This window comes from Phocoena phocoena, chromosome 1, assembly GCF_963924675.1.
Source record: "Phocoena phocoena chromosome 1, mPhoPho1.1, whole genome shotgun sequence".
Taxonomy (NCBI): domain Eukaryota; kingdom Metazoa; phylum Chordata; class Mammalia; order Artiodactyla; family Phocoenidae; genus Phocoena; species Phocoena phocoena.
In genome coordinates this window covers 123867134-123938729 of record NC_089219.1, presented here as the reverse complement: position 1 = coordinate 123938729, position 71596 = coordinate 123867134, and the positions used below count along the sequence as shown (strand labels likewise).

Sequence of the window (71596 nt, the reverse complement as noted above, 5' to 3'; positions counted from 1 at the left end):
CTGATCTCCCTGTGCTATGTGGCTGCTTCCCACTAGCTATCTATTTTACATTTGGTAGTGTATATATGTCCATGCCACTCTCTCACTTCGTCCCAGCTTACCCTTCCCCCTCCTCATGTCCTCAAGTCCATTCTCTACATCTGCATCTTTATTCCTGTCCTGCCCCTAGGTTCTTCAGAACCTTTTTTCTTTTTTTAGATTCTATATACATGTGTTAGCATATGGTATTTGTTTTTCTCTTTCTGTCTTACTTCACTCTGTATGACAGACTCTAGGTCCATCCACCTCACTACAAATAACTCAATATCGTTTCTTTTATGGCTGAGTAATATTCCATTGTATATATGTGCCACATCTTCTTTATCCATTCATCTGATGATGGACACTTAGGTTGCTTCCATCTCCTGGCTATTGTAAATAGAGCTGCAATGAACATTGTGGCACATGACTCTTTTTGAATTATGGTTTTCTCAGAGTATATGCCCAGTAGTGGGATTGCTGGGTCATATGGTAGTTCTATTTTTAGCTTTTTAAGGAACCTCCATACTGTTCTCCATAGTGGCTGTGTCAATTAACATTCCCACCAAGAGTGCAGGAGGGTTCCCTTTTCTCCACACCCTCTCCAGCATTTATTGTTTGTAGATATTTTGATGATGGCCATTCTGACTGGTGTGAGGTGATATTTCATTGTAGTTTTGATTTGCATTTCTCTAATGATTAGTGATGTAGAGCATCCTTTCATGTGTTTGTTGGCAATCTGTATATCTTCTTTGGAGAAATGTCTATTTAGGTCTTCTGCCCATTTTTGGATTGGGTTGTTTGTTTTTTTGATATTGAGCTGCGTGAGCTGCTTGTATATTTTGGAGGTTAATCCTTTGTCAGTTGCTTCATTTGCAAATAGTTTCTCCCATTCTGAAGGTTGTTTTTTTTTTTTTTTTTTTTTTTTTTTTTTTCCGGTACTCGGGCCTCTCACTGTTGTGGCCTCTCCCATTGCGGAGCACAGGCTCCGGACGCGCAGGCTCAGCGGCCATGGCTCACGGGCCCAGCCGCTCCGCGGCATGTGGTATCTTCCCGGACAGGGGCACGAACCCACGTCCCCTGAATCGGCAGGCGGACTCTCAACCACTGCGCCACCAGGGAAGCCCCTGAAGGTTGTTTTTTTGTCTTGTTTATGGTTTCATTTGCTGTGAAAAAGCTTTTAAGTTTCATTAGGTCCCATTTGTTTGTTTTTATTTCCATTTCTCTAGGAGGTGGGTCAAAAAGGATCTTGCTGTGATTTATGTCATAGGGTGTTCTGCCTATGTTTTCCTCTGAGAGTTTTATAGTGTCTGGCCTTACATTTAGGTCTTTAATCCATTTTGAGTTTATTTTTGCCCATGACACTTAATTCTTGCTTCATAAACAAGTGTAGAGATTGTGGAAGCACATATTAAAAGGGAAGTGCTGTGAAAAAGCAACATAAATTAAAGGAGCTGGGAACATTGAGTGTCCATTAACCCAGGGCTGGAGGCTGATGGCCAGCTCACATGGGATGCTGGGAGGGACTTACAGACCCACTGGCAGTGAACAGTCGAGAATTAAATCCCAGGAGAGGTCTAAAGACTGGGGCAATGGGCCATGTCTAATAGAATAAATTTAAGAGGAATAAATGCAAAGTCTTAAATTTTGATCTAAATGATAATTGCACAGGATGAGATGGGGAGAAATTGCTTAGGATCCTTTTATCTTCTTACTCAATTTGCTTTCAAAACGGTTTGTTGGGCACCCATCATGTCTACATGATGTTCTTGACCAAATAACTTCAGTAAACAAGAACCAGACAAATAAAGCCCTATTCTGCTGGAGCTCTGATTCCAGTGAGACAGACAGCCAGTATGGAGATAAAGAAATGATTTCATACAAGTATCAGTGTAATGAATAAAATAAAGCAGAGTTACAGACATTAATTATTAAGAGGTAGGACAATAGTAGAAGGGTGGTCAGAGAAGGCCTCTCTAAGGAGGAGACATTTTCAAGCTGTTACCTGGAGGATAAGAAGGAACCTAGATTGCAAGGATCACTGGGCAGCGTTCTAGGCAAAGGGAAAGCAAGTGCAAGGGCATGTAGGTAGGAAGGATTTCAGGATGTTTGAAGGACAGAAAGGAAGACACTGTGGCTCAGATTAGTGAACTAGGAAGGCAGCAGGAGATGATGCTGGAGTGCCTGCAAGGGCCAGGTCATGTAGGCTTTGAAAGCCACAATAAGCATGGCACACTGCTAATCATCCTCCCAAAATCTATTCTCCTTTTCCTCCTGGGCACAAGACTTTAATCTGGACACCTCGCCAGACACAGTTTCCCAGCCTTCTTTTTGTGCGGTGCAGCCATGCCACCAATGTTATTGCCAAAGGGATATGAGCAGAGGAGATGTGTGCGACACCCACCCCGCTTGATTGAAAGGAAAATGCTTATCTTTAACTTCCTCTCTTTTTCATTCCCTTGCGTGACCAGCCATGCAAATAAGGACAATACGCTTTTTGCTTAAGGGAGGATGGAGCAAGAAGATGGAAGGAATCTGGGTCTCCGAAGGACCTCGTGGAGCAGAACTGTCTTTCACTCTTATGTGAAAGAGAAATAAACTTCTGTCTTATTTAAGTCACTGTATATTGAGATTTTTTTAAATAGTGATGTAGTCTTTACTGTAAGTAAATCAATGAGATATTTGGATTTTTTTTCAAAGTGAGAAACCATTAGAAAGTTTCAAACAATGAATAACACGAACTATGTTTCAAAGAGATCATTCTGACTTCTGCATGGATAACAGACTATAGGAAGGCCAAGGTGGGAGAAGGGGAAACAGTTAGAAAGCTATTGTAGATTTTATATGAGAGATAACAGACTAAGATGGTGGCATTGGAGATGGAGGTATAGGATGGATTATGAATATATTCTGGAGGTTAGAGCAAGCAGGATTGCTGCTTTATTAAATTTTGGAGGTGGTGCAGGAAAAGAAAAAACCAAATATGATTCCTAAGTCTCTGACTTGAATAACTGATGAAAGAGTGATAGGATTTCCTGTGGTGGAGAAAATTAAAGTACAGGGTAGGATGGGATGCTTTGGTAGCAAAAAAACCAAAACCCAAGAAAACAAAAACAAGAAATCTTGACACAAACTGGCAAAAATAATAAGCAAATTTATTAGCTTACAAAATGTAGAACAGCTATAATGTTTGGGTGTTTCAGTGGCTTAAGTATGTTATCAATGGCCTCTTTCTAACTTTCATCTTTGCCATCCAAGTTTAAGCTTCATCCTAAAGCTAATTTACTTTGGGGTCAGCAACTGGGACAATGTGTTTCTTTGCTCATAACCAACAGGAATGGAGAGAGAAACCATTCCTCTAAGCATATAATACAGGTCCTTCCTGCTAGCCTGAATTTGCTGACTTAGGTCTGCCATGTTCTGATTGGTTTAAATGAATAAGGACCAGAGTTGGAGCCACTGGCGTCTGAGTCATGACTGATACGTGGAGAGTAGTGAGTGACACCTGGGAAAAATCAAGTTCTGTTGGGAAAGACAGGAGGAAGGATTGATTAAGAGTTTATGTGTGTGAGCTTTAGCTCTTTGTTTCTTTCTCCCCATCTGTGAAGTGGGAGGAAAATATAACTGCAGCCTTAGCAGACGGAGGAGGAGAGATTTTTATGAAGAAAACTAGAACAAAGGTCTCATTTGCACCAAGAGGGAAGGCTTGTTCTAATACCAAAGGACCCATAGGGTAAAACTGCTGCACGGATGATATAACGTGAATATCAGTGACTTCATTTTTAATATGTTTTTATAGAAGTATAGTTGATTTACAATATTGTGTTAGTTTCAGGTGTACAGCAGAGTGATTCAGTTATACATATATATATTCTTTTTCAGATTATTTTCCATTATAGGTTATTACAAGACATTGAATATAGCTCCCTGTGCTATACAGTAGACCCTTGTTGTTTATCCATTGTATTTTATGTATAGTAGTATATACCTGTTAATCCGAAACTCCTAATTTATCCCTTCACCACCCTTCCCATTTGGTGATCATAAGATTGTTTTCTATGACAGTGACTTTATTTGGGTGATACAAATAAACTGAGACCGATGAGTCCAAGCAACCCTGGGGGAGAGCCAGAGCAGAAGACAGCAAAAGAAGACTCTTGCTGGGGGCCTCCCTGGTGGCACAGTGGTTGAGAGTCCGCTTGCCGATGCAGCGGACACGGGTTCGTGCCCCGGTCCGGGAGGATCCCACGTGCCACGGAGCGGCTGGGCCGGTGAGCCATGGCCGCTGAGCCTGCGCGTCCGGAGCCTGTGCTCCGCAACGGGAGAGGCCGCGACAGTGAGAGGCCCGCGTACCGCAAAGAAAAAACAAAGAAGACTCTTGCTGGTCCTCATTTTCTGTGTTTTAGAAACCCAGTGTTTTGGTCTAGAAAATGATCATAAAGGATTCTAAAACCGTCTCTCTTTTGTGAGTCAAGCCTCTGATATTTTCAGAAACTAGGCCTTGAATACGAAAAACAAACTGTGACTGTGCCGTAAGGGGCAAAAGCAGCCTTAGTCCAGGATGAGGGAGGTCAGGGAAGAGAACCAGCAAGAATAATGTGGTATCAAAAGCCGCACCTGCTGTCCAGGGAGACTGATTCTGGGTGGGCAGCTTTCTTGCTTGTGAGTCTATGAATAAGAAACTTGTTCAAAAGGTGCTCCCCATTAACCATGGAGAGGAACTGTCTGAAGAAGTTCTTGGTTAAATTTTGTGATAATCCCGGAGCACGCAGTGACTATAAGATTGATGCGGGTCGGGAGGAAGGGAGCAGGAGTTATCCCAATCATAGGTGAGGCTGCCAAGAACCTAAGTAACCAGGGGACATGAAGCACGTGGGCTCTACCCAAATAGTTTGCATCAGACACATAGATAGAGTCTGAACCCCCATTAGCCCCAGATTGTACCCCCCAAGCCATCCACTCCAATTGCTAAGGATGGAAGGTGGCCAAATAGATCAGACAAAGCTATGAAGCTATCAGTGCTTCATGTCTGATTTTGAATCTTCTTTGGGTGTGTTCCACCTATCCTTTTATATTTCTTTAGGAAGAGTTTGGTGTATTGCATTCTAAAAATCAGAGTTAAGAGTTGCTACAAAGGCAGAATAAAGAAGGCAGGAAAACAGAAAAGAAGCAATCTTTATATTACCCTTAGAGATAAACTGGGAGTTTTAACATAGGAGTAACGGTAACTTACACTAGCCACGCCACCCCTAAGACAAAAGGCCTGCCCTTTGACCTAGTTTTCCTACCTGTGTTGATGGAGTCACTAATCCTAGTTAGTTAACCTGAGTCCTAGGAGATCATCACAGACTTCTCTCACCCTTCTATCCCAGCACAGGGGTGAAATGTCCAGTTCCCAGAGTCAGACTTCTTGGGTTCAAATCCCATCTTTGCTATTTTCCAGCTCTGTGGATTTAGGCAAGTCATGGAGTCTTTCTGAGGCTTGGTTTCCCCGTTTTTGAATGAGCATAAGAACACCGTCTGCTTCATAGAATAGCACAGGCTGTGACACATAGCAAGAACAAAATAAATGTTAGAGTATGTTATGATTGGCCAATCAGTAACGGAGTCCTGTTGATCATACCTTTTAAATATCTCTTGTATTTATCCTCCACGGCCATCTTAAAGTGCAATGCAATGAGTTGAAAGGTTTATTTGTGGTGGGTGGGCTGGTTGTCGTGAAAGGAGAAATTAGAGAGGGAAATACACTCCCAGTGGGAAGTGCAGGAAGGGGCAGACATGGACAGTCCTGGCTTTTTGGAGGGGGTGATGGGAGAGACAGCACTGGGGGGCAGGGTATGAAAGGAGAGCAATCAAGAGAAGAGAAGCTGAGAGGCTAGCACGAGTGTGGAGCTTGGGTGAAAAAGATGTCTAAAGAGAATTTTTAAAGATTTTTTTTTCTGTGATGCCCCACACAAACATCTGTATTGTAAGTTCAAGAAAACTTAGTAAAGATTTACATTATTGTTCAAATCATTTGGAGTCAGATCTGGATTTTTTTTAACTTTACACAGTCCAAAGATGGTCTTGGGAGTTCCCTGGTGGCCTAGTGGTTAGGATTCAGCACTTTCACTGCAGAGGCACGGGTTCAATCCCTGGTCAGGGAACCATCCCACATGCCACGCAGTATGGCCAAAATACAGAAAGAAAGAAGGTGGGGTGGGGGGGAGAAAGAAAAAAAGAAGGAAAGAAAGAAAGCAAGGAAGGAAGGAAGGAAGGGTGGGAGGGAGGGAGGGAGGGAGGAAGGAAGATGCTTAAAAACAAACAAACAAACAAACAAAGATGGTCCTTAACTGACCCAGTTTTACTTGGACCATGCACAGTGCCCAGATGGAACACACTGAGGGTGTTCTGAGCAGCACAGGACCAACATCTTCCCTGTGGAGACCAGACTTCCGCCTGCACAGCCCACGACCACCGGGACTGCAGTGGCACTCCCGGCACACTACTGACACCTTGTCAACCAAAATCATTCAAGATTTTTCACATACACTATTAGTTTTGTTCTCCATATTTCACATGGAGGCGTCAAAAAATCTATTCCAGTCATCCAGGCCTCCTTTCAGTTTCCTGAACCACCTTATTCATGGCTTTTCTTCATTTTTAATATCTCAGTTTAAATATCCTTTCTTTGGATAAGCCTTCCCAGTCATCCTGTCTGGTCCCTCTGTCCATCACCTTGTTTCCTTCATGGAATGTAGCATTATCTAATTAGCTTGAGTATTTATTGGTTACTTCTTGATTGTGTCTCTTCTCCAATAGGAGAGAATGTAAGCTTACATGGAATATAAGCTCCATGAGGACAGGAATCTTATATTTTGTTCATTTATCACTGTAGTCCAACACCTTGCTGGGAATTGCGTACTAGACAAATATTTGTTTAAAGAATTAAGGATGATGTTATATAAAACACACACACACACACACACAACGGTGTTCCCTTTAATTATCTTATTCTGCCTAGGGATAGAGCACTCAAGTAAAAGACTTAGAGTCAGAAAATATTAACACTACTGGTAACAGAGATCTCATTTCATAGATGAGAAACCTGAGGCTTATCTTATTTTATAGATAGCTGTCCAGAGCCACACAGCTTGTTAGGGTCTGCAGTGGATTGATTTGTGGATCCCTCAAAATAGTCACAGAACCTGTGACTGTAACCTTATTTAGAAAAAGAGGGCTTCCCTGGTGGTGCAGTGGTTGAGAATCTGCCTGCTAATGCAGGGGACACGGGTTCGAGCCCTGGTCCGGGAAGATCCCACATGCTGCGGAGCAACTAGGCCCGTGAGCCACAACTACTGAGCCTGCGCGTCTGGAGCCTGTGCTCCGCAACAAGAGAGGCCGCGATAGTGAGAGGCCTGCGCACCGCGATGAAGAGTGGCCCCAGCTTGCCACAACTAGAGAAAGCCCTCACACAGAAACGAAGACCCAACACAGGAAAAATAAATAAATTAATTAATAAACGCTTACCCCCAACATCTTAAAAAAAAAAAAAGAATCTCTGCAGATGTAATGAAGTTAAGTATCTCAAGATGAGACTATCCTGAATTATACTGGTGGGCCCTAAATCCAATGACAAATGTCCTTATAAGAGACAGAAGGGAAGACACAGAAAGATCGAGGTGACAGCCATCTGAAGAAGGAGGCAGAGATTGGAGCTGTGCAGCCAAAACCCAAGGACCGCCTAGAGCAACCGGAAACTGAAGAGTCAAGGAAACGTTCTTCCCTAGAGCCCTCAGAGAGAACACGACCCTGCAGACAGACTGATTTCCAATTTCTGATCCCCAGAACCGCGAGAGAACAAATTTCTGTTGTTTTAAGCCTTCAAATTTGCGGTAGTGTATAAATGAAGCCACAGGAAACTAATACAATGGCACAGCAAGGGACTACTAGCCATACTTCTTAACCGGTGCACTTTCCATGAGCTCCTGCTTCCCCAGGGTGACTAGGAATAATTACAATGTGATCAAGTTCCAAGTGAAAACCCAAACCTTTAGCCCCCAAGTCTAAAGGCACTTAACTCAGGAGAAGGTACAGATCTCAAACCCAGGCAAAACCCCCAAAGCTGAAACCCAATGAGGGAATGTCTGAATTCTGAATCCAGGGAAAGTTGCTTTCTTAAACCACCAAGAGAGGGAAACTTTGGGCTCTAAAAGTGTCCCGCCATTCAGTTAGCCATGGGCGGGCCTTGTTGCTCATGGGACCACATTTCTTCCCAACGTCCATTCCAAGAAATTGGAGCATCAAGAAACCGGGCTCTGTTTGCTCAGGTCCACCCCCAAGACACAGCCCATCTCTGCACAACTGTGCTGAACAAAGGTCCCTCTTTCAAGATTCTTCTCCATATCCTAAGGTAGGAGAATGTGCTCGAGCCAAAAGTGGACAATTTCCTCTGCCAGCTCATTAAAAATGCTGGCCGGCACACCAAGGGTCTTTAACAAGCAGTCAGTGTTTACGAGGGGATTGACATCTAATTTCTCTTGTATAATAATAGCATTTCATAAAACTCCATGTGAAACTCACTGAGCAGTGCTTTTCACACTGCTTTGTGCATTTGAATGACCTGGGTATCTTGTTTAAAACGCAGATTCTAATTCAGTAGGTCTTGCTGGGACCTGGGATTCTGCGTTTCTAATAGGCTCCCAGGTCATGTTGTTGCTACCAGGTTTTGAATGGTACAGAGTATCAAGGAATAGAGCCAATCCTTGCATAGTCCTTTGACAAGTGGCCATCTTTGGAACCTCTATGGATTTGTTTTCATTCTGCTTTCGTAGAGCTTGTCTCAAAATAAAATAATTCTTCCTCTTTCCCTAGACCACAAGCCCATATTCACAGAAGTGTCAGAGCAAGGGAAAAGGAGGTGGTATATGATATGTAAAATACATATACATAAATATAAATATATATACATATAAAATAATATAGATGTATATGACACATATATATGAATGAAAGGATATGAAAAGTGCTTTAAAAATCTAGATGTTTGGCATTAATTTAAAAGCCAAAAAAGAAGAAATATTTTATTTTTTGAAATCCAGTTTCTTTAATGGACAAATTCTTGAGGACACAGTAAAAAGACTTACAACTCATCTTGAATGTATTAACCTCTGTCAGCTCTAAGATGGATTTATATTAGGTTACCTCCTCAATTACAATTTACGCATAGTCACATGATCAAAAGAATTTGGTTAATATGTAAGTGTTCAAATTCCTTCAGACTGTAAACAAATATGTCTTTTCATCTTTATATCTTTAACACTAAGCACATACTAGGTGCTCAGATATTTGTTGGGAAGAAAAATGGACATCTTTGGCATTTAAAAACATGAACTCTCACCATGTTATATTATGCTCTCTGCTTCCAGAAGAAAAGATAGAAAGGGCAAGAGTCATGTAGGCAGATTATCAGATAAAAATTGGTGAGAGAAGAGGATGAACTGTGCACAGGGCAGGGGAAGGTGTGCTTAGAGCTACCTGTTTATCCAGCTTCTCCAGATCATTGGCTCAACATTAGGGCAGGTAGACAGTTCTGGGGGCCAGTACAGGCCAGAGTGGGAAGAGCATGAAGAAGAAGGAATAACTTGGGTGGGGTAGAAAAGACAAAGACACAGGAAGATCTGCAGAGTGGGAGGGAAGTGGATGGAGGAACAAGGAGCCTTAGAGGACAACAAAGCAGAAAAATTCCTATTTCAACCTCCTGTCAATGGAGCACCCCCAAATCTTTACCTCCAGCCCAGACTCGCTCCTGGATTTCAACTGCGTTGCTTTATAGACATCTCAACCCTGAAGACAACAGACACCTCAAAGGTGACAGGTGTAACACCAAATCCACTCTCCCCTGCTCTGACTCAGACCTGCATCTCCTGTTGTGTTCTTTATATTTTTAATCTGTGGAGTCATCCTTGACTTGTTCTCTTTCACCCTGCCGTACAATCCTGACCCTAGCTAGACAGGTTACATTTCACAGGCTAAGGGCACATTCTTCCACAAGACTGCCCTCACGTCAGGTGCCAGCCACAAGCTCAGGGGTAACCACTTCACCTGCACTCCTAACCAACTAGCTATAAATTGGAGGGTCTCCCATGACCGCTTCAGGTTTGATCATTTACTAGAACAACTCACAGAACTCAGGGAAGTGTCGTACTTCTGATTATAGTTCATGATAAAAATCAGGACCAGCTCAAAGAAGAAACCACAGGACAAGGTCCCAAATGTGAAGCTTCTGTGTCCTCAGGATGCATCGCCCTCCCAGCACATCAATGTGCACCACCAACCATGAAGCTCACTCAAGCCTCAGTGTCCAGAGTTTTTATTAGGGTTTCATTATGCAGGCAAGAGTGCTGGAATCATTGGCCATGTGACTGAAATCACTCTAATCTCTTTTCCCCTCCCCAAAGTTCAGAGGTCTAGCTGATAGCACTTGGCTCCAAGCCCCAACCTCCTAATCACACGGTTGGTCTTTCATGTGACCATGGTTGGCATGGCCAGTCCCTATCCCGAAACTCAGTGGCCCCACCATGAGTCACCGTATTAGCATAAACTCAGTTGTGGTCCAAGGGGCCCATCATGAATAACAAAGACACTTGGGAAAGTCCAAAGACTTCAAGGTTACCTCTTGGAAACCAAGGGCAAAAGTCAAATTCTTCATTGTACAACACACCCCCACAGCCAGTCCATTACTAAGCCATGCTAATTTCCTCTCCTACATATCTTTTCAATTCAGCTCCCCTATTCCATCTCTACTGCCTCTTTGAGGTCTTTATCGGCTTTCATGTGGACTATAGCAAGAGCCTTCTAACTGGTCACCTTACTTCAAGGTGCACTCTCCCACCAAGCCATCCTTTGCTCTACTATCAGAACTGTAATTATAAAACCTCAACCCAATCACATTCTTTTCCTGCATAAAAACTCTCAATGGCTCCCAGCTGCTTACAGCAGCAAAGCCTAACAGAAATACAGTGGGAGCTTAACACATTAAAGGTTCTGGTAGTCTCATTTTTAAAAAGTGAAAAGAAACAGGTGAAGTTAATTTTAGTAATATATTTTATTTAGCCAACACATCTAAAATATTATCATTTCAACATGTAATCTATCCATCTATCTACCTATCTATTTTAGACTACTTCCATTTTTAAATTTATATAAATAAAATGACTAAAACAAAAAATTCTGCCCTTCAGTTGCACTGGCCATATTTCACATACTCAAGAGCCATATATGGTTCGTGGCTATCCTACTGGTCAGCTTCCTGCCCATGATGTAAAAGCCCTTCATGTGCTGCCTCCTGCCTGCCTTTCATCCTGTCTCCTCCCACCTGCCCCTCCTGCCCCCAGCTCAGGTACCTTTTCCTCTGGCCACACCGAATCACCACCCCAAAACAGACCAAGCTCTTTCCCACTTCACACCTTTGCACACGCTGACCTGTGTCTGACTTGTCTGCCTTAAAACCTCTGTCTCTCTCCTGTGCCAGGAAATGTCACATACATTGTTGAGTATTAAACCCCAATTTTGCCTCCTCTATGAAGACTTCTCAGACCCTCCAGGCTGAGTCAGTCATGCTCACCACTGAGCTTCTGTGGTGCTTTAATGCCTCTATTCAAGCAAACCATATTTTCTGCATCAAAGATTGTAATACATGATTTGATACATCAACTGACAACTAAGCAGACTTTTTAAAAATCAAGGATAAATGTTTTTTGGGATTATAGTACTTATCATGTTATATTGAAATTTTGTTCGTACATGCCTGGGTGGTTAGCTCTTCAAGGACACAGACTGCTCCTCCTTTTTTTTTTCTCGTTTTTTTTTTTTTTGCGGTACGCGGGCCTCTCACTGTTGTGGCCTCTCCCGTTGTGTAGCACAGGCTCCGGACGCACAGGCTCAGCGGCCATGGCTCACGGGCCCAGCCGCTCTGCAGCATGTGGGATCTTCCCGGACCAGGGCATGAACCCGTTAGATTAAACAGGACAGACCTCTCTCCCTGGATACAGCAAATACTCCTGGGGGCAGTAGTATGTAGACCAGTTAGTTATATATCCTGTTGTTCTTCCCCTTAACCTTCACTGCATTGTGCTTAATCAAAGCACTCTTAGAACGTTTGTTCCTATTCAAGTTATACATCATTGATGACAATGAAAATTGTTACCAATTGTACAAAGGTTTGCAATTTTGACAGAGTTCAAAGACTCAGACTAAATATACGAAACAAGCTTGGAAGGAGAGGCATCTTCCAAGTAGACGCTGATCAGGGAAGTTTTCTGGAGTTTCTGAGAGTGCACCTCATATAGGTACTGCTTGATTCAAGATTAAGTCTTATATATACTACCAGATGTAAAATAGACAGCTAGTGGAAAGCAGCCGCATAGCACAGGGAAGTCAGCTCGGTGATGTGTGACCACCTAGAGGGGTGGGATAGGGAGGGAGGGAGGGAGATGCAAGAGGGAAGAGATATGGGAACATATGTATATGTATAGCTGATTCACTTTTTATAAAGCAGAAACTAACACACCATTGTAAAGCAATTATACTCCAATAAAGATGTTTTAAAAAATTGAGAAATAAAAAAAAAGATTAAGTCATTTAAAAAATATGCCATAGGATGGCTGATTTTCAAGTTTGGTAGTTTCTTACAAAACTAAACAGTCTGACCATACGTTTCAGTAATCACACTCTTTGGTATTTATCCGAAGGAGTTTAAAACTTATGCACACACAAAAATCTGCACATGGATCCTTGTTGCAATTTTATTAATTGCCAAAACCGTGAGACAACCAGGATGCTGTTCAGTAGGTGAATGGATAAACTGTGGCATATCCATACAATGGAATATTATTCAGCACCAACAAGAAATGAGCTATCAAGCTGTGAAAAGACATGTAGGGATATTAAATGCATATTGCTAAGTTAAAGAAGCCAACCTGAAAAGGCTACGTACTGCATGATCCCAAACACATAACATTCTGGAAAAGGCAAAACTGTAGAGACAGTAAAGAGATCAGTGGTTGCCAGGGGCTGGGGCATAGGGAGGAGTGAGGGAGGAGTGAATGGGCAGAGCATGGAGGATGTTTAGGGCAGTGAAATTATTCTGTATGATACTATAATGATGGAAGCATGTCCTTCCGCATTGGTCAAACCCCACAGAATGTACACCAAGAGTGAACCCTAATGTAAACATGATAGGAACGAGTCAACGTAGGTTCTTGGATTGTAACTAATGTACCAATCTAAGGCTGGATGTTGATAGTGGGGTAGGTTGTGTATGTATGGGGGCAAGGGATATGTAGGAACTCTTTGTACTTTCTGCACCAGGTTGGCCTTCTTAACTGAAAGAAAACTCTCTAGATGAGGAAAATATTACACCAGAAAATGGGAAACTGACTAGGATCTGGCCGACCTAGTTTCAGGCCCAACTCTTTCACTTACTGACTGTGTGAAGGTGGACATCTGTGAGCCTGGTTCTTTGAGAATAGAACAGGCAAACCCTTGGGTTGGATGAGCCCAAATCTCCCTTTGACCTTTGTGATTTAGTACAGCCCAACAGCAAAGGAAGTACTTTTAGCCTTCATGGTCTATGTCCTCTCTGAAGCAATTTACCAGCTATCCTTGCTATATTTCCATTTGGCAACTTGTTTATTATAATCTTCATTTCATGTATGGTGCTCATATTCTCAGTTTGCCCTCACCCACACCCCACCCTAGATTAAAGGACTCTTTATGCCCTTTTCTGCAGACTGTGTCTTCTGTGGCTCTCTTGCCATTTGAGATCAGAGAGCAGGAAAAGGAGGAGACCAGGGTATTTCTTCCCCATTCCTTCTCTGATATATTAGTTTCCTAAGGTTCTCAAAACAAATTACCACAAACTGTGTGGCTTAAAACATTAGAAATTTCTTCCCTCTCACAGCTCTGGAGGACAGATGTCTGAAATTAAGGTGTCAGCAGGGTTAGTTCTTTCTGAGGCTCTTGGGGAGAATGTGTTTCATGCTTGTCTCCTGGCTTCTGGTGGCTGCTGGTGACCCTTGGCATTCCTTGGCCTGTAGAAGCATCACTCCAATCTCTGCCTCCATTTTCTTTTCTTTTTTTAAATTTTATATTGGAACATAGCTCATTAACAATGTTGTGTTAGTTTCAGGTGTACAGCTAAGTGATTCAGTTATACATATACATGTATCTATTCTTTTTCAGATTCTTTTCCCATTTAGGTTATTACAGAATAGTGAGCAGAGTTCCCTGTGCTATACAGTAGGTCCTTGTTGGTTATCTATTTTAAATATAGTAGGGTGTACACGTCAATCTTAAACTCCCAAACTATGTCTCCCTGGGCTCGAGTGGGCAGGGCAAACGCCCTCCTCTGCTGCTCCTCTGGTCTGGGGGTCTGGGAGGGCCGCTCCTGCCTCCTCTCCTGATCTTCCAGGCCTCCCTCCTATGTCCCCAGGACAAATGTGGGCAGTGAGGGGGAGATGGGGGCCTTGGAGGGCAGGGGACTGGCCTGCAAGCTCAGCAGGCTCCCCGTGCCCGAGTGGGTGGGGCAGTCGCCCTCCACTCCTCCTGGAAGGCCCCTCCCACCTGCCTCTCCTGATCTCCCCAGCCTCAGGGGCACCGATCTTGTCTGGCCTCCACTTCTTCACCCCCTCGGTCCCCCTACATCCTACCGGCTCACTCTGGGGTTCCTCCCGCCTCCTTGGGGGTCAGAGTTCCCCACCAGTGGCAGGCAGGTGCCCTAGTTGTGGGGAGATGCTAACTTCGCGTCTTCCCATACCACCATCTTGACTCTAAAATTAATTCTTACAGTGACCCTTAGGTAAGTACTATTCCTATTCCCACCTTGCAGGTGTGGAAACTGAAAGAGTGATTAAGTAACTTGCTCAGAGGCATACACCTAAAATAGGAAAAGTCAGAATTCAAACCTCAGGCAGACTAGCTCTAGAGCTTGTACTTTAACACTATGCTATCTTGCCTCCATGGCATTCCAATGCATGAACAAAAGAAATTAGATAACATAATAAAGGAAATAAGTAACAGACATAAAAGGTATCTTTACAAGAGCATCAAAAACTTTCAAAGAAATTATGTATAAAGCTAACAAAAGATATGCAAGACAGAGCTCCTTACTGTGGAGGAAGCCCTGGCTTCCAGCAGGCTTGCGGCTTCTGACAGGGGTAAAGAGTGCGCTCAGGACTCCTGCAAGTACATAGGATGCTCTGTGTGGTACAACTGTCACTGTAACTTCCGTTAGCAAATCACCTCCTGGATTTCAAACAATGAGCCCTGGCCTAATCTTCTACAATTCACTTATCAAGTTCCATTCCTGGCACCTGACTTTTCAGGGCAACAGCAGAGAACATTCCCTCTTTCTCGATCAGCACTGTGGCTTTCCCTCCTTCCAGAGGGTGACGTGTGGAGCCTAGTCTCCATCCAGCATAGTCTCCCTATGTTAGTAGCAACTCCAGAGACAGTGCGTCAGTTTGGAATCTCCACCTGCCCCCAGTGCCAAAGCTGTCTCCAAAGCTTGACCTCCATCACTATACAAAAAATATCTTTTAGCACCTTGGAGAAGCTCTTATCTATAAGAAGCCTGGCCAAAGACTTCAGCCAAATTTTCCAAATTCCAGTTTGGCAGGCTGCTTACAGAGATTTCTTTTTCAACATACACAGTTTAATAATTCATATTCTGAAAAATTTACAGAATGATCCCATAAATACCTCTGATATTATGCCCAGGACTAACTTCATCCTTAATAGGACCCTGTTTCATAACAGACTGTCTGCAGCATTCTTACTACTAATATAGGACCAACGGGGTCTTTGCTGTCAGGCTCCCAGAGTAAGAAGAGGCAACAGAATGAAGAGAGTTTCTGAGATTCCCTTCAAGGCATAGAAATATCCTGGGGATACCTATGGAACTGTGCTCAAGGTTGGTTCTTTGTGTCCTCAGAAGCTAATTAGTCATCCAGCTCGGCCGCGTAGTCTGCCCTCTTAGCTGAAAGGTAAACTCTACTGTATCTCTATTCTCAGTTGATTGTCGTAATTCTAAATCTTCTTTTTTTTTTAAGTTTATTTATTTATTTTTGGCTGTGTCTGGTCTTTGTTGCTGTGTGTGGGCTTTCTCTAGTTGTGGTGAGCGGGGGCTACTCTTTGTTGCGGTGCGCGGGCTTCTCATTGCAGTGGCTTCTCTTGTTGCAGAGCACGGACTCTAGGGCACACAGGCTTCAGTAGTTGCAGCACACGGGCTCAGTAGTTGTGGCTCACGGGCTCTAGAGTGCAGGCTCAGTAGTTGTGGCTCACAGGCTTAGCTGCTCCTCGGCATGTGGGATCTTCCCGGGCCAGGGCTCGAACTGGTGTCTCCTGCATTGACAGGCAGATTCTTAACCACTGCGCCACCAGGGAAGCCCTCTTCTTTTAATTGCAACAATACTTATACTTTTCCTTATACTCCTCTAACTGGGGGAAGAAAAATTGCTAGGATAATTTTAAAAATAGATTTAAAAAACTAGACTAAGCTAATATTTGTAGAGTTTAAATTTTTTAATGTACTGTACTGTTGACTGGCTTCTAAATATCTTCTATCTACATTACAGATCATGCCTCTTCTTTCTATTCCTTAAACGTCTGTTCCTCTATTGTAAGACTCACTAACTCCAGGGAAAATGCTTTCATCAAGTTAATTACAACCATGATAGTGCCAAGACACATTGTAAAAACAGTGCTCACTTTTCAGTATTGTTAGGGGTTGCTTAGGTGTCTTTTATCACTAGAATCCCTAGATGCCTTCCATTTCTCAGAGTCCTAAAAGTTTAATCTCCAAGAGCTTCTAAAAAAAGGAAAGAGAAACTATAATTAACTCTCTGTAGTACTATTATGGACTGAATATTTGCCTCACCCCACCCCATCGTGGCTATATTTGGAGATGGGGCCTCTAAGGAAGTAATTAAGGTTAAATGAGGTCATAAGGGTGAAGCCCGGATCCAACAGATTAGTGTCCCTACAAGCAGAGACACCAGAGCACACACACACACTCTCTCTCTCTCTCTGCCCCTCCCCTCTCTCCTTCTCAATCACCCTCTCTCTCCAAACACATACTGAGGACAGGCCATGTAAGGACGTTAGAGAGATGGTGGCTGTCTACAAGCCAGGTGAAAGTCCTCACCAGAAACCAAACTTGATGGTGGCATCTTAATCACGGAGTTCCAGCCTCCAGAACTGTGAGAAAATAAATGTATGTTGTTTAAACCACTTGGTCTGTGATGTTTTGTTATCGCAGCCTGAGCAAACTAAGTACCTATAAAGCTTCAGAGGATTTTAAGCTGGGGCCCATGGATAGTACTGTGTTCTATAAAACTGTTTTAAATGTAATCATATGTAGTTTATGGATTTAGAAATATTATTCTGAGAAGGGCTCACCAGACTGCCAATGAGGCCCATGGCACAAAATAAAAGATCAAGAACCTCTTTATATCTTATTTGGGCAGACATAAAATAAGTATATGTGGTGTCAGTGTGATATGCCTCTCCAAGTGTTTTCAACCATAAATTCTACTAGGACCTAGTACATGCTAGTCTATAACCTTTAACTATATTAATATCTGTAGATCAATATAGATATAGAAGAGGAAGACTATTATGTAGAATTTTCTAAAATATTTAATTCTACCAGATATGTTGAGTGCGAGCCACTATGTTCTATAGTATAACTGTATATATAGGTACCATATGTGTGTACCATACATACCATAGTATACTACATAATAAGTATTACAAATTGTAGTGAACATTATGAGGGTAATTTCAACGGGCAACTAAAATATTATCAATAATATTTTAAAGCTGAACTGTAAGAGTCCTTCCAATAAAGCAGAGCTGCTGACGTCTGAAATGGAAACAACTCACACCTTTGCAGTCAGTGCTTCAAGAAGAAAGCTAATGAATCAATGCCAATGAGCAGACTAGGAAAGTCAATCAAATATTTCTGCTGCACTAGGTGCTAGCCAGAATAAAGAATGAGTCAGTGGTTTATATACAGGTCTAAGGAACCTAAATGTCATATCTGGGAGAAATCATTATCATCATCATCATCGTCACCTCCAGATCTGAGATATCTCACAACTCCATCAACATCAAATCCTACCACCAAAAAAACCAAACAAACCAGTGCTTTATAAAATAAAGAATTGGGAAGAATTAAGCAAGCAGAGGCCAAGCTTTCATGGATATGCAAGTAAAATAGCTATGAAAATAGCCTTTCTGAGGGGTTTTCCTTTGCATTGCATTTGTACACAATTATATTTATAATTTATATAATTATATTTTGAAAGACGTTGCATAAGAATAGGCAATATATGAATAATACTACCAACCTTCAACAGTTCATCCTAACGACATGGAAAAAATATGGATAATATAAATAAAGGGAACTCTTATTTTATATAGTCTGTGCCCAATATCCCATTGAGTTGACTTTACTAGTTACTCTCAGACTAGCCTGCATTTGGGGAAGAGCAAGTTGCTATAGAATAATGATTTTAAAAAGATGTAAAAAACTAGATTAAACTAACATTTGTAGAATTCTTTACATTTTATAAACGACTTTCACACACATTCTCTGAAGCTATTTAATAGTTGTCTATATGTGGTATACATTTTTACAAGCACGTCTATAACTAAAAGATTTAAAATTAGTTTCTTTAAAGTAAACTACCAAATTACAAATGGTTTTAGTATTGATTTCTATTAAGTATATTGTTCGGTCAGATGTCTGTTTGTGTTTGTTATATTGTCTAACACTACAGTTTAAGTGGACATTTACCTGAATCACTATACTGAAATTAATGCTAATTGGTATACAAAGTGATGAAGGAGAATGGACTATTTAATTGAGCTAGATGTGTAGAGGTATGCATGTTTTCAAGCATCGATTCCAAGAGATAAGAGTCATATTTTTCTTAGTGGACAGGTAGCCATAGAGATGGGGTAGCCATACAGTGGGGACAGTTCCTGGAAGATATACCCAAACATCTGTGCCCCTTCCTAGTCCTATTGAATGGGTCCTTTAATACTTGAACCTGGGCTTCCCTGGTGGCGCAGTGGTTGAAAGTCCGCCTGCCGATGCAGGGGACACGGGTTTGTGCCCCGGTCCGGGAAGATCCCCCATGCCGCGGAGCAGCTGGGCCCGTGAGCCATGGCCGCTAGGCCTGCGCATCCGGAGCCTGTGCTCCGCAATGGGAGAGGCCACAACAGTGAGAGGCCTGCGTACCGCAAAAAAAAAAAACAAACTTGAACCTGATTGCAAAAAATGTAGGTAGCCACCCATAGGTCTCAAAACTAGCAGAGGGGAGATATATATAAAAGGACTGAGTCATGTGGTTTGTTATAGAAAGTGAAGTAACTAGAATGCGGAGTGCATACTAAGGGGTGATGGACAGGCCTGGGTGTGTGTGAGGTGGACAGGTCGGCTGAGTCCAGGTCATAAGAAAATTTGAATGCCAGGTTAGGGAGTCTGGAATTTGTTCAGTAGTCAGTGGGGAGCCATGGAAAGCATAAGTTGATAACTACTTTTTAAAAAGTCAAAATTTCTTTAGAGTTTTATGACACAGATAGGAAGACTTTACCTGCCTTGTTCATCTTTGTATCCCCAGGACCCAAAAGATTGCCAGGCGCATAATAGGAATTCACTATATATTTGCTGAAGGAATGGAGGAGCCTGAAGGAGTCTCTGTAGAGAAATTACACGAGATTTAAAAGCCATTTAGGATTATTTCAAATTTGGGGGAGGCAATTTGACCATATGCACCAAGACTCTTATAAATACTCCTGTCTTTAAATCAGTAACTCTATTTGTGGGACTCTGTTCTAAAGTAATAATCCTAAATGAGGAAAAGCTTTATGCATAAAGTGTATTACAGTATTGCTTTTAATAGAAAAAAATGGACATAATCAGCCTAACAATTGGGAAACAAGTTACTGTGTGCCTTCCTCCTGTGCGGTATTTAATATGCTGTCACCAAAATTATGATTATAAAGACAATACCAGAGGAAAACATTTATATTATTAAGTATAAATATAACAAAACTCTACCAAGATGCACAATTGAAGATAGAGTATGATTATAAATTATGGGAAGGGGGAATCTCTCTCAGTTAAAAGGGTTTTTCCCGGGGTGGTAACATTTTGTTTTCTTTCTTTTCCTCTTATCCTTCTGTGCGTTTTCCTGTTTTTCAAAATTACTTCATTCACTCAGCAAATATTTACTGAGAGCCCATTATGTGCCAGGCACTGCTCTAGGAACTTGGGGAAACATCAGTGAACAAAACACAAATCCTGTCCTCACGGAACTTACACATTTTAGTTGGAGAAGGCAGAAAATTAACAAGATAAGTCAATTAAGTGGCATGTTAGATGATTAGTGATCGGCAAAAAAAATAAGGCAAAGAAAGAGAATAAAGTCAATACTACATTTACTTTCTGACCTGGAGGGGGAAGATATTCATCCAGGTAAAAGGACCGAATTCGGAACTTGCGCAGCGGCAAGACTGAGAGCCCGGGATACGCCAGCCCTGCAGGTGACGCTGCAGCCCGGGCCGGGCGGGGCGGGTTTAGGTGGGGCGCGGGAGCGCTAGGTGAAGCGGGTCACGTGACGTGAGGGGGCGGGAGCAGGAGGACCACGAAAACACCGAGTTTGGCTCAGCACTTTCTCTCCAGAAAGGCGGGCGGAGCCGAAAACCAAACAAACGTCTTCTCAGAGCTTGGGGGCGGGGCAGGCGGGAGAAGACGGAGCCTCCAGAGCCGAAGCCTTCGCGGAGTTGGTTTTTCGGTTGCTGGTCGTTGTGGCCGAGGGGTCTGAGGTCGGGCTGAGACGTGGGGAGCAATGGCGACCTTTGTGAGCGAGCTGGAGGCGGCCAAGAAGAACTTGAGCGAGGCCCTGGGGGACAACGTGAAACAGTAAGAACTCCCCGGACGCAGCCTCCGGGTTTCCGCGCGGGTGCTCCCCCAGCTTCGGGCTGCCGACCCACTATGGAGTTGTCCCCCACGGCCGCGAGGCCTCTGCAGCCCTCGCGTAGCGGGTGGCGGGGCCTCTGGGTTTCTCGGGCCCGGGAAGGGGCCGGCGGGCAACCCCGACTCACCCAGCTGGAGGGGCCGGGCCTCCCTGGTTCCCTCCGGAACCTCGCGGGCGCCTTCTCCCGAGGCTGTGCCCTGGGTGGGGCGGGAAAAGCTAACTCCACGCTTTCACGCCCAAGGGCCTGTTGGGCGACTGCGGCCCGTGCGAGGGTGCGGGACGCATGTGGCTGACTACCGGCCTGGTCTGAGCCGGCGCCGCGCAGGCGGCCCGCTCCCGAAGGGCTTCCTGGAGGCAGAGGCTTATTGAGCGCGGGTGTCGTGGAGGCACTGTCGGTAAGAGCGTGGACAGCAATTTCGGAAGGCAGACAGACCCTCCGGTGAAATAGTCACCGAACAATACTGCAGTTATAGTGATGAAAGCAGTAGCAGACATTTACTGAACACCTTTTAAGCGCTGTAAATGTACTATCTCATCTAATCCTCACAACAGAGATGTGAGGTAGGTGCAATTATCGTTCCCGTTTGATAGATGAGAAGACTGAGATTTTGAGAGGTTAAGTAACTCTTCAAAGTCATGGCAGGATTGGGGCCTTTGCATCTGATTTCTGGCTCTGATACCTTACAGAGGGTTGCAAAGGACCCCAGAGACTCTCAGACAGACTTTCACCCAGGTTATAGCAGGGGACCGAGTACACAGTGGGGTCAGATGCTGAAATGGCCGAGTGTAAAATCAATAACTCAATACAAGGCTGAAGTCATAGAAGGAACCCTCCGAGGCACAAGGTCAAGTTTGGAAATTTTCAAAACATTGTTATTACAATTTTATTTTTCTAAAATATAAGAAGCAAATTTTAAACGTTTAAAAGTATAAGTCTTGTGTTGTTGCTAGATGGTTTCTGTGATATTCTACACGTTTGCATTACTCAACAGACACTCACTTTGAAATGATGTTTCTGGAGGAGCAAGGTGTTTGGGGGATCTTTCTTTTTCTCCAGCACTTTCTCCTTCTCATCTTTCTACTTTTCATTATGACTGGAGATTGAAGTTACTTAACTTGGATGTCATACGTGATCTTTGGAGTTTTGCCTTCTTGTGAAATTTTGGGGTGGCAGAGTCTACTTTTCGCCCTCGCAAGATACATATGCAGAATTCTCATGTAAGACTTCTTAGAACACTCATGGCCTAAATGGAATAACTAAGAACAAAATATAATTTTTAAAGATTATTTTAATAGTAGGAACGTTAATAAATCAAACTACAAACGCTAGAATTAAAATTTAATCATCTAATCTGTTATTTTGGCATAATTATTTAATTTTTTGTAAACATTGATTCCCAAAGATAAAATGTTCTACCTAAAGTTATATTTTAATATTCATGTTGACTTTGTCTCTTTCCTTGCTTACTTAATTAAAAATTCTTAATTATTTTAATAAGTAAAATTGACAGCTTTTACCTTCATTAATTACTATAGCTTATTTTTGTAATACAGCTAAAATTTACACTTTTTAAGCACAAAAGACTTTTCACTCGGTTACATCTAAGATGCTTACAAATATTTGAAAGTGAATGTTTACATGTTACAATAAACCTGGCTTGTGTGTATAATTGATTGATTAGATGTGATGGTGAACTCTGATACCACACTCCTCACACAAGCTTGGAGTACCAGAAATGTTGAAATTAGCATTTCCTGTTTGGTCTTTAAAGGTCAACACTGGCTATCAAACGTTGGTCACATAGAGCTGCCAAAGCTAATTTGGTGCATCTTTAGCTGAATCTCCACTAACAACGCAATCAAAATATGCTTTTGTGCCAGGAACAGTTAATGATACAGTGTTGTTCTCTAGTAGTTTCTTCCATTCTCTCATTGTCTTTTCCCCCTTCTGCTCCTTGAAAAGCGCTTCTTGGTTGAACAGTCTGTGATATTGCTATACAGTAATTTCTCACATTTCCTCCATGAGTAGTTAGCTTTGGTTTGTACAACGTGACCATTTAAATGTGGTCCTTGTTCGTAGGTAAAATATATAATAAGGTGTATAAGGAACTCAGATATGAGTTGCTTTCTATTTATGCAGTGGCCCTAATGTTCTTTATGTCAGGTTGTGTGCCCATGTCAGCTTGTAGAAAGAAATGAGCTTTGCTGGCTAACTCACTTTGTATAGTACCCAGTAGAGTTCTGGGTTCAAATGGGTGCCTAGTTTTTCGGATGATTTAGCCATATGTTATTTAATTTTCTTCAGGTATCTCAAGTGCTTCCTAGTCTGACCCATTTATACTCATCACCCATCATCCTCACCTACATAGAGGTTGACTAACTTTGTTTTTGGTATTTTTGAGGAAAACAGTCATTTGTCCATGGCTATACAGCAAGTTAATACAGGGACCAGGATTGGGGAGCGAGTCTTCAACTTGATAGCCAGTGTTGGCTATTTGGGCTAGAAAGTTTGCCACTGGAAAAGATAGACAGCATCATGTTGGCAGAGCCTTGCCTTAGTTCTGGAACAAGTTCATACACCAAATATAAATATATTTGCCTCTTTCTTATAAAATAGGAACACAGGGCTTTTAAAATAATGAAGTTTTTCTCATGTTACTATCTTCTTTTGTTGTATAAAATGGGATAGGAAAAGACTTCTGTTTTTCTGTGGAGCTTTATTTCATTTTTTAGTTGTTTTTTGAAAAAAAAAAGCAGGGGTTGGGGCATTTAAGTGTTTGATGTTGGGAAGTTATTACTGACTGCTGGGTGTGACTAGTCACGTGGAACATGGTGCCAGGCTCTAGAACTAACATGTTTTGCTGTTGAATGAAATGGGTCTTGGGAAGCTTTAAGACGCCACTAAAGCTACGGGTTTTCTCCGGTGTGGGGGGGAAGGGGGGGATGAGAGCAAAGCACAGGAACCCAGGCAATTACATATATACTTAGTCAGACTTAAGCTAGTCTACATATGGGAGAACAGGAGAAACCCTGCCATGGGTATAATAGGTCAGTGAGAGCATTAAACCATCTCGTTTAGGAATCGCTGCTTTTTTTTTGTTCTTTTCTGTTAGAAACTCAAATGAGCATTAGAAAGTAGTTAATCGTGAATTGAAAGTGATTGTAAAACATACTAAGTAATTTTTAGCTCTGTTTCTTGAAGGAGGAGTAGCTTTCTTCAGCACGGAAACAAGGGGTGTGGATGTGAAAAGTAAAGTATTTTACTCCGATTTCTACTAATGTTGTTAAGGTATAAAAGATTGGATGCTTTTTTCCTACTAGTTAACTAGTAATTTTTATGATTAGTGGTTGGTTTTCACTTTAAAAACCACTAAGTTTCTCCTATGCTCAGGTATTTTTCTTTGTGGCGAGCTGTTTTAGAATCCCATTCAGCCAGGATAGATTAAAACTTGAGTTCATTTGAAAGGAAAGAGGTTGCCCAGAATTGGTATTAATGCCCATAAAATACATACACATTTTAAAATATAAATCTTTTTAAAATTGAGGTATAATTGACATATAACTGTATATTAGTCTCAGGGGTACAACATAATGATTCAGTATTTGTATATATTGCAAAATGGTCACCACAGTAACTCTAGTTCACGTCTCTCACCATACATAGTTTAAAAAAATTTTTTCGTGATGAGAACTTTTAAGATCTCAGCAATTTTCAAATATGCAATATTTGATAATTTTAATAATACTTTAAAATATAAATCTGAAGTGTAGGTTTCTGGTGAGCAGGTCTTTTAGAAGGGCAGCAGTGAGAAAGGAAAGGTACAGCAGTGGTTTTTGGCTGGTTGACTCATGAGTCTGATTCTATGACTACTGCTCAGTCCCTTTTAGGGAGGACTTTCCGTCTTCTGATGGTATTCTGATTCCTAAGTAGCTTAAACAACAGAGATTTATTTTCTCACAGTTCTGGAGTCTAGAAGTCTGACATCAAGGTGTGAGCATGGTTGTCTTCAGAGGCCTCTCTTGGCTTTTGCCTGCTGTCTGTCTCTCTGTGTCCTAATCTCTTCTTACAAGGACACCAGTCACACTGGGTTAGGGCCCACCTTGACGACTCCATTTTTACTTAATTACCTGTTTAAAGGCCCTACTTCCTAGTACAGTCACATTCTGAGGTACTGGGGGTTAGGGCTTCAACAAATGAATTTGAGGGGAATACAGCTCAGTCCGTAACACTAGGGAATGCAAAATTTCCTTCCTTCCCTGGGAGTTGAGGCAGATAAGGTGAACTTGGGGAAGAAGCAAATCCTGAGGCTCTTACTATTGTTTCTGCCTCTGCAGATACTGGGCTAACTTAAAGTTGTGGTTCAAGCAGAAGATCAGCAAAGAAGAATTTGACCTTGAAGCTCATAGACTTCTCACACAGGATAATGGTAAAATAATTACCTGGGGAGTTATTTTACTGTTCTGAAGTTTTCCCAGATTTGCAATAAATTAAAAGTTTATTTAAAATTTTTTTAAAATTTTGGTTTTAGTGGTATGTAAGGTCATTTAAATAATGTGGATATTTAAAATTAAATGGAAAGAATGACAGAGTAGGGGATATCCAAAGTCCTTAAAAGCTAGACTGAAACAGTGGGTTCCTTATGTTGTAAATATTCTGTATTTGACTTGTGACAATCTTCCCTTTTTCAGTCCATTCTCACAACGATTTCCTCCTGGCTATTCTCACGCGTTGTCAGATTTTGGTGTCTACACCAGGTAAGGGAGTGGAAACACCTCCAGGGATGTCAGTCAGCAAACCCACAGAATGCTGGGCTTACTAGACTTTCACTTCCTTTAACAGACTTGTTTGCAAATGAAATGTTCTTTGAACTGCTCAGAAGAAACATTTTATTGTGTAATACAGATTCTTCTGTAGAACCTTTTTAAAGCAGGTGATTTCTCTGTCCTTTCACTGACTTTTGGTCTTTACCCCCCATTCAGCTGGGTTTAGATTACTTAAATAAATGAGAGGTGAGGAGGAGGGTAGGTGGTCAGGAGGAAGAAGCTGAGGAGTGAAGGGAGGGAATTTGGTGGTTAGGAGAGCGTTTCCATAGATATAGGGAAGGTAAAGTACTAGCACCTGGAAGGTTGGAGCTTCAGCATGTGTTTGGCAAACTATTGGTGAAGAACAAAGGTAGTAATAGCAGCATGTTGGGGAGGTATGTGGATGCTAAGTCTGTCACTTCAACCTAAATAAATAGGTATAGACAGAATGATTCCTTTGTCCCTAATTTTTTGGAGCTTAAGTGGTACAAGTCCCCTCTTTCAATTTTATTTTAATCAGTCAAAAAAAAAAAAACTAAATGCATTAAAACTTTGCCTCATGATAAAGCTTATCCTGGGCTCTTGTTAAAAACTTGAATTTACAGGTACCTCCTACTGTAGATTAAATTGAAGTTTTTGTTGTTTAAAGGGCCTGTGGTGATTCTGATGATCATTTATTAAAAGCCCGTGTTATCTAGAAGTGACTAGTATTTTGTATCATCCCCTTCTGCTAAGCTCTGTTGTAAGATAGAGATTCAGATGAGATCTCCTAAAGGCTTGTTCTCCACACTCAAAGAAGTCGCCATTGGTGTGAAGAATAATAAACAGTGAGCGTTTGTTTACGGAGGTTGGTGTTAGAGAGGGAAGGCTGTTTTCCACCCCTCACCACACCCCTCACTGCACATTCTACACTGTGTCACATTTCTAATGTTTAATTTAAATAGAAATGGACTTTCGCCAGTTAGATCATAAAGATAATCCACTTCATTGTATAAAGTTTAATTTGATCAGAAAAGCCAACATTGTAAGGATTAGATCTTACTTTTTAGGTAGGTATATTCTAAAGTGGCACCCACCCAAAAGGTTCAGTGGGATGATCGGAAATAAAAACCTTGGTTGGGGCTTCCCTGGTGGTGCAGTGGTTGAGAGTCCGCCTGCCGATGCAGGGGATGCGGGTTCGTGCCCCGGTCCGGGAAGATCCCACATGCCGCGGAGCGGCTGGGCCCGTGAGCCGTGGCCGCTGAGCCTGCGCGTCGAGCCTGTGCTCCGCAACGGGAGAGGCCACAGCAGTGAGAGGCCCGCGTACCGCAAAAAAAAAAAAAGTAAAAAAAAAAAAAAAAAACCTTGGTTGATAGGAGTCAAGGGGCTTGGGTTCAAGTTTAGGTTTTGCCACTAGCTTAGATAATGTAGTTAATTACTGAGTGTTCTTAGCATCCACATTTATAAAATAGAGAGTAGTATCTACCCTGCAGGATGATTAAAAAAAAAAAAAAACAGATGAAAGAACATGCAAAAAGTGCTCTTAAAAAAAAAAAAGCCAAACAAATACGTAGTGGTGTTAGTATAAATTTTGATTTTAATTAAATAAAGCCTTTGATATTCTTGAATGTTTGTTGTTGGTTAAAAATAAATGAAGAAACATTGGAATTTAGAAATTATTTCTCAAACACCCAAAATGTCTTCCCTTAAAATGAACTTAATATTTGCTGGCAACAAAGAGGTGATTTCTATTAAAAGTAAAGTATAGAAATACAGGTTTTTATACTTTACTAATTGTGATCAGGTTGGTTACTGTTTTTCTAAGTCAGGCAGGAAAGATGCTTTTAATAATGTTATTTATTGAATACTGTAACTGCAGTGCCTTAGACGCTTTACGTGCATTATCATTAATCCTCACAACAACTCTTCAGAGGTATTAGCCTCTTTTTTATATGCTAGGAAACAAACTTCAGAGGAGAGAAAACAAAACAAAATAAAAACGTACCTGAGGCCCTCTTCAGCTAGTAAGTAGAAGTGTTGGATCCAAACCAAAATCTGACTGCTGCTGTGAAGGCCTCCTTCCTTGGGGTCAGAGTCAGTCCTTACCATGCTTTGCTTCCTCACCCAAGGTATATTTGGCCACTCAGCAGCAGCATCGCCTAACATCGAGTTCCATTCATCAGGGAAATCATCTAAGATTGACCGGCCTTACCAGGTGTGATCTAGGTGTGCCAAAGACACTTAAAGCGATGGAGAAGAGGAACTTGACTTCCCAAACAGTTCTTTTTTAGCTGAGGAACCAGGAAGATTTTTTCAAAGCTTTACGAACTCATTCTTCCAAAAACATCAAGATGAAATAATGTTTTGCTAGAATGATGGGTGATTTTTTTTTTTCTTTTCCTAAAAAAATTCTTTGGGATTTTTTTTTCAAGTGTACTGTAATGAGCTTGTATAACTTTTGATTTTTTTTTTTAACACTAAACTATATCTGTTCATGGTTTAAAAAAATATAGTACAGAGGGTCTTAGAATGAAAAGCTTCCCCCTCCTAGACCAGCTTGTTCTCAAAGACAACTGCTTTTGCTTTTTGTTCTTCTTATGGGACGTCAGTGGCTCCGTATAGTGTGCTGAAACGTCTTTCTGGATTGACTGGTTTTAAACATCCGTCTTGCCTTATTGCTCTGTGTTTTGTGAGATTTCCTCAATTCTTTCGTTCAGCCCTTCTGTCCAGTGCATTCTTTAATTCGGCAATTTTTGTAGCGTCTTCTTTTTGTTTTATGGATACCCATCTTCTCAAACTTCTCTGAGGATATGAATTAGAAATTATTCAAGTTCTTTGTGTTGCCTGAATCCTTTATCTCTAGGATCTCAATTTTTTTTTTTTCAGTTTAGTCTTTCTTACCATGTTACAGCTTATCATCAAATGTCTGAGAATCCACATTTACGAATGAAGCATAAAACCTGGAGATTGTGCTTTAGAGTGAGCTGACGGGAGGCCAGCCATTACAGTGAGGTTCCTCAAATGCCAGCTGCAGAGAACTGTGCTCTAGGGTACCAACATTCATACCAGCTACCCAGTAAATCCCAGAAATTTTGTTCTATTTAACTAGAGAAGAGTTCGCCATTCTCCTTTCCCTGCCACCTGTTTATACTGCACTGTATACAGGAGTGAGTGGGGCTGGTTTCATGGGGCCAGGAACTGTCCATGAACTTGGAAGGGCCTGCACTTGGTTTAGTGCTGTACTGTGTTTGTCTTGAAATTCTTAACTTTTGAGCAAGGAACCCTGCATTTTTGTTTTGTACTGAGTTCAGTCCTGGGGGTGAGGGAAGGGGTTTCTATGGATGACTTTTCAATATAGATCTTCCATTAATCTTGTTTTAAGCTGTACTGTCCCTTCTGGTTCGCACTGCACTCACCTTCTCCAAATCCAGATTCTTTGTGGATATCTACTAGTCAGGTTTATTTACTTCCACCTATTTACCAACCTTGCCAACTTAGGTCACAGCTTCCAAGGGTCCGCTTTGTAAGTTGGCTCCTTTTTAGCCCATCTTTGAAATTTGTTGAGATCTCATCTTGGTCTGCCACTCGTTTTGCTTTTTATCTGTGTTCTGGATGTGTGCCGTTTACTTTTTTGTGTGTGTGTGGTACGCGGGCCTCTCACTGTTGTGGCCTCTCCCGTTGCGGAGCACAGGCTCCGGACGCGCAGGCTCAGAGGCCATGGCTCATGGGCCTAGCCGCTCCGCGGCATGTGGGATCTTCCCGGACCGGAGCACGAACCCGTGTTCCCTGCATCGGCAGGCGGACTCTTAACCACTGTGCCACCAGGGAAGCCCCCATTTACTTTTTTCTACTATCATATTTAGTAGGGTGTTGGAAGAGAGAGGAGACAAATACATGTGCTTATTTCACCATCTTGAACTAGAAAACTCTGTCCTGCTTTTATAATACTACTGCTACTAGTAAGCAAACAAACACCCAGTAAACAATGAAAAATGTGAAAAACAAATTTGTCTTCCTAAAAGAACAATTTTGGTTACAGCTAGAGAAAAACATGTGATTTGAGAGAAGTTGTGTTTAGGGAAGGAGAATGTTTTGTTTAGAGAAGGAGAATGAGAGATCTGAATTTAAGCATTTGTTCATTTTCATCATTTGAGCATTTCATACTTTTTTAGCCTAAAGTGAAAACAAACTTAGCAGTTATCAATTGTCATTCTTTTCTCTTATGATTGTTATTTTTCTGTCTTATAGAGGGTGCTGGATCTTTACCCTGGACAGGGGGTTCTGCAGCCAAACCTGGAAAACCAAAGGGAAAGAAAAAGCTTTCTTCTGTTCGTCAGAAATTTGATGTAGGTTGTTTAGTAGATCTTGGTAACGACTGATTTAAGCACTGGTGTGATGGAACTGGCTTTAGTTTTTTAATGAATATTACAATTCTGGTAGTAAAGTTGGAAAAAAAGGGCATGATTTGGGGAGAAAACGGTGTTATTATATTTGAGTTTGGTGAAGAGGGTTTCAAAGATTGTGTCTGAATTTTTATTCCAGTTTGTTATTGTGTAATTATTAATATGTTATCATTAGTACCTAATGATTTTTCAGTAATTCAACAACTATGCCTGTGTCCTTTTTCCTCTTAAATATCTTTGTGGAATGAATAATGTTTCTCAGATTGAAGACTTCTGTTCCAAGGGTCCAGGAGGCCCAGAGGCCTCTGGCAGGATGCTGCTGACGCCCCACTAGGCCTTGAGCCTTCTGGGGATCCTCAGAGAAATCTTGAAGGCATTGGGCTATAAAATTTGTAAACATTTTAGAATAACTTGCTTTTTTTTTTCTGGTTTATATCCAGGGAACACAGTTTCCCAAAAGTATCCCTTTTATAGATTTGACTGGGTATTGATAGCTTTATTCATTAACATCAACAAATATTTATTTATTTCTACCTTGGCTCTATGTTTTAAGTCAAGAATATTCGATCTGGAGGGCATCAGTATCTCCAGAGAGGTATACTTGGTTTAAAAAAGCATGTTTGATATAAAATACAGTTTTATACTTACTTGGAAAATGGAAAAACAACAAGTATTGCTTTTATAGTACAAACTTCAAACAGGACAAGCCATATTCGCTTCAAAATCTTGTGAGTTGGGCTTAAGCAAAAGCTACTGAGGCATATCTCCCACTGATTATGGAGAATATAATTGGGCTATCAGCATCTCCCAGAGGGAGGCTGAGATTTTATGAGCGGAAAAGATTGGGAAAAACTATTTTTAAAAAAACTAATGACTGTGTCTTAGAAAGATTCTGTGTTGAGAGTTGTCAGTAGAAGATAATGGTAAGAGTTACACTACCCTACATTATCTTGGAATATTTGTTATTAGATCTGTTATATTGGTTAGCTAGGTTTTTTTAGGGCTTTTCTTAAGCATTAATTATATATTTTTATTTTCAGAATCTGCTTACTTACAAGTATACTTAAAATACTCTGACTTGTTTGAAAATAGTTTTATATCTTCTCCTTCTCCCCAGTTGTTGTTTTTAGCACAGAGCCATATATTCTGTGATTACCGAGGTATTAACTGAATAGAATAAACTGCTATGCATAGTACTGTTATCCCCCATAACTCATGTCTTCATTATTACTATGTAATGGGTGTGAATCTGTGATTAGTTGTGCATGAGTTACTTTTTTTTTTTTTTTAACTCTTGTGGTATAGTTTTGGTGGCATTAATTTGTGGGATCTCAGGTCCAATTCATAGGTCACTTTTGTTTGTGTCTTATTACTTGCCACATAATGAATAATTTTGAAAAGTTTTCTTGCCCATAGCATAGATTCCAGCCTCAGAATCCTCTCTCAGGAGCCCAGCAGTTTGTGGCCAAGGATCCCCAAGATGATGATGACTTGAAACTTTGTTCCCACACAATGATGCTTCCCACTCGGGGTCAGCTTGAAGGGAGAATGATAGTGACTGCTTATGAGCATGGGCTGGACAACGTCACCGAGGAGGCTGTCTCAGCTGTGGTCTATGCAGTGGAGGTTGGTTTGCTGGTGGCAGAAACACTCTTACAGGTTGAATGTGACGAGCTTGTGTGAGTCATTCAAAGCTGGTACTGCAAGAAAAGAACTAAAATGTGACTCTGATCTCAGAATTGTCATCATTGAAAGTTGTTTTCTTTTGAGGGGAGAAACATCACAATCCAAACAATTGCCTTCAGTTAACAGACTAAACTTTTCAGAAAGGTTACCTGCATAACACTTTGGATGTTTAATTTCTCAACAAGGGGACAGTTTTTAAGCAAAAAAAAAAAAAAAAAAAAAAAAAAAAGAGATTGAGAATCCTAAAGATTAAAATCACTTGATGTTGCTGTGGTACGGCGTTTGAAGAGCATTATTAGACTTGGCATCTGAACTGTGGGATTCTTGTCTCAGCACACTCTTTCATTCATTCATTTTACTCATTTAGTTACTCGACAGAACATACACTGGGGTCTAGAGTGCACAGGTACTGACCGGTGACGCTGGGTCATTCCTTTCAATTCACCGGGCCTCCGTTTCCTTGCCAGTACCTCAGAGATTATAATAGCTTTCTCAAGAAGTTATAAACATTGAATCATAAGTTGTACCATGAAGTCCTGACATGAGCTGATCTTATTGGTAGAACTGAAACATCATCCCTGACCCCAGCACCCCTGTTAATAAGGGTAGGCTGGGACTGGTTCTGTCTCTATTTTCGCAGACATTCTCTGACCCTCTCTTAGGTACTTGGCTCCCACAAGGGCGAAGAGATATTAAATACCTAACTTTCTGTTTATTTCCTATATATCTTTTGTTTATGTGGCTTTTGAGAGAGCCAAGGTTCTTTTTATGCAAGGATTTTAGTAGATTGGGCACTGTAACCAATATGTTCCTGATGGTGAAACATTTTGTACCATTTTAAACCAAGCTTCAAGGTAGTTTGCTGCTTAAAAAAATTACTTATTTTTGTACTTTTATTTAAAGCTATCTGAACATCATTTTTGAGGGAGAGGAGCCAATTCAGAGATATAAAAACTTTAATAAATTTTAAAGTAGAACAAGCCCATCCTAAATAGAACTAAATAAAAATAGCATGTCTCCCTTTGCTCTTTTCTGTACCCTCGTACCCTGGTATGTATGGCTCTGTGGCTGTTTCGTGAATATTCATCTGGTTTCAGCACTTGTTTGCCTGTCTCACATCTCCATCCACTAAATGCCAATAAACATTTTTTGGTCAAAGGAAGTTTTATGGTTTGCTTTTAAAGGGGAGTTCATGCTATTTTTCTCTTTTTTTTCTTGTTTTTACAGAATCACCTTAAAGATATATTGACATCAGTTGTGTCAAGAAGGAAAGCTTATCGATTACGTGATGGTCATTTTAAATATGCCTTTGGTAGTAATGTGACCCCACAGCCATACCTGAAGAACAGTGTAGTAGCTTACAACAACTTAATAGAAAGGTATGTGAAGTTTCTTGTGATCTTTGCATCCATCCTTCCTAATTGGTTACACTACTCTTCGGTAATAGACCACTGTTAAAGTTGGTTACTGGGGCTCTGTGCGTCTAAGGTACCTCTGAGAGCAGTATGGTTTTATTTTCTTGCATCCTTGCATGATAACCAGTGAATTCGTATGGTGCTCTTTATGTTAGGAGTGAAGTTGTAGAGTTTGGCCGCTGCGTGTGGTTTAAAGTGAGTGCCCCCCACTTTCCGAAGTACAGTGGAGTAGTTCCCTGGGGCAGTGCGTCTGGATGGTTCCTGAGGGGTTATCACCTGACTGGTGGGGGGAGTGGGCCGGCTCTCACTCAGGAACGTGGCCTGTGCTTGTTGGGTCAAGGTTGGGTTTCTTGATGGTGGGAGGAGGAGCAGTAGGTGTCTCTCCAGGTCCTTTTCTGGCTTTTTTTAGCTGTAGCTCAAGATAGCGGCCTGTGCTGGGTGTCGTCAGGTTGCTGTTGGCATCCTCTTGTGCAGTTCTGGTCTCTCAGCTCTGATCTCTGGAACCTCTCTGTCTGTACTCCACTGTGGGCTCCCAGGACCTCTCTGATATTCTGAGTCATCCCTCTGAGATGACCTGGATTACCTTCATCCCTGTGTTGTCCCTTTTCAGGGAGAAGAGAGGTAAAGAGATGACAAGGGAGATAAAACTTCAGAGAAAAAAGTGTGATTGGGAAGGCTGGCAGGAGTGACGCTGGGGAAGAAGTAATGGGCAGGGAAGGCAGGAGGAGTGACAGTGAGGGGTGTGGGGTGGGAAAGCCGAGCAGGGAGTTGAAGAGAGCAGATAGTGCTGACACCATGGGGAGGGCATGGTGCTGGTGCCTGTTTCATGGCCCCGAAGACCTTGAGACGGCTCACAGGGCTCATCTTGAAGATCACTGGCTTAAACTGGGTTCACTATTTAGATTGCCATAGGTGAGGATTTACTTTCTCAATCTCATTCAGGCATATCTGTTTGGGATTATTTGTTCTCATTTGTGAGTCATTCTTCTCTAGAGAAAAACAAACCAAAAAGAGTAAAAGAGTGGCCCCTCGTAGCGGGCGAGCGCTGGAGCGGTGTGTGACCCTGCTGGGCCTCCAGCTGCCCTCTCCCCCTGCCAGCCTGTCCCTGTGAGGCTCCTATCTCACCGTCGGCCGCTTGTTTCTCTATCAGCGCTGCCTTTGTCTGCTGCCGGAGCCCACGCTCGCGCTCCACTTGTGTTTTCGTTCTAGTTCCCTCCTCACTGTTGTTTCACCTGCGTGTTCTCCAGAATTGCATAGGTTATCTCCTACTGTATTACGATACAAAAATTATGTCTGACTTCCCAGCTGATGTTATATCTGGGTTCTATTTTGGGAAATTGGCAAGATCTGGATGAATTTTCTCCACCCTCCATTTTTGCCTGTTGCTTTTTTTGTGCTTTATTTTCTTTTCTTGCTTGTTATTTTTGATCCTGTTGTCTCCAGTATCATCTACCTTCCTCTCCAGGTTGGTTGTTTCCAATTTCATTTTCCTTTAATGAAGGTCTGTTACTTTTTTCCAACTAGAAGCTCTTCAAGGGCAGGGAACAATTTTGACTCAGTATCCTGACTTAGTATCTTAGCACTGTGGAGGGAGAAGGGTAAATGCAGTTGCACTGCATTTTATTTCCAGCCCAACAGATAGGCTGCCTTTAAAAATTAAAATTATAGACTACTTGTGTATACACTGGCTGAAAGATAACTGGATTTCTGATTCACGTTGAGATATATTTTATAGGAAGTATTCTAGCAGCCCATCCCTATTCCGTTTGTTCAGTTGTTTCCATCTTACTTACTGGGAATATTTCTGAAACATTTTGCTTCCAGCCCTCCAGCCTTTTCTGCTCCTTGTGCTGGTCAGAATCCAGCGTCGCACCTGCCTCCTGACGATGCTGAGCAGCAGGCTGCACTCCTGCTGGCGTGCTCGGGGGACACGCTACCCACGACTTTGCCTCCAGTGAACATGTACGACCTTTTTGAAGCTTTGCAGGTAACTCTTGGCTCCTTAAGGTTTACCTGGATTTATGGATAGGCTCAAAGTTTCTTCAAGTCTACAAAGATATTCACTAGCTTTTCCATTTCCTGGCTTTTGTTTTTCAGTTTCTGTTGTTTGTTATTAAAGCCATTAATAGTAACCTAATCTTTCAAACCCCTGGCTCAAGAGTCCTTCCTAACTTACCTCCCACATCTCTCACCTCCCCAGTGAAAGAAAAAAAATCTCCTTGTCCCCTTATTTCTATCTCAGAGCCTTGTTATTTCCTTGTTTTCTTGTTATCTGATTTGGGATTAATTAGGTTCTGGCTTAAAACGTACAGGTTTGTGTGTCTTTTGTGTGAGTGTTTTGTTGACACAGATCTTACGTTCATTTTCTGTGTTGGAAAAATAAGTATACTGAAGTATAATGGGAGACGTGCTGATATGTTTTCAATCCCAGGTACACAGGGAAGTCATTCCTACACACACTGTATATGCTCTCAACATTGAAAGGATCATTATGAAGCTCTGGCATCCAAATCATGAAGAGCTGCAGCAAGACAAAGTCCACTGCCAGCGCTTGGCAGCCAAGGAGGGGCTCTTGCTCTGCTGAATTGGGATTGGAGGGTGTGGGACCCTCAGCAAATTCACTGATGATTGGGAATTGAATGCTCTTGGGGGCCACATTTCAAGACTGAAGTGTGTAGAGTAAATATAACCTTTCCTATGGAAAGGTGATAGTACATTTTGTGTTGCTACTGTGAAGCCATTAATAAATCTGATTTTAATAATGACCCGCATCTCTGTATGTATGTGTGTGTGTGTTCCCAGTTATGGGAATAGGCACTGAGAGAGTTCTGTGCCCGGAATGGTGCTGTTTAGGCATCTGAGGCCTCGTATCCTGTGGTCTGCATGTGAGGTAGGTGACATCCTAGAACAAAGAAGCTGTTATAACTTAGTCCCCACGATCAGCAGGACATCTCTGTGTTTGGAGACATCACGTATTCTGTATCTGGCAAGTCTAAAATTTCTGCTTTCCTCCTGAAGAAAGAACTGTGCTTTTAACACAGTGTTAAAAATCGGTTATCATTTTTAGTGACCAGTTTTATATATATATATATATTTTTTTTTGTGACCAGTTTAATTTTTAACAGGTATACGTAGTTGCCTAAAGATTCATTCCAACTCCATAGAAAATAAGACTTAGAAATGCTGTGCTATTAGAGAAAATAAAGTCCTTTCTTTAAATTAAAAACCAAATCAAAACAATCTCTTAGAATGTAATTAACCTTATAAAATATCTTCTCATAACTCGTTTCTTTTATAGAGTTGTTAATGCCCAAAGACTTTGGCAGGTTCATCTTTTAATTATTCCTATAGGAGTCCATGTGAACATATTGGATTTATACTTAGTAATTCTCCTATTCCTATGAAATATCTTTTTCTATACTTTCAAATGGCAGTGTTACTAATAACTGTTTGTTTGTTTAGAGATATGTTGCTTTTTATTCAAGAGATGTTATTGGTGGATACATTAGAATGTACAGATGGGTTTACGTAGGTCTGAATAATATATGTATAGATATGTATATATGGTTCAATATCTGGATCTGTGTATTTGGTTTTGTACTTTAAATGCGACGAATAAACCTTCTGGGAGAAAACTTTTTTTGTTTATTAAAGTAAACATATAAAGAATACCACCTTTTACAGAAATATGAAGAACCTTGCTTTCTGAGATCTTAGCAGAGACTTTTCAAAAGAACGTACTACATGAGAAAGATTAAAAGCAGGTTCCAATTAAGGCATGTCATTTCTTCCTCTTGTGATATGTAGGTTAAGACTAAAAAGAAAAAATAAACAGCCTAGTTTCAGTTCTTGGCACAAGTCTGGAAAGTCCTTTAGAGTTTTCAATAACTCAAGAATTTTTAGGGTTTGTAAGAATTTGAACTGGTATCTAATTGCATATAGTGGTTTTGGCTTGGCCTATGCATGTATCTGAGTCTTAATGCTAAGTATGTGTTAAATTTCATGTGTTCCATAGATGGAGAGGCAGCTAGAAGCCTCAGACATGCCCTGCTGCCCACTGCAGTGGCAGGTTCCATAGAAATCTGTATAGCAGAGGGACCTCCAAACAGAAAAATTCCTCACTACTCCGTAGGACCTGGCCTAAGTCCCTAGTTGCCTACTCTGGTGGGACCACAGGACACCAGGACTCTTTTTGCCTCCAAGTTTCGGGCCTACACTCCAAGATCTACTTTCCATGCCAGTTTCCCTCAAGCATCATTTTGTACAGTGGAGAGATTGGGTTGAGGGCAAGGCAGGCAGGTAGATAGAGTGATACTTAGGATTTTTCAAGAGAGCCAGAGTTCAAATGCCTTGTTCCACCAAAGGTGGCCTCCAGCCGTAGCACCGTGGTCAACTGTGGGATCCTGAGTGCAGTCTTTTCTATAATTAGGTTCTTAAGAAATCATGAGTGCTTATTATCAAGCATCATTTAGAAAAATAACTATTTCAAAGAGGAAAAAAGCTACTAGAAACCAGATAATTTCGGGCTTAGAACAGAGCTTAGTTTTCCTGTAGGGATTTCAGTAATTGTCTTTTAGCTGTAGGTGTATCATTGTGCAAAACCAGGTTTGATAAGGCCCACCTTATTTTCTACCAGGTACCAGAGTGCTGGCTTAGCACACATTCTTATCCCCTTTGTCACCCATTGCTGGGATCAACCAAGCACATAATTTCTCCGACACTTCTCCCATTGTCTGACGTGATCACGACGTTCCTGATCGAATTTCATGAAGCGTCTTCTAAATGATTGCTCACTTTGACCGTAGGTAAATACCTGTGTTTCCTCATGTCGTTTGACTCAGACCAGAATGCCTCCAGTCTGAATAATGGTAAGGAAGCTTGGTTTTCGGGGTCAGACTTAGATGCTGTGGCCAACAGATTGGTTCAGCATTTAATTCTCACGGTTTAAAAAAGGAAAAATGTCTAGATTATTCTTGGAGAGTAGATTAATATTTAATTGAATCTACGGGCATGGTAAATTGTCAAGACTAAAAGCACACCATGAAAGGGCATATAGGTTCATCATACTTTCATTTTGAGAGAAATTTATGAAAACAGGACACAAGTTTTCTGTTCATCAAGCTACATGTTTCCATCCTTTTAAAATTAATATCCCTTTATGAATTTCCTTCGTGTGATTTTTCCTGTGAGCATCCAAAACATGACTGATTGAGGGAAAAAGCTATTTTTGCCAGGGCCCTTTCCCCCACCTTTAAAAGCCAGTTTAAAACCACATGTAACATTTGTCTTTAAAGACACCGACATTACTTACACTGCCATCCCATGAACAGACTTTTTTATTTCAAGGGTGTAATATATTGGTACCAAACTGAGTGGAGAATAAAGTGTAAATGAAGAGTTTGAAATGTGACTTTTCACAAGGCTAGCAGATAATAAATAAAACCACCAGAGCCTATTGTCTTTATTATCAAAGTTTATTGTCGGAGTCAGTTCCTATCTACTGGGGAGTACAACTATGTCTCAATATGTGCTATAGTAACTCTAGGGTAATAGCCATTCTGCAAAATAGTTGTACTGGGGCTCTGTTAGGCATAGATCATAATAAAGTCAGTGGAAGAATGAGCCCAGAAAAACCCTGACAGTAGAGCCATTCCTCTAGGGAAGTTCCAGTGCTAAGCAACCTGTAAGGCATCATCTGTCAGCTGACGATGAGACTCAAGGAGGTGTTGGTAGAATGAAACAGGAGTTGAACCCATTTTCTACTCTTCCCTGCAAGACAACTATGGCTCCAATGCAGGAACCAAAACTTAGGTCTTATAAAATCCTTTAAGCTCCCAAAGCAAGTAAAATAGGACATAAAGAGGAAAGGGCCAGGAACCAGGATAGTGGAGGATAAATTAAGTGTAATTGGTGGGAATGAAAACTTCTGGAATGAAAAGTAGCTGGATTTAGATGCCGTTTGAGATGACAAAGAATACAGTACAGGTAAGAGCAAATGGGGAAATGATTCAAACATTGAAAGTTATTCAGATATCAGAAGTTAAGTGAAATTTCCCCTCTTAGAGGAAAACTGGTTTTAAAAAATGAGGAAGGTGAATCACTAATAGGAAAATGAGTACCTGAGTAGAAATAGGTGTTTCAAAATGCCAAGAACAGTATAATATACAAATGAGCTGGGTCTACAGGAAGGAAAAGTGGTTATGGTAGCCTGTTAACCAGATCTGACATTGGAATGACATTTCTAACAATGGCTTTGTCTATGAGGTTCTGGCATATTTTTCGTAGCACAGGTAGCTTTGAAGGAATGTTTTCATAACACTCAACGTATGTGGGAATGCACATTACTTTAGTGTAAAAATTCAAAGACCTCCCACCTATTTCTGCAGGATAGAAGTCTTCAAACAGCTGTGGCTAAAGACCCACGCCCTCTCACCACCCTTGCGATAAAAACATTAAAGGAATTGGAATTAACAAAACAAGTATCAGATGAGTCAATGAGCTTTGTACCATGTAGACAGCAGATAATTTATGGTGACTTTTGCAGGCAGCCTGAGAAACAGAAGAGCTTGTGTACTAAATGCTACCTTATCATTAAATATAATAATAATGAAAAACAGGGCCATTAAATGAGACCCTAGAAAAGTCTAGCTGCCAACCAGATTGGGAAGATAAATGAAACGGCATAGTTTATTTTAATCTGTATCTTCCACACTAACCTAGTTTGTCTACAGAAAAGCCATCTGCTGGCACCAGGCCAGTACGTCTGAATTTTGCTGTTGTTATTAGCATCTCATTTTTCCAAAAGAGGAATGTGTAAGTAGCAGGTGTACATAAATGACCATTTCTACAAAGCCTTCTCTGCAGTCTTGACCTGTGTGGGGACAGGTTCTACTGATGGAAGCATTTTTAAAGGCAGAAGAAAAAACATTGACTTGAGGTTTCCTCCACAGAAAGAATACCAGTGGAGTTGGGCCCGTATGATGAGTCTCTTATGGGCGCTGAACAAATGGCCTCTTCTCCAGGAAATACCTTTGTTCATTCCTATCTACAGGTTTCTTTTGATGGACACATGGAGTAATCTCTAAAACAAGAAATGAGGCAGAAGCAGTTTCTTTTCTAATCATGTCTCTGACGAAGTGAAGGGTCCTAGACTTTTCTGACACCTCATGGACGTGGGGCGAGGGTGGGCAGTGTCCCAAGACAGGATGCTCAGGCTGCTGTCCAGACCTGGGCTGTTCTGAGCCCCATGGCCTTTTCCTGCTGCTCCCTGTGTACCTATGCTGCGAGGAAATCTTCTTGAGGATTTTCCTCCTCAGCTGTTCCAAATACAGTTCATTTGCTGGAAAACAGAGAGAACCTAAGTGTGAGTTAATAACCCTTGGATTTTAGACATGGTATAACTTTTCAAGAACAGATTAGTCAGATTTCCAAACAGATGAGAAGAGGCCGTTTTATGCCCACGTCGCCTCCAAAATGTCTTGTTCGATGAGAATCCCTGTCTACTTCTGGCACTTCCTCAGCTCAAAAACAGGGCAGCTGTACAGAGAACTGTGGCTGTCAAGATGAGCCGAAGCTCGTGGTTGGGATCGGACATAAATGCCTACGTTCGTAGCTGTAGCCCGGCATTGTTTTTTTCCCTTTCCTCTTCTGGCGGTTTTTTTTTTTTTGCGGTACGTGGGCCTCACTGTTGAGGCCTCTCCCGTTACGGAGCACAAGCTCCGGACGCGCAGGCCCAGCTGCCATGGCTCACGGGCCTAGCCGCTCTGCGGCATGTGTGATCTTCCCAGACCGGGGTACGAACCCATGTCCCCTGCGTTGGCAGGCGGACTCTCAACCACTGCGCCACCAGGGAAGCCCTCTGGCGGTTTTTGATCCAGTCCTTTGGGTAGCAAATAGCTTAGAAAATTAAAAATGCACAAAAATGTTATCTAACAAGGGGGGGCGGGAAGGTAAAAAGGATAAAAAGTCACTATAATTCAAAGTCTGATATCCAGTGGAGGCAGTGTAATGATTGGCAGAAAAGGGAGGCTGAATTCACGGAGTGGAAGAATAAGGGAACATGAGGGGAAAAAGCAATTTTCGTGATTTCGACTGTAATAGTAAGAACTTCTTGTCTCTGTAATTCTAGGGGTCTCAGAATAACGCTGCGGTTCAATGTTAGGAGTACAGTTTGATTTGGGGGCAGGGAAGGAGACATAAGTCACTCTTCAACTTACACAGCATGAAGGGGGGCAGTGTAACAGAAGATTTCTCTTAGCATTTCATTTGGAGAAAGAAGCAAGTAGGATGGAAATACCTAATTATATTTAAAACGAAAGAAAAACCGTCAAGATACTTTTAGGTCCTCTGTAAAAGGAGTGCTGTCTTCATATTAAACACTGTCTGGAGGAACAAATGAACTGACAATTAGGGAAATGAGAACAAGAAGGTAAATGAAATGTCTGTTCTCTCTGTATGCTGCCCACTGTAGGTGATCGTTCACTCTCTCTCAAGGGGTCTGGGTGGGGAGGCTCACTCCACTAGTGCACTAGTGGTATCTGGTAGCCCCCCACTCCCCACTTCCTTTTTTTTTTTTTTTTTTTTTTTGCGGTACGCGGGCCTCTCACTGTTGTGGCCTCTCCTGCCACGGAGCACAGGCTCCGGATGCAGAGGCTCAGCGGCCATGGCTCAAGGGCCCAGCCGCTCCGCAGCATGTGGGATCTTCCCGGACCGGGGCACGAACCCGCGTCCCCTGCATCGGCAGGCGGACTCTCAACCACTGTGCCACCAGGGAAGCCCCCCACTTCCTTTTAAAGCTGTTGCCCTTCTATACTCAACTGAAAATTCTCGGGCCTGTGGTCCTTAGTCTTTAGACTTTACTCACTGTAGTCCGAGATAAGCATTCTGGTTTTTTTTTTTTTTTGGTGCAGTTTCAATTTAAAAATATCACCCTTCAAACGTCTGTGAAATTATTATAATTGTTCACTCCATGTGAATGTCATGAGAATAAGATGATGGTTTAAAACACACTTTTGAACTCCCAGGGAGAAGCAGGCATTAAGCTATTTCTTTCCTTCCCCACTGGGCTACTGCAGACCACCCCAGGACGGAGACCCGAGGCCTAGGGTACACAGTCCGAAGGCACATGCGTCCTTACGTCCCAGCCCTACAGGCGAGCACGGCCGCTCCAAGTGAATCAGGTACACACACTGGCCCTAAATGTTCAGCACGATTTATGAGGGGAAGAAAAATTTTGGTTTTGCAGACAAAACTTTTTCTTATCGGGGCCGTGTCCGACTATGCTCTTTCAGGCCCAAATAATTTCAGCGATAATTACAGCTCTCAGGTTAAGTGTTCTGGGAGCTCACTCCTTGTTCACTTCATGCATTATACAAAGTACCCACGAAATAAGCCAAGCAACCAGTTTCACATAAAGGTGAAAATGCCGATGTCCTGTTACCTACAGCACTGCACTGTGGGCTCAAAGAGTTCTCGGAAACGGAGGAAAATAATGGCAAGAGAAAAGGTGTCTGTGGAACCCAACACGTCCCTCAGGGTAGGCGCTGGGGGGTTCCTCCCGACTGCTTACCTTGGCTTTCCCTCAGTTGCTCTCTGTCAGGCTCTCAGTGTCGCACTCTTTGGGCGGTTCCCCTCCTCCTGGCAGCTCGCTCTCGATTTCCCACAGGACGTCATCCTCGTCCTCCAAGTTGCTGGAGATGTGGCACTTCTTGAACCCCTGGACAATGGATTCGCTTGAGATGCTATTCCATGCCACCATGACCCACTCCAGAAAGAGGCCGAGGGGCGGCTTCTTGGCGTTCCCCGTGGGGCTCAGTGCCAGGTTCCCCGCCAGGAGCCAGTTGGAGTACTGGGCCCGGACACTGTCATTCAGGGGTTTGTAGACCACCACATCCAACACCTGCAGCTGCGAGGTCAGGCCCCCTGGGATGATGACCATGTCAGTGTTCATGCTTTCCATGGAGCTCTTCACCGAATCAGTGGCGTGGCCCCGGAAGCCGTTGAGGATCAGCATCCCTCGCTGCTTGGGCACTGCACCGGTTCTCCGCCTCCACACCACTTCCAACCAGTCCTGCATCAAGTCCTCCGTCATCCATCCGTACCGGTGACAACGGATTTCCATGCCACTGGGGAACTTCCCGGGGGGGATGTATGTGCCCCTCAGAATGATGTACGGAGGTAACTTCCTCCCATCTGCCAAGACACCAAGCATGGCGGTGATTTTCAGTTTCTCCCTGCCTGGCGTCTTGACCAAGACGGGCTTTTCACCCTGGTTGTCCACAGTCACCCTCGAGGGCACCTCTAAGCAAATGGGCGTCTCGTCAGCATTTCCCATCTGAGCCACCTGGTAGTCGTGTGCCCTGCGCAGAGCCAGGACGCTCCGCTGGTAGGTGACGAGCTTCTCGGTCAGGTCTTCCGGCAGCTGCTGGGGCACCGGTACCTTATGCCGCAGAGACAAGTCATACCTTCGCATCATTCTTCGACACCAGCCCAGGCTGGCCTTGAACCCCTTCTCCGGAATGTTCATCTCCTGGGCAATCTCCAGAGCTTTCAGCTGCATGGCCTCCCTGGTGATGGGGTCCCCTTTGGCCTGCATGTATCGAACGTACTCGGCCACGCGCTGGTCCACCAGGGCGAAGCGCCCGTTTTTGGGGCCCCGGAAGGCGCGCCGCATGGCGTGGGCGTTCTGCAGCTGCGGCTTCACTTTGCGCCAGTCGCGGACGTTTTTTTCCAGCACCCCGAACTGCTTGGCCGCCTGGCAGTTGTTGGTGCTCTCGGCGTACTCCACCACCATTAACTTGAACCCCGCGTCGTAACTGCGGCGCATGCCCCGGCTGAACTGAAACTTCCCGGCCAGGTCGTCTGCCGAGAGGTCGTACCCGGGGAAGCCCACGGCCATGTAGAAGGGGTACCCCTCGCCCCACTCGGGCAGCTCTGTGATGTCCCGAGGCAGACGGAGGCTATAGCTGTCCAGGTGCTGAGGCTGCGGAAACTGGGAGGCCGTGTTCATCGGGCCCACCCAATCTGGGGGCTTCACGTCAGATTCTTCATTTTCTGGCAGACAGACAGGGAGGGGCAAAGATAGTGCCCGTAAGTAAAATGATTTCTGGCTCATTCCCTGATTTTTTTTTTTCTTTTTTTGGTCGAAATACCAAGAATACCTTAATCTCAAACTCACTAGAAGCAGTAGCTCTATTAACAGATAACACTTACGAAGTCCTTACCCCCGTGCCAATTCCCATGGATTACCACATCTAATTCTCACAATAACTGTTTATTTCTTCTTTGCACGTGAGTCTAGAGAAATTAAGAAATGCATCAAGGTGGCTGAGCTACGAAGTGGCAGAGCTGGAAACTGAATACAGGCAACAAGCTTGGATCACATACTAACTGTGTGGGCCATGCTTGGGTCAAAATAACCTTTACCTGGACGAGAAGCCAATTATAACCCATATCACCACATAATATTACAGAATTTGTATCATCATGGGCTGAATCATATCCCTTAAACCAAGGAAATCTATAGCAATACCACACTTAGGAAAGTTAAGCTTATAAGGCAGAAGTATGGTTCTTGCATACCAATGTCAGAACTGGGTTTCACTGTATGTTTCTGTTTAGAAGGTGGCCACAGAAGTTGAATACGACTCACGGAAATTACCATATCTCACCAAAACTAAGATGCCATCAATTGCAAGATGCACCATTATATGCCATTAAGAAAAAAAAAGCTACTAGTGAAACTATAGCATGCCATCAATTTTAAGAGGCATTCTCAACTGCAGAGATGTTAAAGTGATGAGGGAAAAACGTGTCTTGGAATCAATGAAATACAGCATTTTAAACTATTACTTATAGAGAGAAGACAAATCAAACCACTCAGGCTGTTGGGAAGCTGTATTTTTCCAACTCCTGCCCTCTAACTATATTTCTTGATGAAAGACTGAGTGCTTCTTTAGACATATTTGCTCAAGTATGTACTACAGCTGCTATTGCTTTTTCTATCCAAGATTAAGGAGACAGGAAGCCAAGTAAATAACCCTGGATGCATGCTCCGTCACACTATTTTCCTTAGTTTTCAGAGGTGTGTGGTGTGCCACCGAGGCACCCAGGATGTGCGCTGGACCAAAGCCACACAAACTTCATTTTGGTTCACCTGCATACAAAGGTGCATGTTGAGACTTATTACTGACAGTCGACAGGTGAAGAAATGGAGGCTCAGAGAGGTGGATGAAGTCGCCTAAGGTCACATAGCATAGGAAAGGAGATTCTGAAACTCCAAAGCCCATAATCTTTCTGCCTCACAACCTTGCCTTACTCTTAAATACCCCACAGAATGTACCCGGAAACTTAAAATTCATCTTCATTATTCTCCCATTGGATGGATGTTGAATTGGGTTAATCATAGTACCTGCAAAGGTTCCTCCCTGGAACTGCCATTCGTCAGAATTCTGAGACTCCTCCTCCCTTTCCAACCGAGTGATCATGTCGGGCTTAGGGAATGGGAATTCTGTTTATAGGAAATAGAACAGGTAACAGCTGTGTGTTACTGTCTTGGAACACTGCCAAAATAAGTACTTTATAATACTTAAGAAACCCTCCCCTCCACTCCCACCCCACCACAGTCTTCTCGATATGCAGATTTATGAAAGGTGGGGGGAAAGGGCTCGGGGATACTTAAAGAAAAAATATGATGGGAAATAGGTCTGTCCAAGGGAATTTATGAATCTCTGCTAATGTACTAGCAACAACAAAAAGGAACTGCATTTAGCAGGGAAGTGGGTGGGTGCAGCCACGGATCTAATGAGCACTCTGGTACCCATATGAGCAAATGGGGAGATCCCTCCAAATGGTTACATTCTAATAATACGGTTACATTCCAATAATATGGATATCAATGCTGGGAAGGGAGCAAGGATTCTTTGAGGATATGTCCCCAAGCTTCTAAGGCTGACAGGGTAACAATGAGGCCTGCCTTCCCTCCTAAGGAACATATGAAGCACAGGCCCAGACCCATGGTGACATTTCTTAGATTATGTCTTATTTTTTCTTTTTTTGATGAGAATGCCTGGGCTGAATGAGGATGGTTCTGAGAGCTGGCACAAGCTGCTGAGTTAGAAGGACACAATATGTATATCCTGCCTAAATCAAAAACAGGAAATTAAATGGGCACAGGCATTGAGGGGACAGACTCCAAGTTCAGGAGAGAGGGATGTTGGATACACCAGAGAAGAGAGACGTGGAAACAATTCTCTGGGCTCAGAGCTTCTAGGAGACAAAGGAAAACAAAGCTTTACCCAGGGACAGGACAGTTTCATAATTCATCCTCATGACCTCCCGGTACAGGGCCTTTTGCTGCTCCGTCAAAACGTCCCACTCCTCATCGGAAAAATATATGGCCACCTCATCGAATAGGGCTGGCACCTGCAACAGTGAACAGGCCTTTCTCAACGACTAGTAGGCACATGCAGACACAGATCACACACCCGCATCTCACAGGCGAGGGCTTGGGCCCGGGGAAACGTCTCTCCTGAGTCGCACGGCTCCTCCGAGAAGCAACACCAAGACAAAAACAAGGTCTCCCGTGCCCTGCTGAGTGCTTTCCTCCCCCGGCATCCACAGATAAGGAGAGCAGCACCATGAGAAGAAAAGTCCCCCGTGCTGGTTGGGAGACACTGGATCCTCACATACAGCAGGGAGAGCCGATCACGGCTCAGCCCCCATCCAGAGCCAGAACCAACCACGCTCGAGGAAACACCCCGAGACAGCGGCCCCACCAACACAACCCTGCTCTCTCCCTTGGTCACAGATCCTCAGCCCAGGAGGGTGCTGGGGGCCTCCTGGGCACTAGTCTCCATTTGCAGGGCACTAGCCCCGGTTTCTGACTCAGAACCCAACACTGCCAGGGAGGGGCCAGTGAGAGAAGGGGCTTCAGCCGTGGATTTTCCAATCCACGAGGAGGAGGACAGAAGGGCTAATCAGAGCTTCAATTTATGTAACGAGATACTAGAGCAGACTGCTTTGCTTCCGTGCCTAGACCCGCAGCAGGAAGCCCTAAGGAGCGGCTCACCTACCTCCCCATCCCCACGGGCCAGTGGGACGGGGGTGCCTGAGCAGCCAAACGCAGCCAAGCCACCCAGACCGACCCCCTCTTGTTCAACTCTCTGCTTTTCTTTTTACTATGTGTTTTCCTTCAGTCATTAAGAATCCTACTCCAAAGTTCGTCGTATTCAATGGTAAGGGATCTGGGCTGCTGCTTTCACAGCTACTCCCCATAGCTGAATCTAGGGCCTGGGGGATCAGAGTACTGTTTTCCATCCGCTTAGAAAAGTTCAGTGTCTGCACCACCTGCAGCTTCTTCAGGCCCCCGGCCATCAATCATCTAGATCTCCTGGCCCTTCTTCCTTACGCACGGAGTCCACCTCGTCCCTCCCCCCGCTCACAGCCCCTTCCACACAGGGAGAACCTCCTAGGAAAGGCCCTGTAACTGCTTCCCTTATTCCCCCCACAGCCCCATTTAATTAAGGAGGAAACTGGCTCAGAGCAGCCCCGTTCCTGGCCCGAAGTCACACAGCCAATACCGGCAGGGTTGAGGGTGGGACACAGCACTGTCTGACTTCAAGGCTCCCGCCCTCACAGAGGGCAGAGGGGCCTCCCAGGTCACCAGCTGGCAGGCCTCCGCTCCCACCCCGCACACGCTCAGCGGTACTCAGCTGCTGCAGTTCCCTGAACAAACCATCCTCGCACCCTCTGTGTCTCCGCACATGGTGCTCTGCTGCCTCGGAGGTCCTCCCCATTCTTGGCCTGGCTGACACCCACCCACCTTCCAAGACTCAGCCCAGACATCCTGTTCCCCGGGAAGCTGGTCCCAACCCAGGCTGTGTGCCCTGTGACGCCCTGGGCTGAAGGCTCTGGTGGCACTTATCACACTGCAGAGTCCTCTTGGCTTACCTGTCTGCTTCTTCCACTGGAATATTGGCTCACTGAGGGCAGAACCTGGGCTTATTCCGTTTTGTTTCCCTAAGCCTAGAACACTTCCTGTAGGTAGTAATCCCTTAAAAATGTGTTCCTGAATCAAAGATTTAAGCAAATAACCCCTGGACTTCCCTTCTCTTATTCCGCTTGGAACAGTTTCAAATAATCGTTAAAATGTATCTGTCACAAGACTGAACTTACTCTTTGGAGTAAGAATGGACAAGAATCCCTACTGTAAAATACCAGGAGGTACAAACGAACTGGTCTCTGGGCTGCGCTCAGACTTCATCAATCTGGAAAGCCAGGCAGCCAGGAATTTTCCATCCCACCCCATCCCACTTCCCAGGCTTTTAAACAGCTCTCCCTTTGGCCTTTTCTCTCCCTAGGAAATTCCAGATCTAGGCCATACCTATTTATAGGCCCTTTCCCTTTGCTGATAAAACAGGACACAGGACTGGCTATGGCTGTCATTGCAGAGGGGCTACCCACATCGATCCTTGTAGAAGGTAACACGTCCTGGGCCTGGTAAATATATCAGCAGCCCTGGAGTGGTGAGAAGGCAGCTGGAGGCTGAGGCTGGATTCATCTCCTCCCATTTAGGACTGAGCCCCGGAGGATCCTCAGACAAGCCCACATTATGCTCCAGAGGCACGCGGTGCAGTGGCTTAGGAATTCTCCTCACAGCAACCTTCTGTGAGAATTGAGCAAGCCTTCAGCCAGGCCCTGCTGTGCAGGCCTCCCCTCTCTCCACAGAGGCCTTTTATCTAGCCAAGCACAGCAGAAGGTAAACAGGGCCAGCCCTGGGCCAAACTCAGAGATCAGGCAGCCGCCATCCAACCCCTGGACACCCTTGCTTGGCCTCACAGGTAGAGGCCCTCGATCCCCGCCTTCCTCCCTTCCCTCAGAAGGTCAAGGACTCATCAGACAGGTGTTCTTCCTTCAGCTTGTGTGTGCTGCCTCACTCGGTCCCACGAGCTGGCACTCCAACGCTTATCTCCAAGGGTAACCGTCCTAGAGTACTTACACGCTGCCCAGGCTCGCTGCACCCAGCGAAGACAGCACTTAGGGGGCTGGGACTGGTGCACTGATAGAGCGCCTGCTGTATGCCAGGCACTGTGTAGGGCACTCCCTCTTACGTGGTTAAATGTGTTACCTTATTGAATCCTTTAAATAGTACAGGGATACGGCGATCACCACCCCAGTTTTATGGGTGAGGAAACAGGGCTGATAAGTATCTTGCCCAAGGTCACAGAGTTAGCAAGTCGGACTCCCAAGCCCGGCTTTCTCGGCAAGCCACTTAGGCCAAGTGGCCTCTGCCTGGTGGCGGCAGCAAACCCTAGCGTCCCTTAGAAAGACGAGCCGAGGACTTCTCCCTCAGAGCTACTAGGGAGAGAGCTCAGACTCCTGGGCGCAGCACACTCCCCCGCAGGGCTGGCTCGGTCCCCTGGCCCCCTCTGCTTCTCTCACCCATCCCCTCCACTCCTGGACTCCACTGCGGGCTCCAGCTGCAGGAGCTGCTCCGGACTCTGCACACACGAGCTTTCCTCTCCAGTGCTTTTGCTTCTGGCTGCCTGGAGGGCAAGAACCTCCCTTCCCTTGGCTGGTTCCACCTAGGCCGAAGGCTTGGTTCAAAGTACACTTTCCCTTTTTTCTACTTGAAATTGGATTTCTACTCCAGTTCTCCCACGAAATATTACCCTAATATACAGCCTGATTCTTTGGTTGGAAAAGCTTTTATTGATCACTCTAACACAATCCCCAACAACCAAAATACATATTGGATTCTTTTCTTCCCCTAGTTTTAATGCTCTAGAGCAAGGGTTTTTCCCACCTCTGCACGGCTGACATTCTTGGCCAGATAATTCCTCGTTGTGGGAGCTGTCCTGTGCATCACCGATGGGTAGCAGCATCCCTGGCCTCTACCCAGGAGATGCCTGTAGGATCTCCCACTCCGAGTCATGACAACCAAAGACGTCTCCACCCAGGCGTCCCTGGGAGAGATGGGGCTGGGGGCAAAACTGCCTACTGCTCCAGACCAGGTCCCTGCCTGCCTTCTCCAGTTCTCCAACCTGCAGGAGAGCACGTCCTGAGCTGACTTCCCCCACAGAACTCCAAATACTGTGCAGTTAATTAGATTTACTTCCCTATCTTCCTCACAAGACTAGTACCCCCGCGAGACTAGGGATCTTGCCTTAATAACACCCAGCACTGTGCTCAGTAGCTGCAGATGGATGGCAGGCTGCCTGGGTGCCACACATGCCAGTCCCCCTCCTCCAGCTCCTCTGGTTACCTCCTTCTTTCCCAGCCAAGCATGGGCTTCACCTTGCTCCTCTCCATGTTGTCCCAAGACACTCTTATGTGCGCTTCTACTGCACCTGCTTTGCGCACTTCTCCATTCTGTCTAGATGTTCTCGGTTGGCCAATGCAGCCTCAAAGCCATGAGTTCTTGCTCAGGGCTAGATAGGACTGATGCCTGCTCTCCAAAATCTCCCTAGCTGCATGGATCTGAACTGGGGAGGAGGCCAGGGTGGGCTGAAGAGACAAATGCAATCCAGGCTCCATAGCTAGATGAGAAAACCCAGAGCCTGGTGTCATACTGCTTTAAATATTTTTAATTGAAGTATAACATACATACAACAAAATGCAGTACTTTTAAGGTTCCAGCTCAAGAGGTGTTTTTAAGAACAAATGTCAGCGTACATGTGTATCCTAGGGGCAAAATAGATAACCTTGCTGCACCCCATGCAGTGGGAGCGGAGCGGGACTGGATAGTTTGGAAGGACCATGATTCTATGAATACAGATCTCTCACTGGAAACAAAGGATATGTATACTGATGACATTCATACACAGTGGAAAACTAAGCAGAGAAAAGGAATGTCATTGTCATTTTGTTGCTTCTTTAAAATGTTTACCATTCATGCCCAATTATCATGAAGTCCAGTAAGTACTGTGAATAATGTACATAACGATGACTATAAATATCTGTTGCATTTACACTTTTATAAGTTTACTCTAATTCTATCACGCTATGCTGTTTGGATATGCTCCCTATTCACTGCTGCCTACTATCCCAACCCCTCCTCCATCCAGGACCAGGTGGAAATGCAGCTCTCTCCTGTGTCAACTGGCCTCGTCCCATAAAGCTCTCCTCACGTCAGTTCAGTGCCCCAAGACTTACTTAAATGGTTTAAATGGTTCCCTTCAACCAGCGGTAGGTGATAAAGACTCTCTCCTCACCCAAACTTTGGCCAGGCTCCTCTGAGCCCTCTTCTCCACTAGGCCTCTATCTTGGGCACATACACACCCCCCTCCGGTTCTCAGTCTGCCCAGACCAGTTTTAGCAAGAATCCTGCAAAGTCAGTTTAGAAAGAACCCTCCACCGTGGATGTCTCCTCTTGGTAATTTTCCAACCACTGAGCCCTCCGCTCTGCTCCTTGGCTATAAATCCCCCCTTGCTGAGCCCGATCTCTCTCCCCTATTGTGACAGTCTTGAAACCTATCTCAATAGTCCTGAATAGTCTTCCTTATCATCTTAACAAATGCCAGAACAATTTTTCTTTCACCTAGGCCAGCAGAGATTTAGTTGGTGTCTACAAGGCGCCTGGCATTGAGCAGGATATAGGGAATCCACGGGTACAGGAGAGAGACACAGTCGTGGCCTCTTGGACTCCTGATCCTGATGGTGTGCTTGAAGCTGCGTGCCTGAAGGGACTGTTCCCAGAACCAGTTCCATTCTTCACTGTGCCTTTTAAAGCCACAGAACTGTTTTCTCAGGAATGCAAACACACCGGGCTGGGCTAGGCTATTTTTACTTCCTATGTCTGCTTGAGGAAGAGACTTAATACAAGCCTGGCTCCCAGGCCTGCCCCTCACAGCTGTGTGTGGACTCCACACCTTCTTACTTACCCATCCGCCCTCTGAGCAGATTCGGACTTTCTGCATATCTGTGGGGCCATCCTCCAGGTCCCGGCTCTGAATCTCTTCTTCTTCTTCCTCTTCTTTCAGGGTCAAATTGAGAGGGTAGGCTGTGGACTCCATCTCTGCAAGCAAGATTCAGTTCAGAAAAATCAGGTGCTAGTGTGAACTCTTTAAAGTCTGTGATGGGGGCAGCTCAGGCTACACAAACCTTTTTAGCCCCAAGCACAGTTCAGCTGCAACAATGGAAGGGGACAGGGCCAGGGCTGGGGAGGAAGGGTTTCAGGGAAAGCACCAGGAAGCTGGAAGGTGACATATTTAATTATGATATGAAGAGTGTTGCAGGCAGATAGCATACCCGGCTGCCTTCAAATATTTAAAAAGCTATCTGTGTAAGAGAGACCAGACTGGTTCTGTAGAGACCCAAAGGCAGAGCAGGCCACTGAGTAAACATTCCAGGAAGAGGTTTTAAAGAGTGCATCAAATGGCAGAACTTTCTCACAGCCAGTGCCACCCAAACATGGAATTGGCAGCAAGACAGCGGTATTGGCTTCCTTTCAATGGAGGCATTTGAACACTGATAGAGCACTCGCTCAACTGGGTTGTTCCTACAGGGCCAGTTCAGCATCAGGAGGTTGGGTGGCCCAGAGTACCTGGATTTCCCAGACTCAAAGGTTCTGTCCATAAGCCAGGTCAGAAAATAAGACTGTTCTGCCTTAAGCGACTTTCCAAGCCCAGGAGTCGGTGATCCTTAGTGAGGGGTAATGCCTGGACACGCAAGAAGGTGCAGCAATCAGCTGGGGCCAGGCTCTGGGGCCCACTGCCACCGGGAAGACTCGCTGCCTCTGGGCCGCAAATTCTCTCTCTTCTGCAAATTCTCTCGCCCAGCTCCTAGGCCAGTACAAAAGGCCGCGCTCCTGTCCTCTAGGGGCGCGGGCAATTCCTAGGTGTGGAGTGAGCGCGCATCTTGTGGGCCGCATCCTCCCGGGCTTCCAAAGAAAAGATCCTTCCGGAGTTCAAAGTCCGCTCCTTCGATATTTTCAAAAAGGACGGGCGAATGCGGCAGGATAGGTATGGGGCGGGTGGAACAGGCTTCAGATCCCTGGAGCTGGGGCCCGAACTTGGCCGCGGCCTCCCCCGCCGGCTCCCGGGAGGGAGATGGGGGGATGGGGGCGCCGCCCCGCGGCGAAGGTGCAGGCGAAGAGGTATCCTCTGCCCCGCCACCGCCCACCCGCCCGGCGCCCCGCCCGCCGCCGCTGCCGCGCCCCCGGGCGCGCTCCGGTTTCTCCAGCCATCTTGTCCCATTTCCCTTTCTCCGCGGCCCCGCGCCGGGAGCGCTCCTGCCGCCCCCCTGCCCGCGCCCGGCCCGACCCATCTCCCCGCCTGGCCCGCTCCCGGCCCCAGCGCACCTGCCGAGCGGCCGGGGCCGGCGCCGCCTGCCTTCCCCGGCGGGCCCGCAACAAAGGCAGTGGCGGCGGCAGTTGCAGCTGCAGCCTCGGGACCCCCCGCCCCCGCCGCGGCCCGACCGCCGGGGGCCCGAGGGAGGGGCCATGCCGCCCCCGGCCCCCGCCCCGCCCGCCCCTCCGCGCGCACTCACCGCCGGGCCGAGAGCCGGGGCGTGGGCCGGGGCCGCGGTGGAGACGCCGAGGGCTCCGGCCCGGCTGTCACAGCGCCATCCTTTCCGTCTCTCCGGCTTCCCGTGCGCGCGGCCCCTCGGGAGGGAGCGGGGAGGACACGTGGTGGGAGGAGGGAGGGTCCGGCCGGGAGCTGAGGGTGTTGGGAGGCGAGGGGAGGAGCGCGGCTGATGTCAGCGGGCCGCGGCGGCGCCGGGGGACGGCGCCCGCGCCAGCTCCCGACCCTCCTCCCGGCGTGGCTTCCGGCCGGTCCGCGCCGCGCGCTCCTCTTGGCTGAGCTCCCGACCCTCCGCCCGGCTCCGCCTCGCTGGCCGGAGTAGTGCTCTCTGCCCTCTCTGCTCCCCCTGGTGCAGTTTCCTGTGCACCATGTGCGACCTCGGCATAGATGAGGCAGGAAGAGCCCGGATTTATGTTTGAACTGAATGTAGCCTGGGTGCACACGTTCATGCGCTTATTTGCATGAACCACTGCTTTGCACTTGCTTGGACGAGCACTCGAGGCACTCTAAGGCATGCTTCAAGGAATGTGTTATGAAGAGTAGACCAGCGAGGGGGTTGGGGGGAGTGAGGAGGGGTCTAGGATCTTTTGGGAAGCATGCATATTCTGGCAGGCATATGTTCAGAATTTCGTACGTAATATACATGCTGAAGGAACTTCCTGATTTTTGTAGTTGTTGCGTGTTAAATCCCAAGTGTGTAATGCCATGGAGGAAGTAACTCTAAAGCAGGATCTTCTCCAAAATGTTCAAAGAATTTGCGTGCGGATCTGTGGACAATACAACAAAAGTGAGCGGAGAAGCCCTGAATCTCTTCTAATTCTAGAAAAAGATCCCGGGTTTGGTATTTTTGTTGGGAACTCATTAAAGAAGAAATTACTCTGACAATTGTTAAAGCGGAAATGTAGGACTTTTTTCGGGATTATTGAGATAGCTGGCAAGACTATCGCAATAGAGCTGAGCTCTCCGGCTCAACTCTGAAAACAGCAAAGACGAGTTGAGGAATTATCACCCACATGAGAGTGAGGAGGTCAGTGGGTGGAATACTAAGAGGAGACAAGAAGGGTAGAGGGACTCTTGCTAAACCAACTTAACGGAATGCTTGCTGATGGCAAGCCAGGTTGATCAGATATCCAGGGTGGGGGGCTCTCTCTGTGCTGGGAGGGCTGAGGACCGGAGGGGGTGTGTATGTGTCCCATGTAGAGGCCTAGTGGAAAAGAGGGTTCAGAGGAGCCTGACTAAAATTTGGTCAAGGAGAGAATTTTGTCAAAATTTTCAGACTGTCCCTGAGAACTGAGTGCCTGCAGGGAAAGATTTCTCCAAGTTTTTGTCGCCATTCCTGTATTTATTTATATGTGACTTTGATTTCTCTCTGCCACGGAGAGGCTACAGTGGAACTGTGGCGCTCTCAATATATAAAATACAGTATGACAATCGCATCTTTGAAGTGTAATTATGGCGGACAACCAAAGACCGAGACCAAAGAGGTCTAATCGGTGGAGAGCAGTCAATTCAAATATTGGGAGAGAGGTAGATATTAGGATTTTTTGTTTGTTTTTACGCACAATCCTTTTTGTGTATAAAGTTAACATTTTTAGAGCAAGTGTGACATCTTAGGTCAAATTGATTGACATTCCCATCTTTTCTGAGAAAATGGCTGGTTCAAATGGAAAGGTGAGGGAGTCAGGAAGGAGAAGAGTACTAGGGGCACTGCTGACAGCTCACCTTCTTATAAAAAATGTATTGATACAGGTTATGAGATAACCAAAGAGGAATATTATGCTAGGGTTTTAGGCTCTGAGAGCCCCACTGTTCTCATGCAGCTTTGGTTAGGTTTTCCCTGGGAAAGAGCCCAACCAACAGTGTCCCACCTGAATTCTTGACTTTGAACCCACAGCCCCATGATCTCAATTATTGTCACAGGCCCACCTTTGTAGAAGTCCACAACTGCTAACACGACTTACTCATAGGAACAAAGTGCTGGGGTCAGCACAATACACTGCAGACATTCGTGTTTGTGGTTAAGTCACATCACTTGTCTCTGCCTGAGTTTCCTCATCTTCGGAAAGAGGGGGTTGAGCTAGTTATTGTCTGAGCTTCCCCTCGCCTCTATCATTCAGTGATTCCTTTCTCTGTAAGCCTTTGGCTTAGTCTGAATGGGGAGTGACTGAAGCTAGTCTTTGAAGTGGTGCATGGCTTTGGTACTTAGGTAGGATGGATATCTATTAGTAAGTGGTTAACAATTATGAACAGAACACCCATGGCATCAACATGGTAGTTCTTTAATGTGATTGGTCTGACTTCATCTTTCCTTCTGTTGAATTTTTGCAATACACAAACCATAGGGATTCCAAAGAGCCCAAGTCCCACAAAATACCTCTTGAACTGTAGTGTCTGCTGGTTAATACACATTTCTGACCTTCAGTACAGACTCCATGGCCCTCAGACAGCATAGCTACTGGCCCCCATTGCTCCATCTCTCAGGGACTGTGGTAGATTGAATTAATGGTCTTGCTTCTCTGTGTTTCTGTGGTAGTACACCCTGCTGTTACATAGCACACCTTGCTGAGGTCTCAGCTGTGCAGAATGTACTTCAATGCCCCTTCACTTGGCATGGCCATGTGACATGCTTTGGCCCATTGAATGTAGGTGGAAGTGACTACATGTGAGTCCTGAACATGGGTCCTAGAAGGTCTCACATATTCTCACTTATCTCTCTGGTAGCTTTTGTCCTCTGCCATGACAAAATCATGCCTAGTTAGTCACTGCCCCTCCAGCCTGGGCTCCAGAATGAGACCTGTGCTACACAGCCATCCTGTGAACATGAGAAGAGGTCGCTGTTTTGTTTTAAGCTATTCACTCCTCGGGAGGCTGGTTAGGTAGCATTTTTGTGGTGAAAGCTAATTGAGACAGTGACAACAGGCAGCCTTGGACTTGGAGCTCCCATCATTGGCCCTCATGGGGATGCTCTGAGGCAGGGGAAAGGAGAGTTGCCATTTCATGGTGGAAATCCTCAGATATGTGGACAAGGGAATCCGAGATTGAGAGTGCAGAAATAAAGAACCAAATGGGGGGAGGGCATGCAACTGCTGGCCGTATCTTTCTCTTCCCTGGGATTCTGGCACTTCAGAGGAAGATCAAGATATGACCTCTACTTTCATATTCCCAGTAAAGCCTGAAACTATTCCTGGGAGATCGTGATAAAATGGTAAGGGAAACCCTGCTCCGGACAGTTCTTGGAAGGGTTAAAAGGTTCCTGGAGAGGCAGTGTGTTGTTAGAGAAACTCAGAGGATTAAGGAACAGGTAGAGGTCTCTCTAGAAAAAAAGCGAAGAGAATTGTACTGAGTGTAGTACAGTAGTCCCCCCTTGTTCGCAGGGGACATGATCTAAGACCCCCAGTGGCTGCTTGAAACCAGTTAGTACTGAATCATTTTCTGTTCATGTCTTCCACCCACAGATTTAATACCTTTTCCATCCTAACTGAGCACTTATCATACACTGTGACCATAATTTTTGCAGTTTGAGGTGCAGCAGCAAAACTAGCATGGGTTTTGTCCTTCATTCCAATTTCATGAATAGAAGATTCGTTCTTACCATATCTTAGCAACCTCAGCATATGCTTTTTTTACTTTCCTTATTGAGTTGAGAACTTTCACCTTTTCACTTAAAGGAAGCACTTTGTGATTTCTCTTTGGCATATCCAAATTACCAGCATCACTACTCTTGCACTTTGGAGCCATTATTAAGTGAAATAAGTACCACTTGACGCAAGCACTGAGACACTGAGACAAATCAGTCTGATAATTGAAATGGCTACTAAGTGACTAATGGGCAGGATATGCTGGACAAAGGGATAATTCACTGTCCCAGGCAAGATGGAGGGTGATGGTGCAAGAATTCATCGTGCTACTCAGAACAGTGCACAATTTAAAACTTACGAGTTATTTCTGGAGTTTTCCATTTAATATTTTCAGACCATGGTAGACTATGGGTAACTAAAACTGTGGAAAGTTAAACCATGGATAAGGGGGGCATACTGTACAGACTACAGAGAGACTCCCAAATGTATAAAGGCTCAAACAATAGAAATTTATCTTTCATTTATGTAACAGTCCTCTGTGGGTGTTCCTGGTCCACAGGTGACTCTCCTCCATGCTGTGATTTAGAGACCCATGTTCCTTCCATCTTGTGGCTCTGCCACACCCTCAGGCCTTGTGATTTTCTTCATCCATCAGAGTGAAGAGGAAAGAGAAAATGGAGAATGTACACCCCCCCCCTTTTTTTTTAGCCCTAAAGTGACACACATCTCTTTGGATAGCTCACTGTGTTCCTGAGCTATGACCTTCACAAGTATTTCTCAGTTTTTTCCTCCTTCCCCGTTAACTGAGACACGATGAAGAAGTTGGACTTGGGTTTTTCCCTTCCTCCAAGTCATTTAGGCTCTGGTAAAACACGAGTTGGTTAAGTTCTGTTAAAATAAGTTTTCCTTAAAAGCAGGCTTTTGTTAAGGAGAATAGAGTACGCTGGGCTTATTTAAAAATGGTTAATTTTCCCCTTCCCCTTCTGGATATATGAAGGGATTTTTCTCCCATATTCACCCTGAGAACCTGGTGAGGCTCCTGGACATAAAACTCAGGAAAGTGTGAGGGCTCCCAGGCAAATTTATCTCTTAAGCTAGTCGGGGCCCAGTCGCCAATAATTAGTCAATTGCCCTTTACATGTTCCTGCAAGGCTCCAGCTGCAGCTTCTGCTCCTAATAAACTATAATCCTCCATATTTGTCTGTCTCTCCAGTTTCCGGGATAGCAGTTTGTCCTGTAACCTCAATTCCCTGATGTATCTAAGACTTGTTGATTTTCAGTTTGTTCAGCTTTTTTTTTTTTTTTTTTTCTTTTTGTGAAGATAGGAGGGATGACTTCCAAGCTCTTCACATGTCAGACTGGCTAGGGCTTCTTTAAATAGGGAAGCTACTTATCTTTAACTTGCAGATAAGGCTATGGCAAATCTCCTACTTTACCTTTATCCTCAGAGATGACACAATTCAATAGCTAGCTTCCTTTACACCAGTGGAGTTGAGCTCAGTACAGCCCATTCATGCTGGTTCTTCTTACCTCTCAGTGTATATGTTATGTCTACAACCCTCTCTCATTCTCTTCTATAATATTCATTTATTGCTCCTAGTCTCAGCCTCTGAGGTGACACAAAACAAATCTAACATAACAGCCTTGTCGATATTTAAAAACTTCTGTTTTGTTCCTTCAAATCTCCCCTAAATGTTCCTGTTTTCTTCAATAGCTCCTCATAGGGCATGGTTTCATGCCCTATGTCCTTTGAGATTACTTATGATCTATTGTAGTTCAGGATTTTCCTGAGATCTTAGTAGTACCATGATCCTCAAAGTAATTTTCCCACATATATTTTTGTGTGTATTTAGTTTTCTCTTCTTTCTACACTCAGAAGAGTCTTTTTACTGGAAAGGAAAAAGCAAACTAGTTCTTTGGCAGAAAACCAATTCTTCCCTAGCAGTGAATGCTAGGTCAGTTTCTCATGTGTCTTGTATAAGGGAAACTGAATGATATAATACTGTCCTCAACAACATTGAGAAAATGTAGTCTCAAAATTCAAATAATGTAGCTGTCAGCTTTTTTTGCACAATGGGGTGTGAGTGGACATATGTGAGCAGAGAAATGACCTGTGTTTGCACAGTGGGGCTTGCCTCTGATACTCCAATGGTTGGCTGTGAAGAGTTTTCCCTGGGTTTTCCCTCCTTGAGCCTGGTCTCTGGACCACATGTGGATCTGACCTTAACTCACCCCACAGCCTGGAACCAAGTCCAACCAATTCACTGCTTGAAGCAGAGCTGCCAGTGGAGCCCAGCCTAGATCATCTGATCCATAGTTGGCCTAAAGACCAGTGAACATGAAAATAAATACTTTTTAATATAAACCACTAGGTTTTGGGAGATGGGACCAGGCTGATCACTTGAGCATAAGAGGCGAGCCCCACTGTGTAAGTACATGTCAATCCTCTGCTCATATTATAACCACTAACATACTGTTGGTCAAAGCAAGTCACGTGGCCAGGCCCGAAGTCAAGAGCTGGAGAAATACTCTCTCTCCACCATGAGGCCATGGTAGGAGGGTTGTCTCAATCTGCCCAGGCTACCTTAACAAAATGCCATCGATTGGGTGGCTTAAACAGCAGACATTTATTTCTCACAGTTCTGGAGTCTGGGAAGTCCAAGATCAAGGTGCTGGCAAGGTAGGTTTCATTCTGAGGCCTCTTCTCTTGGCCTGTAGGAGACCGCCATCTCACTGTGTGTTCCCATGCACTTTCTTCAGTGCTACATGTGGAAAGAGAGTGAGAATTCCTTCTCTCTTCCTCTTCTTATAAGGCCACCAATCCTATTGGATTAGGGACCCACTCTTTTTTTTTTTTTTTTTTTTTTTTTTGCGTTACGTGGGCCTCTCACTGTTGTGGCCTCTCCCGTTGCAGAGCACAGGCTCCGGATGCGCAGGCTCAGCGGCCATGGCTCACGGGCCCAGCCGCTCTGCAGCATGTGGGATCTTCCCGGACCGGGGCACGAACCCGTGTCCCCTGCATCGGCAGGCAGACTCTCAACCACTGCGCCACCAGGGAAGCCCTAGGGACCCACTCTTACAACCTCGTTTAAACGTAATTACCTCCCAAAGACCCCATGTCCAAATAAAGTCATGTTGAGGGGCAAGGCTTCAATATATGAATTTTTAGAGGGCAATTCAGTCCATAGTAGGTGTCACTGTATAATACTACCACAAGGGATAAATAATTGGAAACAATAATTCAATCTGCAAAATTATTCATGACCCTCCCTTGTGCAAAATATACTCACACCCATTCCAAGATCCATCCCCACCCCCAAGTCTCATCTAATCACAGCATCAGCTCAAAGTCCAGATTTTCATGACTACATCAGGTCTGCTTGATCAGGAGACCTGTGATCTAAGAAGGCAAGTTACCCTCCTCCACAGCTCTGCACACCCTGTATAGAATGAAAGCACAGGGACAGGATGACCACAATGGACACTTTGATTTGAAAGAGGATGAGCAGTCTTTTTTTTTTTTTTGCGGTACGCGGGCCTCTCACTGTTGTGGCCTCTCCCGTTGCGGAGCACAGGCTCCGGACGCGCAGGCTCAGCGGCCATGGCTCACGGGCCCAGCCGCTCCGCGGCATGTGGGATCCTCCCGGACCAGGGCACGAACCCCTGTCCCCTGCATCGGCAGGCGGACTCTCAACCACTGCGCCACCAGGGAAGCCCTGAGCAGTCATATTTATAGCAATTCTGAAAGCCCAGTAGGCAAGTGTTGTCAGGTTTCACTGTCCTGGGGGGTTGGGAATGTCTCTTGGTTAGGCCCTGGGTCTGCTTCTGGGAGCGACTCCGAAGCTCATGTCCTTTACCACTATGGCTCCACACTCTGGGAGGTCCTTCACTTTCCATCATTCTCCTTAGCCTCTTCTGAAGAGGCCATAAAGGAGCATGCCCATCTTGGTGGCAGAGTGGCCTTCTCAACCTGCTCCCTGCCTCTCTAAAATATAGAGGCTTACAGATCCTTATTCATTGTGAACACCCTCGGGGTTGTTTTTTTTGTTTTTATACTCTGGGTTTGTGAGGCACCTTTTGCAAACACAGCCCTCCTAAAAACTTTGTGAATTTTCTAAGTATTTGATTACAATCTGCATCATGCGTCCAAAGACACACCTACCACTCTTTGGGGGATAAGCTCGCGCGCGCGCGCGCGCGCTCTCTCTCTCTCTCTCTCTCTCCCCCCCTCCCTCCCTCCCTCTCTCTCTCTCTCTCTCTCTCTCTCTCTCTCTCTCTCTCTCTCTCTCTCTCCACAGTTAAGGAAATGTGGGGCACTTCAGGCTTCTGGGCCAAGCTTTTTGTTATTTCTAGTGGTCCTTTTGTGTAGTTGGAAGGATCTGCTCTGTGATACTTTAGTCCTTTCCAAGGTCTTAAAAAGAGCTATACTTTTGATTTGGTCTTTTTCTCAAGTCCGTGTTTTAATAGCCACTCCTGTGATTTGATGGGAAATAGTTTCATTTCCCCTACTCTGCAATTTCTGTGATCTCTATATTCCCTCTAATCTGTGCTTGAAATCTGGCCAGTTTTTTCGCAGCTCATTTCGTAGCTGTCTTTACTCTAGTACTTTATCAAATGTAACTAGTAACAGCTAGTCCACAGCCAACAGTCTGCCTTAAAACTTTGTCCTCATTTCATTAGTTACTTGCCTTTCCAGTAACTACAGGTGACAGTTTTATCAAATATTTTACCGCTATATAAAACGTCATCATTTTCCAGTTTATAACAGTTTCTGGGCCACCTGCTTCCCAGCCCAATTTTTTTACACTTTTGTTACAGCAGCAGCTCACCTCTACTCACAAACTTTCTGTTAGTCAGCTTCTACTGTATTACATATATTCCCAAACTCAGTGTCTTACAAAAACAAGCATTTATTTTTATGCTCATGGGCCTGCATGTCAACTATTGTTTAGCTGATCTCAGCTGGGCTCACCTGGGTAGCTCTGCTTAGGCAGTGGGTTGGCTGCACATGTTTCCAGCTTGTGGGCTGGGCTCAGGTGTGCTCACGTGTGTTTGCTTTAGGTTCCAGATTGAAGGGACAGCAGCTACTAGAAGAAAACTCTTTTCATGGTGGATTACAGGCACACAGGAAGGCAACAGCACCTGTAAGAAAGCACATTTCAAGTCTTCATTTATTTACGCATATCCTGTTGGCCAAAGCAAGTCACGTGGCCGTGCCCAAAGTCAAGGGGCAGAGAAACATATGCCCTGCCTACCTTGAGGCCATAGGAATTATGTCTGCATATGTACAAAGACTGGAAGAAAACATAGAGAAATGAAAATGATTCATATGATAGAACAGTGGAATTGTATGTAATTAAAATTTTTTTCTAACATTATTATAAATGTTTTCATAATAATTTTAATTAGAATCCTATGGATCTTAGGAGTATGAAGTAATTGTAGAACAATCGTATAATAAAATAAAATATGTCCAGAAAAAAAAGGGTGTGGGCATAAAATACCACAGGAGCATAAAGAATTGGGACCAATAACGCATAATAATTTAGTACAAATTGCTATCTTTGTTTGCTTTTCTGCTGACTTCCTGTTATTAGGAGCCCAAATGATGTGGTATAAAGACATGGCAGGGAGGAGAAGCATTCCATAATCCTCTGATTAGGTCTCTCAGTCTTTTCATGAGCCCGTGTTCCTGGCTTTCTCAGGTGCTTCTCTGCTTCCCACACCTTCACCCTTAAGTGAGACAGGAAGAGGGGGATGGAGCTGGATATTTCCCTTCTCCCAGGTCAGTTGGGCTCTGCTAAAACCCCAAGTTGTTTAGCCTCTGGTAGAATAGTTTCCCTTGAGGGCAGGATTTTGTTAAAAAGGACAGAATAGGGATTGCATTGAATCTATAGATTGCTTTCTTTACAGAATTAGGACAAAAATTTTTACAATTTGTATGGAAACACAAAAGACCCTGAACAGCCAAAGCAAACGGGGCTGGAGGAATCAGGAGCCCCAATTTTAAACTATACTACAAAGCTACAGTAATCAAGACAGTATGGTACTGGAACAAAAACAGAAACATAGATCAATGGAACAGGTTAGAAAGCCCAGAGATAAGCCCACACACATGTGGTCAACTAATGTATGACAAAGAAGGCAAGGAGATACAATGGGGAAAAGACAGCCTCTTCAGTAAGTGGTGCTGGGAAAACTGGACAGCTACATGTAAAAAATGAAATTAGAACACTCCCTAACACCATACACAAAAATAAACTCAAAATGGATTCAAGACCTAAATGTAAGGCCAGACAGTATAAAACTCTTAGAGGAAAGCATAGGCAGAACATTCTAGGACATAAATCACAGCAAGATCCTTTTTGATCTACCTCCTAGAGTAATGGAAATAAAAACTAAACAAATGGGACCCAATGAAACTTAAAAGCTTTTGCACAGCAAAGGAATCTATAAACAAGATCAAAAGACAACCCTCAGGGCTTCCCTGGTGGCGCAGTGGTTGAGAGTCCGCCTGCCGATGCAGGGGACACGGGTTCGTGCCCCGGTCTGGGAGGATCCCACATGCCGCGGAGCGGCTGGGCCCGTGAACCATGGCCGCTGAGCCTGCGCGTCCGGAGCCTGTCCTCCGCAACGGGAGAGGCCACAACAGTGAGAGGCCCGCGTAACGCATAAAAAAAAAAAAAAAAAAAAAAAAAAAAAAGACAACCCTCAGAATGGGAGAAAATATTTGCAAAAGAAGCAACTGACAAAGGAGTAATCTCCAAAATATATAAACAGCTCATGCAGCCCAACATTAAAAAAACAAACAACCCAATCAAAAACTGGGCAGAAGACCTAAATATACCTTTCTCCAAAGAAGACATACAGATTGCCAAGAGGCATATGAAAAGATGCTCAACATCACTAATTATTAGAGAAATGCAAGTCAAAACTACAATGAAGTATCACCTCACACCAGTTAGAATGGGCATCATCAAAAAATCTACAAGCAACAAATGCTGGCGAGGGTGTGGAGAAAAGAGAACCCTCTTGCACTGTTGGTGGGAATGTAAATAGATACAGCCACTGTGGAGAACAGTATGGAGGTTCCTTAATAAACTAAAAATAGAATTACCATATGATCCAGCAATCCCATTCCTGGGCACATACCCAGAGAAAACCATAATTCAAAAAGACACATGCACCCCACTGTTCATTTCAGCACTGTTTACAATAGCCAGGTCATGGAAGCAACCTAAATGCCCATTGACAGATGAATGGATAAAGAAGATGTGGTACATATATACAATGGAATATTACTCAGCCATAAAAAGGAATGAAACTGGGTCATTTGTAGAGATGTGGATGGACTTAGAGAACGTCATACAGAGTGAAGAAAGTCAGAAAGAGAAAAACAAATATCGCATATTAACGCATATATATGGAATGTAGAAAAATGGTACAGATGAACCGGTTTGCAAGGTAGAAATAGAGACACAGATGTAGAGAACAAATGTATGAACACCAAAGGGGGAAAGTGTTGGGCGGGGCAGGCATGGTGTGATGAATTGGGAGATTGGGACTGACATATATACACTAATACGTATAAAATAGATAACTAATAAGAACCTGCTGTATAAAAAAAATAAATAAAATAAAATTTAAAAAAATACAAAAAAACAAAAACAGAACAAAAAAGAACAGAACACTATGGACTTGTTTCTAAAAACCTACTTGTCCTCTTCCCTTGCCAGAAACATGAGGGGAATTTTCTCTGATCTTTACTCTGAGGACCTGATGGGGCTCCTGAAGGTAAAACTTATGAATGCTAAGGGCTCCACTAAGACTCAGCCCCTGGAATTTTTAACTTATAGCTGGTCCACACTTAGACTCTAGCAAGTGTTTCTACCCATACTGGCTCCAGCGGTGGACTCCTTCTCCCAGGAAGCTGTGATTCTCTGTATTCACCTGTCTCTCTAATTTTCAGTGTGGCGACTTGCCTTACGACCTCAATTTTCTCACAGATCTAAGAAGGGTTGTTGATTTTGTTTTTTCAGCCTTTCTTCTTGGGAGGACAAGAATGACCACCTCCAAGCCCTTTACATGTCAGAGAGAAACTGCTTTTCTTATTAGAAAAAAAGAAAACTTTTTCTCATGGAAAAGAATAGAAATTGCTTGAAATTCTCATGACACACATGTAACTGCTGAATATGGTTGTTTCTTAGGAAAAGTTGAGGGAATAACATAGAAATGTAACTCAGTAAAGGTGAATCAGTAAGGTGATAAATGGATGACATTTACTATTTATCCCTTAGGTGTCCAATTCTTGATGTAAGGAGTGAATTTAGAGATTTTGGAGGAGTAGATGGAAGCTAATTTGTGGGTCAGTCTTGTCTGAATAGCATTGCTGCCAGCCTAGCTTTTGCTAGAAGCTTGAAGAGAGATGATTTGCAAATGAGAAACAGAAACGCTGGTGTTTTATATTGCCCACAGGAAGACTCCATGTGCTCAGGAATCCACATCACCGGGGAAGGGCAGGGTGGTACAGAGTTGACATGCAGTGACAAAATTACAAAAATTAAGTGACCTGGATAGAAGTGTACCTGCGGGCAAAGCCAGACTTTTCTTTATGAAAGTAATTTTAGATCCGTTTCAGCCCATGCTGGTTGGAATCCTTAAAGTTCTAAACCTCAAGCATGGTAAAGTACTGAATAATTTTTGCCTTGAAAAACTTTCAAGCAGATGTTACTAGTTGTCCTACAGAGGTTATGGAAAAACAGTAGTCCCATGAATCATCTACTGGTCTTTTCTATCAGCATAAATGCATGTTACATGCTTCCCCCTCCTTCTTCCTTAAGTGAGACAGGAAGACAGGGCTGGAGTTGGTTATTTCCCTCCCCAGTTCTCAATCTGCATCTTACTAGACTATGGTACCTTGTTACATTACTGTCCCCCAAAGGTCATGTGTCTCAGGCTCCACCCCCACGTGATGTCCTTCCACATCAACTCTGGACTTGCCCATGGGGCTTGTGTTGACCAATGAGTCATCAGCAAGTCTGAAGCAAGCAGAGGCTTGATAAGCATTTGTGCATTGATACTGGCTCTCTTGGAGCCCAGTTGCCAAGGAAACAAGTCTGTGCTCTCCTGCTGGAGAGGTGATGTGGAGGAGAATCAAGATGTGGCAGGCCAAACTGACCACCAGATCTATCAATGAGGCCCTTGGGAAAGAGTCAGCTCCCAGCCAACCTGCTGTCTGACTGCAGCTGCTTAAGTGTCCCTAAGCAAGACCATTAGAAGTGCTGCCTAGGAGTGGTGTCTGCATCACGGTGGTGTAAGACAGTTCTCCTGTGTATCCCTCCCTTTTAAACAACGAAATAGGTATCCATCCATGAACATAAGGGCCTCTGTGGGTGTTGTGGGATCTAGCACCACATGCCAAGGAATCTGGGAGAAGTCTTGTCCCCGGTGATTTCAGTAATAGGCAGACAGACCTTGGTATAGGCTGTGGAAACGGGGAGCCAGCAAACCTGCCCAGACCTCTCTCAGCACAGTCAGGAAAAAACCTGGAGAGTGCTGCCCTGGGTAGATATCCATGCATGAAGGAGAATTTGCAAAAGTCCAGCTTTCCCAAGGAGAGATTCCAGCACACTATTCTAGAAAAAAAAAATGAGTTTGATTGCAGTGGAGGTGGGGGTAAGAGAAACTTTCCCAGGTCCCCCACCCCTTGAGGTGGGACCTCCATGACAAGGGGGACAGAGGATATTGGGAAAGAAGCAGAGAAGGGACTTCATTCCTGCTGATTGCACTCAGCAGGAAGTCTGCCCACAAGCCTCTGGGAGTACCGAACCCAGGAATCTATCAGATCCGTGGGCACCTCCAAGGCCCCAAGTGCTAAACCCACACCTTCCCCAACTCTGCACCGACACCTGCTGTGCACTTCCACACGAGGCATCGATAGAGAGCCCCAGTAGACTGGGAGCATTCAGAAAACACGCCACTATCTGTGGGCAAGGAGAAACCATAAACTTGAGCTATAGCGCCATCTTCTGGAAAACAAAAGAGAGGTTTCCACTAGCTAGCCTAGTGACTGGTAGGAAGACATAACAGCTTAAGAATCCTGCCACAAGAGGGAGCAAGAAGACTGGAGCAGGTACAGAGACAGATTAAACCCCAGATACTAGCGCTCAAATACATAAAATCAGAAATGAAGGAGGAGACATTACAACTAATAATACAGAGATATAAAGCATCATAAGAGACGCTTATGGATAATTACATGCCAACACACTGGATAACCTAGAAGAAATGGTTAAATTCCTAGAAACACATAACCTACCAGGACTGAATCAGGAAGAAATACAAAATCTTAATAAACCAATAATGAATAAGGAGATTGAATAAGTAATGAAAACGCTCCCAACACAGAAAATCCCAGTACCAGTTGGGTTCACTAGTGAATTCTACCAAACATTTAAAGAAAAATTAATACCAATCCTTCTCAAACTCTTCCAAAAGATTGAAGAGGAGGGAACACTTCCAAACCCATTTTATGAGACCGGAATTACTCTAACACACCTGATGCAAAAATTCTCAACAAAATATTAGCAAACTGAACTCAACAACACGTTAAAAGGATTATACACCATAAGCAAGTAGGATTTATCCCTGGGATGCAAGGATAGTTCAACATAGGCAAATTAATAACGTGATAGACCACGTTAATAGAACGAAAGATAAAAATCTTATGATTATCTCAATAGATGAGGAAAAAGCATTTGACAAAATACAACATGATTAAAACTTTCAAAAAATTAGGTAAAGAGGGAACATACCTCAACATAACAAAGGCTCTATATAACAAACTCACAGCTAACATTATACTCAATGGTGAAAAGTTGAAAGCTTTTCCTCTAAGATCAGGAACAAGGGTACCCATTCTTACCACTCTTATTCAACATAGTGCTGGAAGTCTTAGCTAGAGCAATTAGGCAAGACAAAGACATAAAAGACATGCAAATAAGAAAGGAAGAAGTAAAATTGTCTTTGTTTACAGATGATATGATTTTATATGAAGAAAATCCTAAAGACTCAGCCAAAAAACTGTTGGAACTCATGAATGAATTCAGGGAAGTTGCAGGATGTAAAATTAACATTCAGAAATCCGTTACATTTCTATACACTAACAACAAAACATCTGAAAAAAAAATGAAGTAAACGATCTCATTCACGATTGAATCAAAAATAAAATACTTAGGAATACATTTAAACAAGGAGCTGAAAGATCTGTACAATGAAAACTACATGGCCTAATGAAAAACACTGAAGAAGATGCAAACAGATGGAAAGATATCCCGTGTTCGTGGATCAGAAGAATTAATATTGCTAAAATGTCCATACTACCTAAAGTGATCTGTAGATTTAATGCAATCCCTCTCAAAATTCCAATGGCATTTTTCATAGAAATAGAAAACACAATCCTAAAATTTGTATGGAACCACAGAAACTAGACTAGCCAAAGCATTCACGAGAAAGAACAAAGCCAGAGGCATCACATATCTTCATTTCAAAGTATATTACAAAGCTATAGTAATTTACAAAATATTGTACTGGCATAAAAATAGACAAATAGACCAATGGAACACAATAGAGAGCCCAGAAATCAACCCTCATGTGTATGGTCAACTAATATTTGACAAAGGAGCCAGGAATATTTAATGGAGAAAGGATAGTCTCTTCAATAAATGATGCTGGAAAAACTGGATAACCACATGCAGAGCAATGAAATTAGATCCCGATCTTGCACCACTCACAAAAATTAACTCAAAATGAATTAAAAACGTAAACATAAAACCTGATACTATAAAATTCCTAGAAGAAAACCTAAAGAAGAAACTCCTTGATGTTGGATTGGGTAATAATTTTTTTGATATGACACCAAAACCACAACTAATAAAAGAAAAAAATCAACAAGGGGGACTACATCAAACAAAAAAGCTTCTGCACAGCAAAAGAAACAAAGAATATGAAAATCAACCTACAGAACAGGAGAAAATATTTGTAAGTCATATATCGAATAAGGTGTTAATATCCATGATATCTAAAGAATTCATACAACTCAATAACAACAACAACAAAACCCCAAACAATCTGATTAAAGATAAGTGGATAAGCTGATAGGCATTTTTCTAAAGAGTGCATACAAATGGCCAACAGGTGCCAAAAAAAATGCTCAGTGTCACTAGTCATCAGCGAAATGCAAATCAAAACTACAGTGAGATATCCCCTCATACCTATTAGAATGGGTATCATCAGAAAGACAAAAAATAACAAGTGCTGGCGAGTATGTGGAGAAAAGGGAACCTTTGTGCACTGTTGGTAGGAATGTAAGTTGGTTCGGCCTCTATGGAAAACAGTATGGAAGCTCCTTTAAAAAATTAAAATACAACTACCACAGGACCCAGCAATCCCACTTCAAAGGGATATATTCAAAGGAAATGAAAACAGGAGTTAGAAGAGATATCTGCACACCCATGTTTAGTGTAGCACTATTCACAATAGCCCAGATAAGGAAACAACCTAACTGTCCGTCAGTGGATGAATGGATATACGTATAATGGAATCATATATAGCCATGAGAAAGAAGAAGATCCTGCCACTTGCAACAACATGGATGGATCAGACAAACACTGCATAATATCACTTATGTGGAATTTTAAAAAGCCCAACTTAAAGAAATAGAAACTAAACTGATGGTGTGAAGGTTACCAGGGACTAAGTAATGGGGGAAAAGGGCAGATGCTGGTCAAAGAGTATAAACTTCTTTCCAAGATGAATACATTTTGGAAATCTAACGTGCAACGTGATGATTATAGTTAATACTGTATTATATGCTTGCAAGCTGCTAAAAGAGTAGATCTTAAATGTTCTCACTACAAAAAAAGAAATGGTAATTATGTGACATGATGCAGATGTTAGCTAATAATATGGTGGTAACCATTTTGCAATATAGAAGTCTATCAAGCCAACACATTGTATGCCTTCAACTTACACAGTATTATATGTTAATTATTTCTCAATAAACCTAAAGGAAAAAAATCCAAAATACTGCCTACTGAGCCCAGTCCAAATTATTGACCTACAGAATCATAAGCAGAAAATGATTAAGTCACTAAGTTTGGGGGTGTTTTTAATGTATAATAGACAGCTGATATGCTCAACTAATTAGCATTTGACAAAGTTGATCATGCTTATTATATATGTATATTTTTTTCAAATTATGGTAAAATATACATAACATAAAACTTACCAACTTAAAAACATTTTAAGTGCATAACTCAGTTACATAAAAAGCATTCACATGTAAAACCACCACCACTATTTATTTCCAGAACTTTTTCATCATCCCAAACAAAAATTCTCTACCCATTAAATAATAACTTCCCATTTCCCCCTCCCCTATTCCCTGACAACCATCATTTTACTTTCTGTTTCTATGAATTTGCCTATTTTAGTACTTCATATAAGTAGAATCATATATGTTTCCTTTTGTTCCTGGCTTATTTCACTTAGCATAAAGTCTTCAAGTTTCATCCATGTTGTAGCATGTACCGGAGTTTCCTTGTTTTTAAGGCAAATAATATTACATTCTATGTATATGCCAAATTTTGTTATCCATTTATCAGTTGATGGACATTTGGGTTGCCTTTACCTTTTGGTTATTGTGGAAAATGCTGGCATGAAGATTGGTACACAAGTATCTGTTTGAGTCCCTGTACGTCTTTCTTTTTAAAACCCCTTCTTCCAGGATGTTTTTTCTCTTATTTCACTAACTGCTTCTTCTCATATTTCTTTGTCATTCTTACCTGCCACACTTTTGAACATTTGAATGCCTCAGAGCTCATTTCTTAGATTTCTCTTTCTATACTCATTTCCTTATTCAGTCTGGTCCCCTGGCTTTAAATTCCCACATTTGAGATGAGACCCACATTTATGTTCCAGCTTGCAACATAACTACAAACTCACACTCAGCTGTCTACCAGAAATACTTATTTGTATGTTTAATAGGCATCTTAAACTAAATCAGTCCAAACTTTAAATCCTGATATTACCCTCAAATTATTCTTCTATTGTTCCCATCTTATCAAGTAACAGTTCCGTCCTAACAGTTTCTCTGGCCAAGTT

General features: G+C 43.6%; 2 protein-coding genes across 3 annotated transcripts; one reads left to right on the top strand and one right to left on the bottom strand.

The window, feature by feature from the left end:
• Positions 1 to 20812: 20812 nt before the first annotated feature.
• On the top strand, positions 20813 to 37108 carry TADA1 (transcriptional adaptor 1). Its single transcript, XM_065888923.1, has 8 exons — positions 20813 to 20992; positions 25383 to 25474; positions 25737 to 25802; positions 30078 to 30175; positions 31649 to 31858; positions 33146 to 33297; positions 35158 to 35320; positions 35765 to 37108. Exons 1-8 carry the CDS (start codon positions 20919 to 20921, stop codon positions 35915 to 35917), a joined length of 1008 nt encoding a protein of 335 aa, XP_065744995.1. The 5' UTR covers positions 20813 to 20918; the 3' UTR covers positions 35918 to 37108.
• Positions 37109 to 38788: 1680 nt separating this feature from the next.
• On the bottom strand, positions 38789 to 53927 carry POGK (pogo transposable element derived with KRAB domain). 2 transcript variants are annotated; one of them, XM_065888859.1, is made up of 6 exons: positions 53821 to 53927; positions 52215 to 52348; positions 46629 to 46755; positions 45743 to 45841; positions 42902 to 44385; positions 38789 to 40672 (listed from the first exon to the last, which is right to left on the bottom strand). In XM_065888859.1, exons 2-5 carry the CDS (start codon positions 52344 to 52346, stop codon positions 42914 to 42916), a joined length of 1830 nt encoding a protein of 609 aa, XP_065744931.1. In that variant the 5' UTR covers positions 52347 to 52348; positions 53821 to 53927; the 3' UTR covers positions 38789 to 40672; positions 42902 to 42913. The 2 variants fall into 2 exon arrangements, with proteins under 2 accessions (XP_065744931.1, XP_065744939.1); XM_065888867.1 differs by lacking the exon at positions 53821 to 53927 and adding an exon at positions 53633 to 53678.
• Between the last annotated feature and the right edge of the window lie 17669 nt (positions 53928 to 71596).

Bases quoted from the DNA above. Each gene is read 5' to 3' on its own strand.
- TADA1 (XM_065888923.1), top strand. From the start codon at position 20,919: ATGGCGACCTTTGTGAGCGAGCTGGAGGCGGCCAAGAAGAACTTGAGC. The intron at 30,176-31,648 runs GTAGGTTGTTTA...TCTTGCCCATAG, and splicing joins CTGTTCGTCAGAAATTTGAT to CATAGATTCCAGCCTCAGAA. The intron at 33,298-35,157 runs GTATGTGAAGTT...TTTTGCTTCCAG, and splicing joins TACAACAACTTAATAGAAAG to CCCTCCAGCCTTTTCTGCTC.
- POGK (XM_065888859.1), bottom strand. From the start codon at position 52,346: ATGGAGTCCACAGCCTACCCTCTCAATTTGACCCTGAAAGAAGAGGAA. The intron at 46,756-52,214 runs GTAAGTAAGAAG...TCACTGTTGCAG, and splicing joins TCTGCTCAGAGGGCGGATGG to GTGCCAGCCCTATTCGATGA. The intron at 45,842-46,628 runs GTAAAGCTTTGT...TCCTATAAACAG, and splicing joins TGAAACTGTCCTGTCCCTGG to AATTCCCATTCCCTAAGCCC.